The 63,548-nt window shown below is 37.4% G+C and overlaps 2 protein-coding genes across 7 annotated transcripts; one reads left to right on the top strand and one right to left on the bottom strand.

Moving 5' to 3' along the window:
* Positions 1-23,236: 23,236 nt before the first annotated feature.
* cnih3 (cornichon family AMPA receptor auxiliary protein 3) lies at positions 23,237-52,137 on the bottom strand. 4 transcript variants are annotated; one of them, XR_009267610.1, is made up of 7 exons: positions 51,633-52,137; positions 46,806-46,874; positions 41,944-41,991; positions 29,520-29,632; positions 28,065-28,208; positions 27,836-27,971; positions 23,237-24,976 (listed from the first exon to the last, which is right to left on the bottom strand). XR_009267610.1 is itself a non-coding variant. In XM_058756060.1 (6 exons), exons 1-6 carry the CDS (start codon positions 51,708-51,710, stop codon positions 24,949-24,951), a joined length of 480 nt encoding a protein of 159 aa, XP_058612043.1. In that variant the 5' UTR covers positions 51,711-52,137; the 3' UTR covers positions 23,238-24,948. The 4 variants fall into 4 exon arrangements, 2 of the variants coding, with proteins under 2 accessions (XP_058612043.1, XP_058612042.1); XR_009267609.1 differs by having other exon boundaries at positions 28,065-28,212; positions 29,521-29,632; XM_058756060.1 differs by lacking the exon at positions 27,836-27,971 and having other exon boundaries at positions 23,238-24,976.
* An 827-nt stretch (positions 52,138-52,964) lies between these two features.
* Positions 52,965-56,115, top strand: LOC131527509 (spermatogenesis-associated serine-rich protein 1). 3 transcript variants are annotated; one of them, XM_058756658.1, is made up of 8 exons: positions 52,965-53,062; positions 53,141-53,255; positions 54,023-54,142; positions 54,507-54,631; positions 54,858-55,025; positions 55,250-55,361; positions 55,724-55,777; positions 55,869-56,115. In XM_058756658.1, exons 2-8 carry the CDS (start codon positions 53,245-53,247, stop codon positions 55,990-55,992), a joined length of 714 nt encoding a protein of 237 aa, XP_058612641.1. In that variant the 5' UTR covers positions 52,965-53,062; positions 53,141-53,244; the 3' UTR covers positions 55,993-56,115. The 3 variants fall into 3 exon arrangements, with proteins under 3 accessions (XP_058612641.1, XP_058612643.1, XP_058612642.1); XM_058756660.1 differs by having other exon boundaries at positions 52,969-53,062; positions 53,200-53,255; XM_058756659.1 differs by having other exon boundaries at positions 52,983-53,066; positions 53,200-53,255.
* The last annotated feature ends 7,433 nt before the right edge of the window (positions 56,116-63,548 follow it).

Here is a 63,548-nt window from a genome sequence, read left to right as displayed (position 1 = left end):
AAGCTCTCCCAAGTGTTTGAATCAGCGTTACTTGACAGCATTCTCAAGCTTGCAGTCATCACTGTTGCTTGTGCACCTTTTCCTACCCAAATTCTTCCTTCCAGTCAACTTTGCATTTCATATGCTTTGATACAGCACTCTGTAAACAGCCACACTTTTCAGTAATGACCCTCTGTGACTTACCCTCTTTGTGGAGGGCGTCAATGTTCGTCTTCTGGACCATTGCCAAGTCAGCAGTCTTCTCCATTATTGTGGTTTCAAAGAACAAGAGACACCTGGAATTTATACTGTAGGGATGGTCATTTATTGAAACTCAAATGTAAATATTCTAATATTTTGAGATACTGATTTTTGACTTTCATGAGCTGTAAGCTCTAATCATCAAAATTAAAACAAACAACAAAAAAAAAAACTTTTGAAATGTTTTACTTTACATGTAATGAATCTAAAATATATGAAAGTTTCACTTTTTGAAATAACTTACATGAAAAATTGAACTTTTTCACAACATTCTAATTTATTGTGATGCACCTGTATATTCATTTCTAATGTGTGTGTGTGTATACATACATATACAGTATGTGTGTGTATATGTCGCGGCTTGATGACCATGGGAAAACGTGGGTCCCAAGCCATACCAGTTGAGAACCACTGGTATATTGTACAGTGTAGTACTAAAATAACTTGAGGGAAAAAATAACTAAAATAGTTAAATTAATTATTCAGTCAACTATAGGCAAGATGAAGTGGAAGTTATATGACTCTAAATGGGAAAAAAATGCACAGAAACTGTCAAAAACTGCCAAAATGTGTCATTCTAAGTGAGTCTGATGTCATGTATTGATTTTCATAATGGTATGGCCAGTTGTTTAGCCCACCAATCACAATAATAATACACAGGAACGTCTACTAGTGACCAGTCATATTCAAAGTACGTAAGCTAGTTTGTTTTTAATAATATGTACTGAGCAAATTCAATATATAAAAAAACTTGTTGTAATTGGCGTTGTAAAAATGGTTTACAAATGTCCATTAAATCCCAAACGAGATCCCAGTAATTGCATGGTTCACTTTGCTGTATGGGTGTCATTAATCAGCAGAGGACTTTGTGTCCTGTAGGGGTGATGAGATGTGACATGTCACGTCCCATGGATCAATCCCATGGATCAATACCATCACTACGGAGATATAGATCTCAATTTCACCGGCTGCAAATGGCAAATTAAGAGAGGCAATTTGACGCCTCCCACTGTGCCTTAGCATTCCTGAAACCCCCTGTGGAATACTGAAAAACTGCCATTGTAAGGAATGGCCGGCTCTGTGCGCCAGAGTTGAGCAGAGCTGTGTTTCAGTTTGGGTCTTCAACGGGTCATTAACAACCCGCTGCACGGCAGAGTAATTTATTAAAAGCATTTCAAAGGAGTTCTTTTTTCCCTTTTGGAAAGCTGAAAAATTGTGGGGCACAAAAGGGAGTTGAAAGGCTGGCTTGCTGAAAAGTCGTTCTAAAGAAACTCCCCCACATGATCCTGCACTCTTTCAAGCCTTTGAAGCTGCATGGCGGACATCACTGAGGCTGGTGTACTTGAATTATTTAGCTTTTGTGACTTCATTTCTTAATTTAAATCACTCCCTTATTGATAACTTTGTGTGTATCACTGAAATCAAAAAAAAAAAAACAAAAAATCTGTTTCTTTCCAACGGATTCCATTTTGAGCATAGTGTGAAGTGGGAGACATTTTAAATGAATCAGACGAACAGCGGGCTGTGACTGTGTGGGAGAGTGGATGGCGCAAGGACAAAAGCTTGCAACAATGGAGCTGCAGTATTGATCCAGGCCACTCTTTTGAATGACTTTGAGTCATTGTATCACCTTGTTTATGTGAAGGGGATGTGTGGGGATGTGTTTGTTTGTTTGTGGCAGGTGCATGACATAGCAGGCTTTGTGTGATGTGTCATTTTAAGACTTGGGGCCAAGATACAATTTCCCTCAGATTTTAGAAGTTCAGTCTCAAATGTTTAGTTTTAGTTGTGAAGTACCGTGGACCTAAAAGGAAAAAAAACAAACAAACAGTACAAGTCATTGTGTCATCCCAGATGAGTCAGTTTCCATCTCAGTGAAACTGCACCTGTCAGGGAAATGTGTAAACACTTTAAGGTCATGGAGATACACCACATGTGTCACGGGCAGGCACAAGTTATCCAAAATTCTACTTCACAATGGGGAGCAAACTAAAATCCTCAATAATGCCACAGAAGGACCACTTTTTCAGAAATGTCTTTTACACAATTAAAAATGGAAAAGTTAAAGTAATCTGTTTGCGTAACATTCAATAGCATTAAACTTGACTAGATAAAGAGATAATTTCACAACACACTTTTACAACATTGACCTGAAAAGTTCAAGTAAAATGGTTTACGTAGCATTCAATAAAATTACTCTGAATAAATAAAAAGCCCATAGACTAATTAGCACCACCATACACTTACTGACTTCTATATCAGCCTTGAATAAGCAATTTAGTAGGGGAACCAAGTACTAAGAAAAAACCACAAAGAAAATCTCACAATTTTACACACACTTCAAAGGCAAATAATCACTACAAGTGCACAGTGAACCCACACAATAATTTCCCACTCAATACATACCACACAAAATACTTAAGTTCCTATTCCCCGATTTAAATTAGCTCTAGTGGAGCTCTTTATGCCAGGCTAAAATATAGTCGTAACACAGCACAAGACTAATAATACACACAACACGACAGTAATGATGCTACTAAATTACACAATGGTTGATAAAACTCACTTCATCTAAGATTAGCAACGATACAGTTCAAACAGTTCAAGCAGCAATCTTCAGGGCCGCTCTACACGTTCAGTGTGCAAGTCTCAGTCCTTTATCGCGTAGTTCATGCGGAGAGTCCTCCAAGGGCGACCAGTTCATCCAAACTTGGGAATCCAATAGCAGCTCGTTCTCCCCGCTATAACGACAACATAATCAATTTCTCGCAAACACCTTGGGAATCAGAGAGAGAAAAAGAGAAAGAGCACTGGCCGGGGGAGCGAGTAACTCTCCCCTCCCTGTAGACAACGCTGGCGTCCTCAATTTCCTCGTGCTTGATCCAGCAGCAGCATCCGCCGACTCATTCACTCTCGGCTACAACGACAATGCAATCAATTCCTCGCTGACACCTCAGAAATCCGAGCAGAGATAAGGAAAAAGCACTTAACTGGCCGGGGGAGCGAATAACTCTCCCCTCCCTGTAGACAACAATGGCGTCCTCGGTTTCCTCCAGCAGAAGCGTTCGTCCGTAAGGCACGCGTCTCCATCCCTCGCTTCCCGTCCGATTCTTCCTCCAATACTAAGAACTCGTTCCACCTCTTCTCACTCACCGCTCACGCTGTGTCATTTCTCGTTCGTCCTACTCAGGGCTGGGTCTGCGTTTCGCCCACACTGCACACCTGTCTCTGTCCACACGGTTCCCCTGGATCCTGCGCACAGCAGAGAACACAACCTGACCCCACCCCCCAGTTTCCCAGGGCCAATAGACTTCTTTCTTATTCTACGTTCCCATATTCCATCTACAAATTGTTCCTGCAAAATTAATCACCCCGTGACACCCCCCCACACTAATGGATAGTAGTCCCAACGACCAGTTACACCCATTCCCCATACCTGCTTGGAGGTTGCCCTCTGGTCAGCCTTTGGGACCGCCTCACTTAAAGGTAGGGCCTAGCCACCTCCTGTAGCCCAGGATTTAAAGGTCCCTGAATGCAACCCCATCCCATTAACTCAGGGGAAGAAGTCTCTGATGGATCATCATGCTCTTATTCCACCTCTGAGTACTGCAGGCACGGACGAAGAAGGTTCCGGTGGACCACCCGCTCTGGCATAGTTCTTCCTTATCACGTACACAGGCTGGTCTTGGTATGGCAAGTTCACCACTACATATGGTCGGGGGTCCCACCGATCCCTCAACTTTTCCTTGCCTTGTCTCCGTTGATTTCTCACCAATACTCGTTCTCCTGGCAATAAGGGGCAGTCATGTGCAGTCCGATCATACAACAGTTTGTTCTTCTCAGCAACTCTTTGTAAATTTTGGCGGACCTTATTATAAGATTGGGTTAGGGATTTATGATGTTTGTTCACCCACTCTTGAACACTCCCCATCCCATTCCTATTAAAAGTCCCCAATGCTAAGTCTATCGGCAGACGGACATGTCAACCAAACATTAAATAAGTAGGGGCATATCCAGTTGAACTATGCACAGAATTATTATATGCGTGAGTCAAAAAGCAAAGTCAACTCGCCCATTGATCTTGTCTTTCAACATCTAATGTGCCCAAAAAATTCAGTAGGGTCTGGTTAAAATTTTCACAGGTCCCATTTCCTTGAGTGTGATACGGAGTAGTATGCGTTTTTCAGCACCCATAGATCTCGCACAGTTCTTGTACTAACTTAGACTCAAACCCTAGCCTTTGGTCTGAATGAAATCTCTCAGGCCAAACAAAAGGAACAGTTCCACAGTACTCGGGCAGTTGTTACAGCTGTCTGGTCTGGAGTGGGAACAGCCCATACAAATTTAGTAAAAAGATCAGTCATAAGAATGTTCTGACACTGGTATATGGGTCGACTCAATGACAAAAAGTCTAGTGCCACAATTTGCAAGGGTGCGTGGGGAACAAAGACAGTCAATGGAGCCTTAGCATCTGGTTTAGTCTTTCGAAGAATACAATGTGGGCAGTCTGCAAGGTATTCACAAACCGAGGTCTCCATCAGGGCCAAGAGAAATGTCTCTGCAGCAAGGAAAGCGTCTCAACTCCTTGATGGCCCATCTGACTGTGGTAGGCCTCTAACAAGCTCTGCTTCTGAGTCTGAGGGACGACGATCTGCTGTACCATCTCCTGTGTTTCTGAGTCTTGTCTAAGACGACAGAGTACACCCTCCTTCAAACACAGTCGATTCCAATGACCCAAAAGCTTCTGCACATCTTTAGGCTGAGCCAGTCGTTCCGCTCTCAAGGGCAAACTTCCTGCTTCCACATAGTTTAATACTTTCCTCAAAACTGCATCTTGTCCTTGTAAATCTCGCCAATGTTGTGGATCCCACTCCCACCCAGAGGGCGTATCACAGGGGTGTCCACCTGGGGCCTCCACCATTGCCACATTCAGCTGCCCTACAGCAACCTGGGGGACTGGCTTATGGGAAGTAGGGGTCGACCGATATGTGTTTTTCAGGGCCGATGCCGATACCGATTATTACAGACCAAGTGGACCAATAACCAATATTTTTAACCAATATATTATGTCTAATGTAAAAATGAAAATTAATGTCAAAATTAAGAATAACAAGGGCTCTGACAAAAACTGCCTTCCCTGGTGTTGATTGCACTTCTTACTCTTGTCATCCTCCATGCATCCATCTACAATAAGGGTAATATAAAGAGAGAGTTAAAAGTGGGGCCACTGCATGCTTCATGATTAAGCCTATGAATACTGTACTACAGCTAAACAGCTTAGGGAAATGTAAGTATTTGGCTTCAATAATTTACATGTTAGAAATGTATGTGGAATAGCATAACCTCTCATAATTATAATATAAAAGTGTAAATAATTTAATTGTCTTCATAGCTCCATTGTAGAAGTTGTGAAGAAGACTGCAACTATTTTAATTAAACTATAACACTAATAGCCTGTTATAGGCACACTTGGTTCAATAGCCTATTGAAATGTCACAATTTATGTCGTCATAATCTTGGCCTGTGTGACAGTAATTTCGATTAGTTTTAATTTACAGTGCAGTTCTGGGGATGTTGTTCATGTATTTATGTCCTCATTTAGTGAGACGGCAGATGCTGAAAACACAGCGAGCGTCGCGCACTTCAGTGTGTGTGTGTGTGTGTGTGTGTGTGTGTGTGTAATCAAAACCGTGCGTCTGTGCCATTCACATATACAGAGACACGCAGAACATGCAGAATTCATATTTAAATAAGTCTTTTTGCAGCTTAATATTTACAGATACTAGTCCATAGCGCGAGTCGATTTAAGTGTACTGACCTACTTTTGATTAATTCATCCAAACTTTGAGGAACTCTCTGACTCCGCGTTATACAGTAAATTCCCTTTATATGACTGGATTCCGCGATTCCGTCTGCGTTTTCCTCATCGCGAAACCATAAATACATAATATTGAGGTGTTTTGCAACTTCAGTGTAGTGGATTGTGATTCATTGCAACTTGAGCAACGTCTGCTGCTGCCTTTGAGAGACAACTGATGCGTGATGATCACTGAAACTGTAGCAAGCGCTTTCATTGTGAGAGTGCCTTAGTCTTCCTCATTGATTGGTCTGACTCGTGACTCCCAACAAATCAGATGCGCGGTGGGCGGAGACTGCTCGAGGCCACAGAGTGGTGAGTTCTGACAGGCTGCATCAGAGTCAAATAATTTTATCGGCACATCGGTTTTGAAAATGACCGATATCGATAATCATAAAATGCTTATGCTTAATATCGGCGCCGATAATCGGCCAGGCCGATAATCGGTCGACCCCTAATGGGAAGTCTGTGAGACCGGCAGTCTTGACAAGGCAATATGAGCCCTCCTAGACCAATATCTTATCTCATAGTCATAATTTGGCAATTGGTCCACCCACCTCTGCTCTACTGCCCCCAAATTAGCAGTATGAAGATGTACTAAGGGATTGCTGTCAGTTATCCCTATCACTTTAGCACCTCACAAATAGTCTTTAAATTTTTCAGTGAGGGCCCACTTCATAGCTAGAAGTTCTAGTTTAAAGGAACTATAGTTTGAGTCGTTTCGTTCAGCTGGATGAAGGCTTCTACTCGCGTAAGCCATCACATGCTCTACCCCCCATTGCTGTTGTGCTAATACTGCTCCCAATCCTTGATTACTAGCATCCGTGTACACCAAAAAAGGCAATGAAAAAAAATCAGCATAAGCTAGAATATGTGCTTGCACAAGCTCTTTCTTCAACTGCTGGAAAGCAGCCTCACACTCTAAGGTCCATTCAATATTCAATATAAATTTTGACGCTTACTTTGCCCTCCACCTACCAACAACCCATTCAAAGGCTTAGCAATCTGAGAAAAGCATCTGATAAACCGACGATAATACCCTGCAGACCCTAAAAAAAGATCGTACCTGCTTAACTGTCTCAGGGGTGGGGCATTCTCTTACCACTGTCAACTTATCTGGGTCAGGGGCCACTCCCTCTCCACTGAAACAATGCCCCAGAAACTTCACCTGTCTGCGGAATAACTGGCACTTCTCAGGTTGCAACTTCGAGCTCACACCACGAGTCTAGGGCATGCACAAATCCACCCAGAATTCACCTGTGCCTTCAACAATTAACAAAACTGTCAGCCTACACTTCAAAAATCATTCGTTGTGAAGGAGAGATGGAGTTCGTGAAACAATTCCAAAAGCAAACCGACAGGTCATACAGGTGCACAATTATAGGATATATCTCAGCTCCGCTCACATGCTCTGCCAGGCACTGGACGGATACACCGTCAACTTTTATCTCTACCAAAGGGCACGTTCCTGCGCTTGTTTCTCTAAGGGGTATACTAGGGCCTTTCAGGGAAGGTCCAGCTACTTGGCCCACAGTAGCTGGCATACTTAAAAATCCCGCCGAGAATTTTGACTAGCAGTACATTGTTGTCGAATATGCCCCACTTCCCCACATCCGTTACACGCTGGTCTACCTTGCGCATCCCACTTGAATCTATCATTCACAGGGTGACCAGGGGCCCTCCGACTTCCACTCGCTTGGGCCAAATAGAGCTCATCATGGGGATAATTGGTTACTGATGATCGGTTCTGATGCAACTCTTCGAAAAAAGTCTTTGACATTTCAGTGAACTGTTCTTTTACCTCTTGCATCAGCTCACGATGAAACGTCTGCTTCCAGTCGAAGGCAGGCTCCACTGCAACATTCTGAGTAAACACTGGTGTAGGGGGGGCCCACAGATCTTGCCTCTCACTTTCCAAAGCCAGTACCTGCTTCCTCACATCCTCAAAAGTCAGCTGCCGATCTCTTTGCACTTGGGCCCGCAGCTCTTGCTGAATGGGTTCTTCTTGTAACCCCATCACGTACTGATCTCTCAGCAGCACATCTCCTCCCTCCAAGCCGGTGTTATCGTGCTGCTCCAACCTGAAAAAGAACTCATGCAATCGGAGAGAAAAAGCCCTAATAGATTGCCTAGCTTCCTGTCTGGCTTCCTGTGTTTCTACCACAATGGGGAGCAAACCAGAATCCTCAATAATGCCACAGAAGGACCACTTTTTCAGAAATGTCTTTATTTTACACAATTAAAAATGGAAAAGTTAAAGTAATCTGTTTGCGTAACATTCAATAGCATTAAACTTGACTAGATAAAGAGATAATTTCACAACACACTTTTACAACATTGACCTGAAAAGTTCAAGTAAAATGGTTTACGTAGCATTCAATAAAATTACTCTGAATAAATAAAAAGCCCATAGACTAATTAGCACCACCATACACTTACTGACTTCTATATTAGCCTTGAATAAGCAGTTTAGTAGGGGAACCAAGTACTAAGAAAAAACCCCAAAGAAAATCTCACAATTTGCACATACTTCAAAGGCAAAAAATCACTACAAGTGCACAGTGAACCCACACAATAATTTCCCACTCAATACACACCACACAAAATACTTAAGTTCCTATTCCCCGATTTAAATTAGCTCTAGTGGAGCTCTTAATGCCAGGCTAAAATATAGTCGTAACACAGCACAAGACTAATAATACACACAACACGACAGTAATGATGCTACTAAATGACACAATGGTTGATAAAACTCACTTCATCCAAGATTAGCAACGATACAGTTCAAACAGTTCAAGCAGCAATCTTCAGGGCCGCTCTACTCGTACAGCATGCAAGTCTCAGTCCTTTAAAGCGTAGTTCATGCGACCAGTTCATCCAAACTCGGGAATCCAATAGCGGCTCGTTCTCCCCGCTATAACGACAACGTAATTTCTCGCAAACACCTCAGAAATCAGAGAGAGAAAAAGGGAAAGACAACAATGGTGTCCTCGATTTCCTCGTGCTCGATCCAGCAGCTGCGTTCGTCCGTAAGGTACGCGTCTCCATCCCTCGCTTCCTGTCTGATTCTTCCGCCAATACTAAGAACTCGTTCCACCTCTTCTCACTCACCACTCACACTCGTTCGTCCTACTCAGGGCTGGGTCTGCGTTTCTCCCACGCTGCACACCTGTCTCCATCCACACGGTTCCCATGGATCCTGTGCACATCGACCTAAAAAGCAGAGAACACAACCCGACCCCACCCCCCAATTTCCCAGGGCCAATAGACTTCTCTTTCTTATTCTACATTCCCATATTCCATCTACTAATTGTTCCTGCAAAATTAGTCACCCCGTGACACACGCTCCTGCCAATAAGTCTTATGTGCAGTTGATGTACTCATCATAATTAAAGAGCATTTCCTAACCAGCCCTTATCGTATCTCAATACATGGCTTAGATATCAGTATTTAGATGAATTGCAATGGTGCCAATAATACACATCAATGGGAAAAAAAGGAAACATTTTTTTCCCTGCCAAAAACTGGGTTGTCGAGCCAGCGAGAAACTCACATTCTCACACCCTCGCTTTTTTGTCCCTCAGTGTTTCTAAATTAATCTCTCTCCGCATTTTACTAATCCGGTGCCACCAAATGTATTCTGCATCACTCAAGACATTCATTCGACCTCAATGAAAGCTAAGATCCCCCCTCTGAAAGCTGCATTTCCTTCAAACCAATTGATGAATAATGAGTAAATGTGCAAATGTGTTGGTCTGCCGTTGCTTTTAATCCAGCTGTAAGAGAGGCGAGAGGCAGAATCCAGTCGGTGACTCATCATCATTATCTACATAAACATGTTCTCAACTTCATCTGTATGAAAAATGAGTCCTCAGAAATTAAGGATAGATAAGGAATGCTTACTTTATGGATTGAAGTATGAAGGCAAAACTGAGAACAGGATTATGTAAAGTTATAGACAGCCAAGAAAAGGTTGATTAATGTCTAAACTTCTCAGTTCATTTTCATATTAAGCTGTACAGAGCTGTTAAGTTTGTAGTCCTAATACATGCTCTTTAAGTCTTGCATTGCCAGTAGCCTATGATGGACCTCAATCTTGAAGCAGAAGGAGCTGGATGCAACATTTTTGAATAATCAATCCACAAATCTGACTTGTGATGAAGCCTGGAATCGTATATCACACCATGTTCATTTGTTTAGGCCAGAGGAGAATTGGTGTTATATTTGAAGTTTGCTTCTTTGATTTTGTTATTTTTCTGTTTATTACTGTGAAGCTACTTTAAAACAATTTGTATTATATAAAGCTCTATAATAGAGAACATTTTGACAACTCTGGTTAAAATTATAGCAAAGTTATGAACAAATGTTTTTCTAGTAACATTAACAGAATGTTCGATCAAAGTTATCTGGTTTTTAAAGTGCCCCTATTATGGATTTTTGAAAATTACCTTTCATGCAGTGTGTAACAAAGATCTAAGTGAATGAAAACATCCTGCAAAGTTTTAAATCTGAAAGTGCACCGTATAGTCTCTCAAAAGGAGTCGACTCTGAATCATTTAAACGAGTCGGTTTTAAAATTTGATGTCAACATGAAACATTAGGCTTGTTTGAGATGCGCCTCGCCTCGCCTCGCCTCACCTGAAATGTAGGCAAGAGTAGGCGGCTGCAGTGAGGGGAGGAGTGAAATAAGCACAGTCAAGACAGACAGTTCTGCCCTCTCGAAGTAGAACAGATACCTACGAGATCAAAGGCAGATACTGCGTTATTCTCACTCATATGCTGTGCTGCTGCAGTTGCTCTCCACCGACTACGCTAATCAAAAGCATGATGGTAAACGACTGACTGACGACACAGCTTAATGCTCATTGGTTCAGACAACCGTGATGCTGCGTTCTGTTTTGTTTTTTAATCCGATTTCATGCTTTTATGTATTTAAATTGTGCATGAATATTCCCAAATACTATGACAGTGCGATATCTGTGTGAGATATGTGATTGTTGTCATATTTCCTATAAGAATCTAAAATACATGTTTGAATTAAAATAAAAATGGATGATAAATACACCTTTCGTATGAAATTAAATAGCAAGCACTTAGAGTGTCTTGTTCATCATATTTATATTCATATAAAAGCAACAGAACTGAAATTATATCATGTTTATCAGCTGCACCGCATATGAGTGAGAATAATGCGATATCTGCTTTTGATCTCGTAGGTATCTGTTCCACTTCGAGAGTGCAGAACTGTCTGTTTTGACTGAGTTTATTTCACTCCTCCCCTCACTGCAGCCGACTACTCTCGCCTACATTTCAGGCGAGGCGAGGCGCATCTCAAACAAGCCTAACGATGCATGGGATGTATCCTTTGCGACCTTCAATCACTCACAATCCTTTGTACCCATTCCATTTCATGAAAATAAACTGACGAAAAATAAGTCATTAATGAGCTTGTCTGAATTTATTATGAAATGTTAGACAAAAAGAATGTTTTTGGACATGAAAGCATAGATGTTATTTTTTGTTTTGGTGTAAATTACTCAAACGCTAAACTGCCAATAACTTAAGCCACAGTGAGACTGTAGACAGCTGTGATTCATTGTATTGCATTAATAGAAAGCCAAATGATATAAAGATTTGTAATACAAAGTATTTTTCCAAAACTAAATTAGTATTTTCGTGCTGTGATGGTGAGGGCGGGAACATATGTAACGTAGCCACGTGCACTTACTAGACTGTCTTATTCTAGCGTTTATATGCTGAGGAGGACTAGCCTACAAGACTCTGAATGACTAAACTAGCTAGGAAGGACGCAGCCTTGGTAGGATGCAGCCTTCCGTTTGAGAAGCACCCACTAAGTCCTGTGTTCTCCCCTGGTCCTTTGTCCGCTATTGATTTGGATTTGTGTTGCTGTATGTTGGATTTACTCCTGGAGTCATTATTAAATACCCTGTTGACTCTGTTCCTTCATCGTGCACTTCATTCCAAGCCAGCTCACACGTAACAAAAACATCATTCATGGAACATTTTTCTGAAATGTTTTAGTGGGTAATGTTTTTTAAGCATTTTTTTTAAACGTTGCTACTTGTTTTAAAACATTTAGAGAATATTCAAAAGTAACATTGCCGTAATATTTGCAAAATGATTAAATGGAATGTTCCATTAACATTTGCATAAACAAAAGAAATATCTTTTAAAACATTTTAAAAACTGGACATTTGAACATTCAGTGAACATTTAGAAATTTCTCTCTGGGAATGTTAGCAAAGCATTCTTAGAATTGATTTTTGTTAGCTGGGTTTTTGAATAGAGGTGTCTTGACATGGGAGATAATTTGTGTGTTTAACAAAGAAATTTGCATGTTTCTTGTTAAACAGAAATTACACTCAGTCAGTCATTATCACAAAATACACCTCCTCCAGGATGATACAAGACCTGCAATGTGTATAGTGAAAATGCTAGGGAGAAAGAGAGCTCCATAAGATGATGGTTTGGACCAGGGGAATTAAAATCCCTCTCTTATCACTGCTTTGAAGGCTGAGTTGTTTGTTCAAGCTCAGATGAGTTTTCTGTGCTAGGTTTCGTGTGGACATGAGGGACAACTGCAGATCCTCAATAGCCACCAACATGCTTACAGCTATTTCAGGAACTCTTCTAGGCACTCTGCAGCAGACAATTTGTTATTAGATTTGTTTATGAGTACAACATCCCCGAATTGGTGTGGTTATGAGGACAGAGGTCTAACTCAAGAGCATTTGGGGTGTTTTCTTAGAAAAGGCAAGGGAGGCAGTGCTTCTTCAATAAAACTTGAATGAGAAGTAATTGACAGTACAAAAAACATGCTGTAATAAAACAAATATTGTGAAATTTGAGCTCTCCTTTGCCTCCCTTGAGCTCATTGTGTTCATATTACTTTTGAAGCAAAAAATGGTAATAGTAATGTACAAATATACTGTATTATTATAATACTGGTTGTGTGCATTTACATAGGACTGACCGAAACAGAGTGGCGTACATGTTCTATTCTTCTGCAAAATATTAAAACATTGGCTAAACGCAGAGGTAAATGTTCTTGAATATTAAATAGGTGCTATTAGAGAAGGGCATGGGGAATTTGAATGTGCATCAGTGCATGAGGAGGTGGTGCTTGCTTGCCAGCACCTTGTCTGTTCCCCTCTGCTGGCCAGACTTCAGCCCTTAGTTCTGGGCAAGCTGACAGAGATTTATTTGGATGGGGGTCCAGGATACCACCTCATATGAATATTAAAAACCAGAGAAATTCCCACTGCCATATTCCCAGTGACGTCCAAAAATTTAAGAAGTGAAAATGCTTTTATTTTGTATATTTTCAAGGCTGATTTCTAGCATTTTATTTTGTATTTGTACACAAGAACCCCGAGCCATGATTTTTTCTCCACACATGTGTATTAGTGTTCTCTTTGAGCATTTTAACATATATCATTGCAAACGTTACTCTGTGCTCTAAAGATAGACATATTTTTCATATATATGATCTTTTCATAATCTAGAGAAACGTGCGAGCATGTCAGTGGGTTATGGTTGAGACACAGTGCATCAACTGTACCCGGATTGGTGTCCTATTGCTTGACGTTCTGTTTAGTTGTACAGTGTTATGATAATAGGATAAAAGTCACATTTACACATATGCTACCAGAAATCTGTTAAAAAATGATATTTGTGATATTTCAACTGTGTATTATTAAATGGACATATTTTCTAACATGAATGTTAAAAGGATTACATAGCATTTTACGAAATATACAAGGTGGTAAAGTGGGTTGAGACACCCTTTATAGGTTGCTATGTACTGTATACAGTAACAGTTCAATCATAGAAAATAAAATACATACAGATGCTGTGTGTGTTTGTGTATGGTATTACCAACATTATGGGGACCAAATGCCCCCACAAGTATAGTAATACCAGTAAATTCTAACCTTATGGGAATATTTTTTAGGTCCCATGATTAAGCTTATAAATCATACAGAATGATTGAAAATGTAAAAATGCAGAAAGTTTCGAGTGATGCGTAGGTTTAGGGTTATAGAATGTACAGGCATGTATATTGTTATTTTTACTGTTATGTTTACATTTGTACTGTTTGCCATGTATTTTCTAGTGTTAAATAGTTGTTCCTATTTTGTTTAACAGAATCTGAATTAAATAAAGCAAATAAATAAATTTATTTTTAAACTGTAATTATTTAAAACTGTAATTTTGTAATTTATTACATTTGCAATAAATGGTTAGCCAGCGTTAGAGCATTAAGAATGGGTGTCTCAACTGTACCATGCTACTGTTTCAACTGTACTCCATATGGGTTCAGTTGAGACAAAATTGCACCTCATGTTTATGAGCTAATTGTGCTAACATACTCATGGCTATTATCTGTTTATGATATTTTAGTACCCAAGCAAAAGAAATCATGTGAAAAATCACTTCATTTCAGCATCTAGTTTTTGTGTAGTGATGAAAAAAGCAGAAAATGTCTCTACTGTACTCAGTCTACCATATATAGGCTATATGTCCCATTTTAGTGTCCACAACAAATTAAATTTAAAATATGGCTGAAATAATATAAAAATAATAATATATTTTTGTAAAAAAGTTTTTTTGAGGGTTACACTATGATCCTTAAATAGAATCTTTTAATGATATCTAATAAGGTTTTTTTGGGGTGCATAACCTATTGTTACACTGAATGACATATAAAAATAAGCGACAAGAGCCATTCAGATAATATGATACAAATGGGCTGGTAAGGTGAGAGCAGTGTGATGGCCAGCTTGCCCCGAGACACGGTTCTAATAACTCTCACCTGAGAAGATATTGCTGCTTCATTTCGGAAGATTAACTTTTCCCATCTTTATTCTTCATAACCCTTCATAACCAGGAGCTTTGCCGCGGTGCAATGAAGTATATTTCTGAAATAGTCTCGCGTAGCCAGACCTTCAGTCAGTCATTAGAAGAGACTGAAATGGGTCAGAAAAGGTAGAGTTGAGAGAAAATATGATGCGTGTCAGATCCGCGTCACGTTCAGCAGCGACAGTTCTGAAAGAAATAGCAGCCAAAAACAACCTAATAACCAGCTGCTGTGATGTCTGCTGAACAATAATAAAAGAAAAAATAGGAAATCAATAACTTTTATATAGCTGTAAGTATTTATCTGTATTTAGTTTAGAATTTGGTGTTTGATAACTTTATTCAGTATTTCTGCTGAGGGGCACAGATAGCCTAGCTAAATATAACATTTATTATAATAAGTTTGTGTGAAGATTGTATTAAGTTCACTTAAATTAGAAGTTCTTTTTAAAGTCTAATAAATGTTAAAATTGATAGCTCTTAATTATAATGTAATGTTTAATGGCTATAGTCAATGGTTAAATATTAGGGGAATTTTTTTTTATAAGGAAATCAGTATTACTTGGTATCAGTGATACTGGCCTCCAGTCATAAAAAAGATGCCATTAAACAAATATTAAAAATATGTTGTTTGTACATTAATTTGAAGATTGAATGTGAAATTATTGCAATATAAAATATATTTAAAAACTTTAATGTTAGGTGGGATTAATCGCGATTAATTTCAGACAAAATGTGCGAAAATTTTAGCAATCTACATCACAAATATATATATATATATATATATATATATATATACAGTGGGTACGGAAAGTATTCAGACCCCCTTAAATGTTTCACTCTTTGTTATATTGCAGCCATTTGCTAAAATCATTTAAGTTCATTTTTTTCCTCATTAATGTACACACAGCACCCCATATTGACAGAAAAACACAGAATTGTTGACATTTTTGCAGATTTATTAAAAAAGAAAAACTGAAATATCACATGGTCCTAAGTATTCAGACCCTTTGCTCAGTATTTAGTAGAAGCACTCTTTTGATCTAATACAGCCATGAGTCTTTTTGGGAAAGATGCAACAAGTTTTTCACACCTGGATTTGGGGATCCTCTGCCATTCCTCCTTGCAGATCCTCTCCAGTTCTGTCAGGTTAGATGGTAAACGTTGGTGGACAGCCATTTTTAGGTCTCTCCAGAGATGCTCAATTGGGTTTAAGTCAGGGCTCTGGCTGGGCCATTCAAGAACAGTCACGGAGTTGTTGTGAAGCCACTCCTTCGTTATTTTAGCTGTGTGCTTAGGGTCATTGTCTTGTTGGAAGGTAAACCTTCGGCCCAGTCTGAGGTCCCAAGCACTCTGGAGAAGGTTTTCGTCCAGGATATCCCTGTACTTGGCCGCATTCATCTTTCCCTCGATTGCAACCAGTCGTCCTGTCCCTGCAGCTGAAAAACACCCCCACAGCATGATGCTGCCACCACCATGCTTCACTGTTGGGACTACAGTATATTGGACAGGTGATGAGCAGTGCCTGGTTTTCTCCACACATTAAGAATTAGAATTAAGGCCAAAAAGTTCTATCTTGGTCTCATCAGACCAGAGAATCTTATTCAGGTGTTTTTTAGCAAACTCCATGCGGGCTTTCATGTGTCTTGCACTGAGGAGAGGCTTCCATCGGGCCACTCTGCCATAAAACCCCGACTGGTGGAGGGCTGCAGTGATGGTTGACTTTCTACAACTTTCTCCCATCTCCCGACTGCATCTCTGGAGCTCAGCCACAGTGATATTTGGGTTCTTCTTTACCTCTCACCAAGGCTCTTCTCCCTGATAGCTCAGTTTGGCGGACGGCCAGCTCTAGGAAGGGTTCTGGTCGTCCCAAACGTCTTCCATTTAAGGATTATGGAGGCCACTGTGCTCTTAGGAACCTTAAGTGCAGCAGAAATTTTTTTGTAACCTTGGCCAGATCTGTGCCTTGCCACAATTCTGTCTCTGACCTCTTCAGGCAGTTCCTTTGACCTCATGATTCTCATTTGCTCTGACATGCACTGTGAGCTGTAAGGTCTTATATAGACAGGTGTGTGGCTTTCCTAATCAAGTCCAATCAGTATAATCAAAGCTGGACTAAAATGAAGGTGTAGAACCATCTCAATGATGATCAGAAGAAATGGACAGCACCTGAGCTAAATATATGAGTGTCACAGCAAAGGGTCTGAATACTTAGGACCATGTGATATTTCAGTTTTTCTTTTTTAATAAATCTGCAAAAATGTCAACAATTCTGTGTTTTTCTGTCAATATGGGGTTCTGTGTGTACATTAATGAGGAAAAAAATGAACTTAAATGATTTTGGCAAATGGCTGCAATATAACAAAGAGTTAAAAATTTAAGGGGGTCTGAATACTTTCTGTACCCACTGTCTATATATATATATATATATATATATATATATATTACAGTATATTAATCATTTATTCTTGTCACGAATCCGGTTCATGGTCTTCCGTCCACTCGCCATCAGAGGTCGCCCTTCCTTCATATTGATTATTGCACCACACAGACTGTTATGTCACTCATCCATTGCACTGATTGCACATACACAGCTGAATGCACTGATCACACAGCTGTCAACAATCACACGCTCACCTGAGAGCCATTGCACACACTACATAACACCCACTCAGATCCTGTTCAGATTGTGGAGTATTGTCTAATGTTTAGCACTCTCCTAGTGTTAGCTGCTAACCAAGCCGTTCCGTGTTTGTTTTGGGTTTAGTCTCCTGTATTGTTCTGCATGTATCACTCTCCTAGTGATAGCTGCCTTACGGAGTCTTGTTCTAGTTTAATCTAGTCTTTTCGTATTTCCTTGTTTCCTGATTCCTGGCTGTGTACCTTGGATTGACCCTTGTCTCGCCGCTCTGACTCTGTCTGTACCTCGTCTGGACTATTGCTTGTGTTTCTGGATTACTCTTCTTGTCAAACCCTCTGGATTCTGTTCACTGATCGATGACCTACGCCAGCCCTAGGAATATTCTTGTGTTTTGCCCGTGCCATACCTGTTTGCTAGTGTTTCGACCCTGCCTGTTTTTTGACCATGTTTCATAATAAAAGCTTGCACATGGATCTGCACGTCTCACGTCTCGTCTGCTCTGTTACAGTTCTGGTGTTGGCAAAGCTATATTTTCAGCAGTCATTAGTCTTCATGATCCTTCAGAATTCATTCTAATATGCTAATTTGGTGCTCAAGAATCATTATTATCAATGTAGAAGATGGTTGTGTTTCTTAGAAATTTTTGTGGAAAGGTGCATTTTTGCAGGATTGTTTGATGAACAGAAAGAAGAGCATTAATTTAAAACAGGCTGGAGAATATATATATACTCTCTAGTCTGTTCTGGGCCATATTTTGCTTTCACATGCTTGTTTATAGCATGACAGAAGGCACAAAAATCATTTATAATCCATGCACAGGTGTGAGCAGGAGCATTCCAAGAGTATGGCAGCCAAGAGATCAGACTGGCAGACTCATGGAAGGGCACAAACCAAAACACACACACACACACACACACACATGCCTTATGCCATCCTTTAGTAAAAATTAAATCCATCAGAACAAAGATGTTACAGTAATTCCAATCAATACATATCTCCACTTCAGCATGAATGAAAGGAAGCATGCTTTTTCCTACAGTAAGGACATCGGTACAGTCTGCTTAAGTGCTTTCCTCTCCATCGCCCTCCTACATGCTGTGCAGGTGCAGGCGATATGACCGAGACAATAAAAGGATGAGGCTGAAGGTTAAGACCGAGTAAAGAGGCAGGACGAATTGACCATAATTAACAGACTCATGGAGACTCAGGCATCTGTGCTGTCCTCTACTAGACTCACTGAGGCGTATCCACTCAGGAGCCAGAGCCAAGAGCCCAAGATTAATGCAAACAGCCACCCTCGTTATAGAGGACCACGTCTGTTAACTCTGCTAATTGTTATTAATAGCTGAGAAAACTGAGAAATGTGTTGAGATCGAATCGAAGGTCTCATGAGAACATTTTATCATTTTACTTTTCATGGCAGCGGAATTTTCTCTGAACTGCTCATTTATTAAGAATTGTATTTAATTAGCAGGTCCAAAAAGATCTGTGGAGATTGATATGCATGTATACATACATAGGCTGCAGTACATACATCCATCCATACACACACACACACACACACACACACACATATATATACAGTGGTGTGAAAAAGTGTTGGCCCCCTTCCTGATTTTAAAATTTTTTGCATGTTTGTCACACTTTAATGTTTCAGATCATAAACTAAACTAATTTAAATATTAATCAAAGATAACACAAGTAAACACAACATGCAGTTTATGAAGTTTTTCATTATGAAGGGAAAACAAAATCCAAACCCACATTGCCCTGTGTGAAAAAGTGCTTGCCCCCTCATATTAAATCATGAAAGAACTGTGATTAACCACATTATTTTAGAAAGCTGAGTTGAATTTCACAAGCCAAACCCAGGCCTGATTAATGCCAGACCTGTTGAATCAAGAAATCACTTGAATAGAACCTGTCTGACAAAGTGAAGCATGCTTAAAGAGCAACACATCATTCTGCGATCTTAAGAAATTCATAAACAGATGAGAAACAAAATAGTTTACATGTATCAGTCTGGAAAGGGTTATAAAGCCATTTTTAAGGCTTTGGGACTCCAGCAAACCATGGACAGAGCCATTATCCACAAATGGAGAAAACTTGGAACAGTGGTGAACCTTCCCAGGAGTGGATGACTTTCCATAATGTATGGAACCATGAATTCTGCACTCTATCAGAAAATCCTGAAGGAGAATATCCGGCCATCAGTTTGTGACCTCAAACTCAAGTGCACTTGGGTTATGCAGCAGGACAATGATTCCAAACACAGCAGCAAGTCCACCTCTGAATGTCTCAAGAAAAACAAAATTAAGGTTTTGGAGTGGCCAAATCAAAGTATGGACTTAAATCCAATTGAAATGCTGTGGCATGACCTTAAACAGTCCATTCATGCTCGAAAACCCTCCAATGTGGCTGAATTAAAACATTCTGCAAAGAAGAGTGGGTCAAAATTCCTTCACAGTGATGTGAAAGACTCATTGCCAGTTATCGCAAACGCTTGATTGCAGTTGTTGCTGCAAAGGGTGGCACAACCAGTTATTAGGTTTAGGGGCAAGCACTTTTTCACACAGGGCCATGTGGGTTTGGATTTTGGGTAACACTTTATTTTGATGGTCCCTTTTGAACATTCTGTTGACACTAAGTAATGTTGCAACTACATGTCAACAAACTCTCATAAGAGTATTAGTAGACTGTCTGCTTCATATCTACTAACTCCTTGTTGTGTTGGTCTCCCAACAGATATTCTGCTGACTATAAGTAACTTTGCAAGAACATGTCAACTTCTATCTATATATATGAAGAGTTTATTTGCAAAAACAGATACTGATACAGAACTCATGTTTTTATTAACCTAGTCAAAATAACCCAAATGCAGTTTGGTTGAGATTAATTGGAATGCACAATGAAAAAACATGATTTCTGAGAATTGGTAAAAACTGATTTTGCAAATGAACTCTTCATATATATATATATATATATATATATACACACACATACATATATATGTATGTATGTATGTACAGTATGCATGCATGAATATTAATCTCCACAGATTCAAAAATATGTACCAAAAAATGTATTACATTAAAAAAATAAAAAATTTAATTAGTTTTTCACTGTAATTTATACAATGACTTGTTCTTTCACTTCTTTCACGTCTACAAACTGAATATTTAACATTATATTACTGTAAAAGTACATGAAATGTGAGGTTTATGACATTACAGCTTTTCATTGTATATTATAAAGGAACGTATGGTTAACCAGTTTTTTTTTCTGAAGCATTTTACAGTTAAAATTGCAATAATTTTTTACAGTGTACAGTATGTAACGTCTTGCAGAAAAACATGGTTTTGGTTGTGATTTGGCTATAAATCTTTATTATAGGTTTATCAAAGTGTATCCAAAGTAAAGACACAGTTTGGAAGCTTGATTTTTATTTTTACTCTCTCATTAATAACACAGTTGTTTTTTAATCAAATATGTTATAATAAACAAACACCAAAATCTGCGGAGCTTCATGTGGCACTGGTATATAGTTATTTGTTTTTCTGACTGAGTCTATGTGCTTTGACTATTCCGGTATTTTAATATGCACATTCTCATGATTCAGATGTCCCTGTTTTTTTGCTTTAGGTCACTGAATAACCCCATGCACCCACATGCATTTAATAAAGTCAGATGTTCGACTCTGCCCTTTCTCAACCCATTGGAACATGTGGGCAACTGAGAGGAGATTGACCATGACTGGATCACCCTCATTCACACTTGAATTATGAAATACAGTATATCATATAAGAAAATAAGAGCCATCACTGTTTGTAAACAATGTATATAATTTTACTGCAATAAAATGTCATGGATGTCATATGTATATATTTACAAAACTATTCAGCCAAAAGACAATACTGGGGGGGGCTATGAACACAAAGTGCAGATTGATTGGTAGAGAAAGTTGTTTCAGCTTCTGTCAGGTTAGCAGATATACAGGATGTGCCATTGTATTGTGTTAAATGGGTTAGATTGTTGAGATATCAGGTTTGGAGTTTTCTTTTTAGCTGGTGGGAGGAAATAAATGTTCTGTGCAAACAATAGAGAGGCCAACACTGTGCTTTCCACCTGATGGTGTTGTTATCGCCTTTATACATCCCTACTGGTGTGTTTCAAAATGGATTTTAGATTCAGACACTGAGAGCAGGGGAATCATCGCAGAGGACAACATCCTCTGATGTCTGCTCTCAGCATCATTTTTTAGTTTACCCAGTGGACCAATTTATGCATCGTATACAGGCATCTGTGTTGTTATCTAACTAGAAAGGATCAGAGTTTGCTGTCTTTTGCAAGCATCAGCTTTTATTTTCTTGCATTCCTCTGAAATGGTGCTCATCTGTCTTTAACAACCCGAAGCTATGATTCACAGACGGCCGTAGTTGAAAGTTGTTGACAGTCAGCACTGTTAGCTGATATGAAAATATACCCAATAATAAGGCAAGAGAACCCTATCGGTTTTTAGTACACTTTAAACCCCCCCCCACAAAAGTTTCAATTAAAAAGGCCATGCCAGTTGACAGCAAAGAAAGAAAAACAAAAAACAAATCTGCATATAATTTTGAAAAAATAAAAATAAAAAAATTACTCACAATACCATAGTTGAAAAAAAAAAAAAAAAAACAGATTATGAATGTGTACAGATGTTATTTTTGCTTTTGCTATTGTTATATAGAACATGGGGAAGCATAATAAGCTTTATTGGATTCTTTATCCTGTTTTTAAGGATTATCTGGTACTTAAGAGGATGTAGCCTATTAGTAAGTCAAGAACAAAATCTTTGTGAACAGCCGCCAGATTAAAAAAAGAAAAAGAAGAAGAAAAAAAAAACACACCAGCACCTTGGTGACTGCTCTTCTCTTGGGTAACTTAGGTTTTGTGATTTGTTGCCAGCACGCTGGCTAGATGTGCCAGCAATTGCAGACTGTACAAAGTTTTGCAGAAAGCTTACACAAGCCAATATTTATGTGTGTGTTTCTGTGGCCAGAAAGCAAGGTGAAAAAGTCATAGAAAGACAAGGCAGGTAAAATCCATGCTCAGCTGGCCTTCTGGGTAATCTGTGTTGACAGGCTGGGCATCTGAGAAACCCGGCAAGCTGACAGGTTGCCCATCCAGCACTGTGTGGGGGACAAGCACACTTGTCAAAGCATATAATGTGCAAAGCTCTTCGCTTGAGGGTAAGGATATTTTCTGAGAGAGGAACACATGGAACTCTTAAAAGCAAAGATACTTCATGAAAACGTTATGCATCTCAGATTTTCATGTCCCACTGAAGCTGGAGCCAAAATTCGTCACTTATCTGGTGTCGCAGCATACTGACCAGGGTCAGAGATGGGTGTCGAAAGGGTGGCAAAAAAGCTCTTTGAGCGCCAAGACCTGCAGACATCTGATGACGTTCATTTCACGGCTATAAGTGGCAAAGTGTTAGATCGTTGGCAAAGGGAGCCGCATCCTTTACAAACTGTAATTACGGAGCATGTGGCAGTGATTTGGACGGATAGCAGGTGGAGCAGGAGGACAGCCTGTCACCGATCTGTCAGCCAGTCACTGCCACACAGGGCTTGGCTCCGGAAAACGCAGATAATAGTTGACTTACGAGCGGGAGGCAACGTTCCCTGAAGAGGAGACATGTGAGAGATGGGGGCATGCGTCAATCTGAGGTGAATGTTTTTCAGAGAGTCACTCCGGGGTGAGGATTCAAATGAGGAGATGTGAGAAATGCTTTGTGGGTAATTGAGTGAAATAACCACATATGGATCATGAACCGCATGACTGATGAAATTAATATGATTATGAAGGGAAAAAAAACAATGCCTCCAGTGGTATTCAAGCATAGCTGTGAAGCAAAGCACTTGTAACAGTTTTAAAATAGTCTGTTTTATTTCATATACAAATTTCGTAACTGATATTTCGATGGGTGAACACATCCACAATAAGGATATAGAAAATGTTTGGTCATCATGTGTAACTACATAAGGCATACAAAAGACAGCAGGCTACATGACAGCAGCAGAGTATAGTACTGCTGGGGACTGGTATTATTATCCCCTACACGGCAATGAAAATGATGTAGTGTGTCTACTGCTATTTTCAGTACTCTGCATTATATATGGTGCTCATCCAAAGCATCACATAGATGTCTTGAGGGGTTTATGCTTATATGCATCATGTGGTTACTCCAGACAGTAGCCTAACTGATCCAACAACATAGTTCATTTAAAAGCTGTAGAAAGTAGTAGTCAGAAACACTTGTGAACTGTGTGGTTGGAGATTTTTTTTAAGAACAAAAAAAGAGAAATGGTAGAAAGATAGATAGATAGATAGATAGATAGATAGATAAACAAACTCAATGGTTCCTTAAATAACTTGTTTCAGTATTGCTGACCTTGTCGTATAGCAGTAATACAGTTAATATAATAACGATAATACAAAATGAGAAAGTGAAATTTGTAGATCATGAGCTGTGTTTTTCATTTCTTCCCTAGAATGAAAATCTATGATATTTTGATGCACTGTAATATATTGGAAGACTCGTACTGGGTATATAAATATTACTTTTTTCCACCACAACCAATAACTGTATCTATTGTGCAAACTCATAACAACTTTGTGCAAAATTGTGGAAAAGTGGCTCTTGTTTTCTATAATAAAGCCTCGATATCAGCATTTGTAAATATAAAGTCCAAAAACATCTCAACCCACTGACACCAACACATAAAAGCATTACACAAAGTTCTCTATGTACACAAGTAATGCAACAGATACGTATTTTTATATTAAAAACGCTTATTTTAGGAGTGCACAGATACACATAAAATATATCACAAAAGCTTCTCACGTAATCAAACTCAGTGGCCTAGTGTGTGACTGGTAGAAATGAAACATTCGCTGATCAAGTTAGCCATCGTTTTTCCTTTCCTTTGTTTTAACCCGACATGAATTTGAAGCTACATATAGTGAGTGTAAAGGTTGGCAGGTTTTGTGCCTCAAAGTGGTAAAGAACATGTTGTGCTATGCCTGAGACAATCTGTGCAAATGTTACTGTGAGCTTGTGAAAAGCGCATCACACCAGGTCCATGAGACATCTAGGGCGTTGAGTCAGATCTGTAAACAACACTGGGTTCTTCTTATACTCTGGGAAGATGGGGTCAAGTCTTCTCTGTAGGTTCAGACACTGCAGTGTGTTGAACTTGTGTCTAGCGGTGCTCTTGTTTCATCCAAATGTAGTTTAGAGCTTTCGGAAAACAGAGTCTTAAGAGCTGTGTTGAGAACTCTGTTATGAGGTCACCAAGGAGTAGATCATACTGGAAGACAGAACAAACAGGCGTTACTGACTTTGTGTGCAAAAAGTTATACTAAAATAAAAACCTATTGAGTAGAATCTGATGAATGTTGTTCCGAGTCACTAACAACTTACACAAGATCTTGGTTGTGGGCCATATTCAAAGTTATTTTGATCTGTTTACTTGAAGGTGGCGAATGAGCTATTTAAAATGCCCATAGAAGAAACACCAGAAGTAGTTTATAATGTCAATCATGCACTCACGATTTCAGTGAGCTGTGATTAATTAAATCAGTCAAACAAATTTCAGAGTTTATGATTTATGTTAAAGACCAAAGTTGTAGCGAAAGCATCTGATATTAGAAATTCATTGAGATTTGTAAATAACAATTCATTTTACATTATAAATTAAACAGAACAACCGAAAAAACATCTAGATTTCTATATTTTCTGAAGAAAATGAGTACTTTCTTGTGATAGCTAAATAGACAGACAGACAGATGGAATTCATTTTAATTAATTTCAGAATATTTTATTACATCGCTCCCATCCCTTGCATTAAAATGGGGACTTCTCCCTTTGTGCACGTTACTTTTCGATTCTGATGAAATGAGCTTGTGCCCGTGGGTTCAGTCATTCTGTCAGGGAACTGCTTTAATTAGTTCATTTCTCCCTAGCTAACAACAAACACAAAGATGCATTTTGTCCCCAAATTATCCAGCTGAAACCGCAGCATTCATCCTCAGCTGGTGGAGGCATGGAAATATAAGGCGAGAGGCTTCAAAGCAGCTGATGCTATGGAAAATGACAGCTTCACCAGCTTGAGGATCACTCCAGGCAGGTCGTGTATGATATTGTATTTATTTAGAATGCACTGCCATATGTTGATGTATGTTGAATTTCTGTGCTGACTTCACACTAGGGGCCATTGATGTCATGCCAGAATGCTGTCCACAGGCATTAATACATAATAAGGGGTTGCCCTGATAAAAACTGCATAAGCAGTTCTTGGCTCGCTGTGTCTTATTATTTTCAGTGTGTGGGGGTTGGAAAAGTGGCAGCGTGGATCCTTTTATATTCCTAATCTTTTTAAAAAGAAAGCAGATCTATTGATTCTCTTTGGAATTATATCACTGCTGCATATGAAGCATATTCGACTTCATCCGAAAATGTTTTTCGAATGTTGAGCGTCATGATTATATTCAGTGCACACAGCTAAAGTCTTATCCCAAATCTAAGGATGTATTATTAAGGACTGCAGCTTATCTTTGTCCTGAAAACACAATTTTAGTGTTCGTGTTGAAAGTGGTAGATCAATGAAAAATGTATTTCAGCTGTGATCATGTATATGATCCTGATGGAGCCTGAGGCAAACGATGTTCCTTATGCCTTTGCAATCTTTGTGAAGCTTCAACACATGAGAACTAGTGTGATGTTTGCCCAGATCTCCCTCTTTCACTTCTGACGGAGTGGCACACTGCTTTCTTGAGTCATTAGGTTTGAATGGTGTTTAGAAAAAAGGAACGGCAAACCTACTATTGTAATTGGATGGGTGATGGCCTGGTGCGCTGATATTGGATTTGCAGTTGATTTGTAAGATTGATTCGTGAGAGGGAGCACAACATTGTGGTTATTACGAAGGGTTAGAGTACAAATCAAGTGTGAAGATCAAGCCACCGGGGTTAAACTAAGGCAGGCAAATGGGCAGCATTCATCAAAACAGACGTTATGTTAGAATTTATAAGAAGGGTCAGTCCAAGTTTAGTTTTGCTGAAAGTTAAGATTAAGTTAAGCATTATGTTAAAGAAATTAATTAAACTCATCCCTTAGTTCAAAAAAAGTTAAAAATAAATCAAATAAAAGTATTCATTTTGGGGTGAACTATCCCTTTAAGTTTAAGATTAACAGGAACATGCCTTTAAGAAAGTAGCAATAAAAAGCAAGCAAATTACCCTTTGTGGGAGGTTTGATTGACAGGCAATCTGACCAATCATAACACAGAATCTGCCATTTTTGTCTGGCAAACAAACCAGACATTTCCAAACCAACATTTAACATCAGTGGACTTGAACTTGAAAAACAGTGTGCATTGACGTCTTTCCGCGGTTGAAACAAGATACCTTCTGATGTTCATTCATGTTCATTTTATGCTATAAATAGTAAATAGGAAAAGATGATCAGTTCACGTGCTGCTTGAACTGAGGCACTATTGATCTGTCGCGACACATTAAAGAGCCATAAAACGGTATTTATTGTTTGAATTTCTTAAAAAATTTGAAAGCTGGGACTTTGTTTTATACCTAAAGTAACCTGCTCTGTCTTGTCTGTCGGTGTGTTGTCAGTGTCGTCTTCGCTCCGTGATGAGAACATGATGTGTGACGTGTGAGCGCCATGGATTGTCAGACATAGCAACAGTAACGAAGGGGGGTGGGTCTTTGCAAAGGGTCAATTAGAGGAGGGGTCAAAGGTCAAAGTTACAGAGACCACTGGTGGAGACCCTTGCAATATGCTATGAAGGGAAGTAAGACCTGTGAATGTTTCACAATGCGTGGCACAATTAGGTGAAGTTTAAGTTGTGCATAACCACTGAGAATAAAAGCTCCAACTCACTATCGTCACTCCTCAAAGAGTGGGTGAGTACAAAAGACTCTGAACAAGAAGGCTGTGTTTGTCCTAGAATTTCAATTCCAGAAGCAAATAGCGTTAAATAATGCAGAACGTGGCTGGTGCACAACAATTGCCTCTGATCTGACAAAAGGTCACAAGGCCTGTGCACTGGAAGGGTGAACCTTTATAGAATATATGCGTTTTTATATGTGTATATTAACATTTAATGTGACGTGATATAGTGTGGAGGAAAAAAGGAATTCAGGAATTCTACCCAAAGGCATGTTGCTGGCGCCATCCAAGTGCGTCCTTGTCAGTTCAAATGCTTGTTTATGTATATATCTCTGCTATGCTATAGGCTTAAGTTAGCTTATACTATAGCAAAGGCACACACTAAAAAGCATATTTGGCTGTAATGATATAAAAATCAGTGAATACATTGCACAGAATCACATTTGTAGGCAATTAAGTTTGGTTGAGACAACTGCTGGATATCTACTCACCAGTAGAGATAGTAGAAGAACGAGAGGACAAAGAAGGACATCTTGCACCAGGCTTCTTTTTGGCAGAATTTGAGTGTGTCTCCGTTCATGACTGATGCTGGATCGTAGAGAAGCTCCTTAGTGTCTGTGGGGCTGTGAAAGTACCTGCCGAAAATGGGAAAAAACACGAGCCGGGTAGTGCGTCTTGAAACATTAAGTGCACCTTTGTTTTAGTTTTTCGTTTGTGTATCATTTAATTTAATTTAATTCATTATTTTATTAATTAAATTTGATTTAATGTTTAATTTAACTTCATTTATTTTAAATGTTTTAATCTAATGCAAAGTTTAGCTTGTCTAAGCCTCTTTAATTTAAATATTTCTGTCAATCTTGGCAGTCCTTGGAGATGGATGACTTAAATATAGTCTGTAATTGTAAGACAAGGAAAAATGTCACCCCTAGTGCAATAATTATATTAGGGAAATCAAAAATAAGGAGTGGAGGCTTTAAGCGCATTAGGAGGAAAAAACGTGAAAGAATTAGAGCAAAACAAGAACAGAGTGACAGTGCATTATAGCAGCATCATCGGATCTGTTAAAGAAAGGTAGATTTATTACAAGGAAAGCAATACATCTGATAAGGAACATTATTGATGGCAAGTTCAACCAGCTAATCAGACATAACTTCATAACAATATTTAAAATCCACTAATACTATTGTACTGATTAAGTTCAGTGTTTCATCATCCTGCAAAAAACGAACAAACAAACAACCAAAAACAACAGAACGATTGCTCATATTCTGAGGATGGTGACAGAAATTGACAACAGCTCTGAACATTCAGTAGCAAACCCTGAAGAAAGATTTAGAGCTCCACTGCAAAATGACTGAAACTCATTTTATCCCAGTTATGATTTCCCCAGTTGTTTCACTGTGTGATGAAACATTCAGTCTGCTATTATTCATCTAGAAGAATTTGGAAGACTAATGCGCAGTGACAAGATTATAAATGCACTGTGGCAAGAAGTTTTAATATAGGAAAATTAGGAATGGGATTGATCTGAGCATTGATAATGATGCATGTAAAACATCCATAAAAACACTGGTTTACAAGAAAACATTACATTTTTGATATTTATTATCTAATTATTTATTTAGCAAGAAAATGAATATTAACAGTTTCTACTTTTATTTATTTAATTGTTTATTTATTTTTAAGCAAAATATTTTTGGAGATAGCTCATCACTCATTCAGTCAAGCAGAGCTGATAATAATGGCTTTTTTATTTTTTTTTGTTTTGTACTTAAATAATCATAAACTGTAATTATATTAATATCAGAAGTATTGCTGTTTATAGAGTCGAGGGCTATCGCGAAGACAAGTGTGATTTCTCAGGACACCTGTTTTAGTGAAAGCTGGCAGGTAGAAGGCACATAGCTTGTTTTAGAGGAGTAAAGGCTGGTTCAGGTGCTCACCTCCATGTGTTGTAGAAGAGCAGAGGGATATTCAGGCCTACAGTAAGCCACTCCTGAGCACACAGGAACATGATACAGAAGAGTCCATGGATAGAGTACTCTGGAAGCACCAACTAAAGAGAACACAGATTAATAACATTTAAAAAAGTTTCTTTTGTCGGTGCCGATAGCCTCATGGTTAGTGCACTGACATATAGCGCAACTATGCTTGTGGCGACCCAAGTTTGATTCCCGTCTCGAAGTCCTTTGCCAGTACTGCTCCCCTCTTTCCACCCAAAGCTTTCCTGTCTACTCTAAACTGTCCGGTCCATTAAAGGCATAAAATCCCCCTCAAAAAGTTTATTTTCTTGGGTACAACTTGGTAGAAGACAGTGCTCTGATTTAGGTCTGATTCTTGCAGGTAGATGTATGGATTTTTCTTTGGTTTATTCTTAAAGGTATAGCTCACCCAAAAATGAAAGTTTGTTATTTTCTTAGCCTCATGTCATTCCAAACGAACTTTTTTGTTCTTCTACTAATTTTAAAGAGTTCAAAGAGGATTTTTGGCTATGATTAAATTATAGAGAATAGGCAGAATATTCTGAACAGCCCTAAATCAGGGTAGCAGCATATTTCATTTTTGAAGGAAATTAAAACAAGTAGGGATGGATTGATCTAGTACCTTTTTACAGTGCGTGCCATTGTAAAGACTGTAAATCTGTCACTCACAGTTTCATTTTCATCTTCAATAAATTCAGTATGCCATCTCACCTGACTAAGTTCTGTTGTCATTTTGGGTAAACTATCCCTTTAAGAAAGGAACTGACTATATTAAATTCACCTCTGTTGCTCTGGAGAAATTTCAGAGATCAGTGAAGATTGCATTGGATTTCTCTTATATAAGAAAGAGGGATACAACTGTTAATTTTTCACAGAAATTCTAAGACAGTACCTGATGAAATAGAAGAAATGAATAAATCTTATGTGATCACTGGAGTTAACATTGTGAGTTTTAGGACATGGTTTCTAGGTTATATTAGATCACCTTCAGCTGAGGAAGAACAGGACAATTTTGGCAGCACTGCTGTGCCAGTTTGCTGTAAATGGACAAGAAAGGGGACTCTTAGGGCAGTTACTTTGAGCAGTACTTGTTTTTTTTTTTTGTTTTTTTTACTAAGTATGTCTTATACCCAAATGTGTTGCCCATTCACAGTGGGATTTCCTTTGTAACAAAATCCACTGACAAGCAAAACAAGCACTGACAAATTAATAAAAATACAATAGCCACAGTTAATTTCAAATAAACCTGAGTTAGACTGTATAGCAAATCAATCGCCAAGTATAGTATATACAGTATATTTGCAGTATCTAGGACTTGAGGCTTGTAATATTGTAGCCATTAACTCCAGTTTATACCTGACACAGACTAAGGGCTGGCTTCAGTGAATCATTTATCATTTAAGACATAACATCCTAAGGCACAAACCTTTCCTGTGGCGTCCTTTCACAGCAGGCTAAAGGAAATGTGGTTCAGGCCAACCTTTACGTAAGAGGGCTCATTAAAGTTTGACCTGTCCTAGCTATTTAACCTTATTGGCACAAAAAAGCCCAAAATATTCCATCACCAATACAAAAATACCCTGGATATAAAAAGAAAATGATAAATGCTTTAGAAAAAAATTTCTTATCCGTGTAATTCCTATCTGTGTGCCACATTCTTATCTTCATAACAAGAGAAATATAATGCATAAATTTAAAAATGTACAGAAATGAAATACTTTAACATATTTAGCATAGATTCTAGCTACTCAAACCATTCCCTTAGTGTATTTATTCGCTTCAAGCTGAGGCTCATGGATAGTTTCTCATCTGCATTCTAGCTAAATTGTGAACTGCTGTTGGCAAAGTTTCTCGTCTAAAACTAGCTGAAACTAAAACTTTCCTCACTAGAATAAATAATCTTCCTCCAATTGCTCTGTATGGGAGAGTTTGTTGTTCGAACATTGCTACGCTAATGCAGTACTCTAATCAGTAATTTTAATTCGTTTAATAAGTTTCAGTCTTGAACAAAAAAATACATTCAAATTATTTATAATGAGCATTCTCTCATCATCTTAGATTTATTTTTTCCCACTTAGCTTGTTGCAATGCATTTTGGGATCGCATTCTGCATGAGTTATGTGTGTAAAGCTGACTTCAAATTTGGCTGTATACTTGTCTTATAAAGCAGCATAATTAAGTTGCCTACCTTTTGAAACAGATTTTTTGCACCTGTGATGCTTTAAAATTCTGCCACAGTATAGATTTTGGAACAGAACAACTGAGGGCAGTGATGAATGCTGCATAATCAAGTAAATATGGACTGGCAGCTGGGTTAGGACGGGCCCATCTGGAAGATCAGTCTTTATCTATTAGACTTCAGGGCTTCTGAACATCTGACTAACTTGAGGCACAATATTTTGTCCTTCATTTCAGAGGCACACATAAACAAAAACAGCAATTTTGGGGTGATTTTATGTGTGATATTTATGTGACATTAACTTTTAATCAGCAGGCCAGCTGCGACACTTAAGCCAGCATTAAATATAAAACTGCATATATAAAGCCATATTCTGTGATCAATTTGAATAAAAAGTAAAGAACGTTGCAGATGTCCTGTTTAAAAATAAAGTGTCTCCGATTTGATGTATTTTAATGGGTATAAAATCTTTTTTCCCCTTGATTTTGGACTCTATATAAACCGTTTTCCTGCATTTTGCTGACTCTGCACACTTGAAGCCTCTGATGCACATATTCAACCATTCAGGAGGAGATAGTTTCTCCTACATTTTGTTTATGGCTGTATGATAATTACAAAGCTGTGGTTGAGGACCACTCAAACCGAAGTCTGGGAGCTTTGAGTGCTTTAAGTGTAACTTTTAAAGTTGCCTTCCCATGGGAATCACAAGAGCCTCTTCGGAGCAATGTCACCTAATGAGAGGTCTGCTGTGGCTGAGTGCTTTTGACTGTGGAGTATCTTTAACATTCCTTCTCCCTCACTCGCTCTCTAACCTTCTGTTCCTATCAAACTCTCACCAGCCTGCCACTGCAGGTCTCTCCAATTAACACTACTTTCTACTAATGACACAATGGAGCGGACGCCAAACCTGTAGATACTGCTTTAATTAGACAATGTGTCTTGACAATGTATATATCAAGAATGGAGATAAAGAAGGAATGGAAAAGCATTATAATATACAAATAACATTACATTTTTGTGGTAGAGAACTGACCACAAGAACATAGGGGGTCGACATACAGTACTTGTACAGTAACTATAAATAAATTCATATACAGGTGCTGGTCATATAATTAGAATATCATCAAAAAGTTGATTTATTTCACTAATTCCATTCAAAAAGTGAAACTTGTATATTATATTCATTCATTACACACAGACTGATATATTTCAAATGTTTATTTCTTTTAATTTTGATGATTAGAGCTTACAGCTCATGAAAGTCAAAAATCAGTATCTCAAAATATTAGAATATTTACATTTGAGTTTGAATAAATGACCATCCCTACAGTATAAATTCTGGGTATCTCTTGTTCTTTGAAACCACAATAATGGGAAGACTGCTGACTTGGCAATGATCCAGAAGACGAACATTGACACCCTCCACAAAGAGGGTAAGTCACAGAAGGTCATTACTGAAAGGTGTGGCTGTTTACAGAGTGCTGTATCAAAGCATATGAAATGCAAAGTTGACTGGAAGGAAGAATTTGGGTAAGAAAAGGTGCACAAGCAACAGGGATGACCGCAAGCTTGAGAATACAGTCAAGCAAAGCCGATTCAAACACTTGGGAGAGCTTCACAAGGAGAGAACTGAAGCTGGAGTCAGTGCATCAAGAGTCACCACGCTCAGACGTCTTCAGGAAAAGGGCTACCAAGCCACTTCTGAACCAGAGACAACGTCAGAAGCATCTTAACTGGGCTGTGGAGAAAAAGAACTGGACTGTTGCTCAGTGGTCCAAAGTCCTCTTTTCAGATGAAAGTAAATTTTACATTTCATTTGGAAATCAAGGTCCCAGAGTCTGGAGGAAGAGTGGAGAGGCACAGAATCCATGTTGCTTGAAGTCCAGTGTGAAGTTTCCACAGTCAGTGATGATTTGGGCTGCCATGTCATCTGCTGGTGTTGGTCCACTGTGTTTTCTGATGTCCACAGTCATATCTCAGCAGGCTCTCATAACACCTCAGCAGTGCCACAGACTGATCGACTCCATGCCACGCCGCATTGCTGCAGTAATTCAGGCAAAAGGAGCCCCAACTAAGTATTGAGTGCTGTATATGCTCATATGCTCTTTTCATTTTCATACTTTTCAGTTGGCCAAGATTTCTAAAAATCCTTTCTTTGTATTGGTCTTAAGTAATATTCTAATATTTTGAGATACTGATTTTTGACTTTCATGAGCTGTAAGCTCTAATCATCAAAATTAAAAGAAATAAACATTTGAAATATATCAGTCTGTGTGTAATGAATGAATATAATATACAAGTTTCACTTTTTGAATGGAATTAGTGAAATAAATCAACTTTTTGATGATATTCTAATTATATGACCAGCACCTGTATGTTCAGGAACCATTCCCTTTTCACATTCACTTATTACAATGACAAATCTGGCTGTGCCCTGAGATTAGCAGCAGCTAAATGTTCTCGGCCTTAACAGATCAGAAGAGCCGCTAGTCTCCAATTACTGTCTTTCTCTTTCAGCAGCAGCCAATAATTAACTGCAGCAAAGAATTATACATATTTTCTCTTTAAAGAACACCTATCCCCATGACACTAGATAGCATATGAACTGGCTCTCCATTTAACTATTCAGACTGTGATTATTACCATTTTGAATACTTTATAGCACAGCAGATCCACTCTTCCAGGTAAAAAAATAAAATAAAATAAAATAAAAATGAAGCAGGGTTAAAGTCTAGCAACGAAAATACTGTTATATATGATGCACTAAGAGAGATTATATTAATTTATTTCTTTATTCCCCAAATAGGCTACGGCTCAAATTTCTACAACCCAGCCTTATCCTTTCTTTTAGAACATCAGTATAATATTAAATAACTGAATAATTAATAATAAACATAAGTAAAAAATAATAAATTTTTCATTGTAATAAATTCTATTTTTAAACAATTCTAGATCTATATCTATATATGAATAACAATTATTTTTTGTAGTACACTGAAAATCGATTTAGAAACCATTTTCACTCAAATTGCTAGTAAATTTAACAAATAAAACAACAACTAACACATTTAAAAAAATAAATAAATGTTACATTTTGAAGTAGAAAGACTTAATTTTTTTTTTACATAAATTGTGCTCTGTTTTATTTACAAAAAACATTATGCTGTTTCTACAATACTTCAATATCCTTTCTGTCAGAATAAAACCATATATAGTGATATAAATTAATTGAATAATAAATGAAGACTTCAGATGCAAAACCCCCCAAACAAGTCCATCTAACATGTTTCTTTTAAATTAGCATTTTAGCAGGTTTCTATGAATAACATGTAATAACTATGAATAACATGTAATAACTATGAATAACATGTAGCCTTTTCATTGCCATAAAGTGAAACTACTGAACCTATAGGAGCCTGATAAAAATACTTATTTAAAGGAAAATATCTCTGAAAAAGGTTTTGACTTAGAGGTTTTGCATGAAGTCCTCAAATATTAAACTTATGAAAAGTATTCAAACTGTCATAATAATGAATGTGAAAGAGAATGGTTACCTAACATGTAATGTTAGCCAAAAGTTTACATTAATAATATTGGTAACACTTTATTTTAAGGACCTATTCTCAGTATTAACTAGTTGCCTATTAGCATGCATGTTACTAGCATATTGGCTATTTATTAGTATTTATAAACCACATATTAATGCCTTATTCTGCATGACCATATTTTAGATCCCTTAATCCTACCCCATACCTAAACTTAACAACTACCTTACTAATTATGGTAACACTTTATTTTAGGGTCTCTTAACTAGTTGCTTATTAGCATACATATTACTAGAATATTAGCCATTTATTAGTACAAATTAAGCACATATTAATGCCTTATTCTACATCCCTAATCCTACCCAATACCTAAAGTTAACAACTACCTTACTAACTATTAACAAGCAGCAAATAAGGAATTCATTGAGGGAAAAGTCATAGTTAATAGTGAATATGTGTTCCCTATTCTAAAGTGTTACCCTAATTATTAATATATTAATATAAGTGTGTTACCATAATATCTATTATCAACCAATAATACATTTTGCAGTAGTATTTTGCTTTTTCTACAACCCTGCTATATATGCAATATATAATAATGTGAATTTATTGAATAATCTAATTGGTAAAATATTCAGTGCAGAAAGGAACATAACACTTTTAAACAAAAACAAAAAACAAAAACAAAACATAATAAATATGCAAATGTAAGTCAACCTTGGGTAGGAGCGAATGACGTCAAGCTGGAAGGGCTACACTAATTGAAAGTTATAGTGGAAGATTGTAATTTTTAGGGCCAGAGTTAATTATACCACAGATGAGCAGCAGCAGCAGCAGCAGCACTGCCACACCTCTGCTGAGAGCACATTGTCTCAGAGGCTGGTGACAGGCTAATAGGCCCCTGCTGCCCCCTACACACCCATGTCTCAGACCTAACTAGATGCATACAGAGACAAGATACTGTCTGATTACCAGCCAGATGTAGCTATTTTTAAAAGCCACAAAGGAGAATGCACTTTTCTCCTGCAGCATGGGGCCAGCTACAAGATGCTCGATAATAAAGGTATATTTTTAACCGTGGTTTTCTTTCTGAAAAGAGTTTAGCATATACATCACAAGCTAATAAATTCTCAAGCAAGTTTCCATTTTTCATTGTACACGACCAATCTAGGCAGCTCATGCAAATTCATTTGCGGGCTACACCTCGGCAGCAGTAGTTTTGAACTGTCTGATGATGACTGGGCTGCTTTTGGCTAGGTAGGAGACTCAGAACAGTGCAACAAAGCTCTCACCTCGTTCTCTGCCCTGAGCCCTTTGATGGCAAATGGAGCTTCTCCTCCAGGCAGAGGCAGGATTTCTTACTGCGCCTCAGTGTTGCAGTGTAGGGTGTGAAAAAGAAAAATCACATTCCCTGCTCTAATGAGATAAGGATTGCTTGGAAAAGTCATAGAAGTGAGGGACTATGATTGGGGTGAAACACAGCAGTCTACAAATCTGAGGTTTGTTCTGACTTATTCTTGAAAAAGTACATCTCAATCTCTTAACAAGGCCTGTGTTATCACCATAATAGAAATAATTGGGTATACTTTGTGTACGCATGTGTTTAAAAACACACTACCAGTCAAAGGTTTTTGAACAGTAAGATTTTTAATGTTTTTTAAAGAATTCTCTTCTGTTCACCAAGCCTGCATTTATTTGATCCAAAGTACAGCAAAACAGTAAAATTTTGAAATATTTTTTTTATTATTTAAAGTAACTGTTTTCTATTTGAATATATTTTAAAATGTAATTTATTCCTGTGATTTCAAAACTGAATTTTAGCATCATTACTCCAGTCACGTGATCCTCCAGAAATCATTTGAATCTTCTGATTTGCTGCTCAAAAAACATTTATTATTATTATTATGTTGAAAACAGCTGAGTAGAATTTTTTCAGGTTCCTTTGATGAATAGAAACTTCAGAAGAACAGCATTTATCTGAAATAGAAATCTTTTGTAACATTATAAATGTCTTTATCATCACTTTTAATCAATTTAAAGCATCTTTGCTAAATAAAAGTATTAATTTCTAGAATCTCCAACCCCCCCTCTCTCCTTTTTGACCGGTAGTGTATATAGATTTATAATTTATTTATTTTATCTTTGGTTGATGTTCAGGCAGCCTGTTTAAATACAATCAGCATTTTGCAATTCCATTTGGTGCAAAAAGTACACTATTCAGCAATTACAAAGTTCTTATTGTAGTCCTCTGAGAAGATGCAACATCACAGATCTCAGACCCTGGGTTCAAAAAAAGTTTCATCAGCTGTTTTATGCTTTATGTTTTATGTCGTATCTCGAATTATGTGTATCAGCGTGTACCCGAACATCATTAGGATAGTTTCCAAAGAGATATGCATATCATACAGGTCTTTTATGAATGATCCTCTGCCTTTCAGTTCCACCTTGTCATTTCCATTTATCGCAAATTCTGTGCAAATGCCTTTGGTGATGAATGCAAGTGTGAAGTGGAATGATGAGAGGACAGAAACGTTTGTACTGCAACATCAAAAAGTAGCTTCTCGTTTGAAGAACAAACACAGCGTTGGCAACCATAGGGGATTACGCCACACTCCCCCAGCGGACGCCTCTGATTGGCTGCTGGAATATTGACCTTGACCTTCAGAGTTAGACAGAAAAGCTTAGCTTAAGAGAAAGACAGGGTCAAAACAATAATGGTAAACTGCAGGGACAGAGCTTCACAGCAAAATGAAACTATTATTATTCATAGATACAAAGCCACAGAGCAGAACTGTTGAATTATGGTGATAATATAGTTTATAATATATTCCCAGAGCCATATTTTTGGGGGGCACAAATAAAAAGTTAACAACCTATGTTGAACACCTGAACAGATAATGTTTTAAATAAATAAAATGAATAAAACAAAAATACAACCTAATTTATATGCACTATCATTCAAAAACAATATTTTTTATTTATCAAAAGTGACAGTAAAGATATGTATAATGTTACAAAAGATTGACATTTAAAGTAAATGCTATATTTAAAACGTTCTATTCATTAGGAAACCTGAATGACAGATAATTACAATGAATGAATCACAGTTACCACCAAAATATTAGGCAGCACAACTGTTTTCAACCCTGATAATTAGTAATTTGTTCAAGTTTCTTGTACACCAAATAAGTATATTTAAATAGTTTTTGAAGGACTGAAGACTGGAGTAATGCTGCTGAAAATTCAGCTTTTCCATCAAAGGAATGAATGAATGAATAGAAAGCAGTTAATTAAATTTTATTATTAATATTGGATAAAATTACTGTTACTGTATTTACAGTATAGGCCTACTGTAATAAATAATCGATATATGCATCCAAAAACCCCCCCAAAAATCTTACTGACTGCAAACTTGTGTGTGTGTGTGTGTGTGTGTTTGTTACAAACAAATACACTCTGTATTAATGTGTATACATTTATTAAAGTGTAAGGTATCTGAATTATGGATCCTGAAAAGATGTGTTAGCGGTTGTCTAAAAATATGCTGGTGCTTTGCAAGGAAGCTCTGTGTGACTCAGCATACGTTTGTCTGACTGACTCTAAGTCAGTCAAACAAACCACCATTCCTTTCTCTATTTTCCAGACGTTTTGGTGAATACACACGAAATAGCACAGATGTCAAAAACTGACATTTATACCGGGCTAACAAAAATGAGAAAACATGCATGTTTGTTTGTCGGCTGTGAAAAATATTCTGCACCTCTAGTGGGGAAAAATAAATGATCTCACGCTAGATTTTGTCACCCTAGCGTTGAATACCTGTGAGCATAACTGAATGTCTCATTCTGGAAAGATGCACAATCCACAAATTCACTCAGCAATAAAATTGTCTCACTGACAAAAACTCTGCTAGGTATATGCGTATTCTCCCATCCACAAATATATTAAACTCTCTTATTTGCTGAGTAAAGAGACGCCATCTGTTATAGGACTACCTGTTCAGAATGGAAATGCACTTTTGTTTATCTACTCTCTCACTTGATTCTCACAAATTATCACTGTGCTCAAGTCAGTCAAAGCAAAGACACTGTGGCCCATTGGGAAGCGATAAGAGCCTTAAGCTAATGTTTACAACTAAGATAATTAATAATGATAATAAATGGCAAACCACATGCCCTGTGTACATAAAGAACCCAACCGAGAAACAAAGAGGGAGGGGGGAAACAGAGCTAGCTTTAAACACTAGCTTTAAAACCATTCATTGCCTTTAAACGTGGCTTGTCCAATCACAAGCTGCAAACCATTTTATAAATGGTGTGTCTGTAAAATTAAAGGCAATTCAGCTCAAGCACATATGAAGCCCTTGTGGATTCTTCTTGGATAAGTGTTTTTGTCAGGCAGTGTTTTCTTTTACATTTGCAGTCAGGTGAAACTGACTGACAGCAGAAACCTTTTCTGCAAGGTGCACATGCACACGGAGCAGCTGGGACTCTAGACGAGCCTCATACCATCAGACATATTACTCATAAAGGCGTTCTGCTGATGTTGGCACAATATATATACGTATATATATATATATATATATATATATATATATATATATATATACATACAGGTGCTGGTCATATAATTAGAATATCATCAAAAACTTGATTTATTTCACTAATTCCATTCAAAAAGTGAAACTTGTATATTATATTCATTCATTACACACAGATTGATATATTTCAAATGTTTATTTCTTTTAATTTTGATGATTAGAGCTTACAGCTCATGAAAGTAAAAAATCAGTATCTCAAAATATTAGAATATTACTTAAGACCAATACAAAGAAAGGATTTTTTGAAATCTTGGCCAACTGAAAAGTATGAAAATGAAAAGTATGAGCATGTACAGCACTCAATACTTAGTTGGGGCTCCTTTTGCTTGAATTACTGCAGCAATGCGGCGTGGCATGGAGTCGATCAGTCTGTGGCACTGCTCAGGTGTTATGAGCCCAGGTTGCTCTGATAGTGGCCTTCAGCTCATCTGCATTGTTGGGTCTGGTGTCTCTCATCTTCCTCTTGACAATACCCCACAGATTCTCTATGGGGCTCAGGTCAGGCGAGTTTGCTGGCCAATCAAGCACAGTAACACTATGGTCATTGAACCAGCTTTTGGTACCTTTGGCAGTGTGGGCAGGTGCCAAGTCCTGCTGGAAAATGAAATCAGCATCTCCATAAAGCTTGTCAACAGAAGGAAGCATTTCCTAAAACTTCCTGGTAGATGGCTGCGTTGACTGTGGACATCAGAAAACACAGTGGACCAACACCAGCAGATGACATGGCAGCCCAAATCATCACTGACTGTGGAAACTTCACACTGGACTTCAAGCAACATGGATTCTGTGCCTCTCCACTCTTCCTTCAGACTCTGGGACCTTGATTTCCAAATGAAATGTAAAATTTACTTTCATCTGAAAAGAGGACTTTGGACCATTGAGCAACAGTCCAGTTCTTTTCTCCACAGCCCAGGTAAGATGCTTCTGACATTGTCTCTGGTTCAGAAGTGGCTTGGTAGCCCTTTTCCTGAAGGCGTCTGGCGTGGTGACTCTTGATGCACTGACTCCAGCTTCAGTTCTCTCCTTGTGAAGCTCTCCCAAGTGTTTGAATCGGCTTTGCTTGACTGTATTCTCAAGCTTGCGGTCATCCCTGTTGCTTGTGCACCTTTTCCTACCCAAATTCTTCCTTCCAGTCAACTTTGCATTTAATATGCTTTGATACAGCACTCTGTAAACAGCCACACCTTTCAGTAATGACCTTCTGTGACTTACCCTCTTTGTGGAGGGCGTCAATGTTCGTGTTCTGGATCATTGCCAAGTCAGCAGTCTTCCCCATTATTGTGGTTTCAAAGAACAAGAGATACCCAGAATTTATACTGTAGGGATGGTCATTTATTCAAACTCAAATGTAAATATTCTAATATTTTGAGATACTGATTTTTGACTTTCATGAGCTGTAAGCTCTAATCATCAAAATTAAAAGAAATAAACATTTGAAATATATCAGTCTGTGTGTATTGAATGAATATAATATACAAGTTTCACTTTTTGAATGGAATTAGTGAAATAAATCAACTTTTTGAGGATATTCTAATTATATGACCAGCACCTCTATATGGAACATAACAGGTTCTGGCCCCTTGTAACTTGGATAGTGCTTGGATTCAAATGTTCAACCACCCAGAATGCGTTCAGTTTCACACTATGTAGGTGTGGGAAACACTTTATAATACCTTTGATTAATAAATCATCATTTTCAATGTAATATTATATTTATCAATATATAGCCATACATAACCATGCATATATTGCAGCATACTGAACATTTTAAGCACTAGTTTCCCATATAATATTTTTAATTAAATGAATCATAAAATGTTGCCAAATTATTGTCATACTACAAATACATACAATAGAAAGGGTCATCACTAAAATTGGACTCTACTCATCACAGGCTCCATGACAATATCCTTTGGTTAAAGTTTACTATATATTATGATTATTTTAAATAAAAGGAAATTCGAAGTGTAAAATACAGTGCATGTCCCCTTGAATGCTCAGTAAAGTGGTCAATCAGGATTAAACTTTTAAATTTTCCCCACAGATAAAGACGTTACATACCTTTCTCAGCAGGCAGCAGATCCTCTCAATATTTCGAAGTCTTTCACGCTGTTAAGAGAAATAAATATCTGTTAAATCTCCCATAACACCTAAAATGCCAATCTCAAGGACAAAACTAGTATGAAGGCCACATCCTTCAGCTGCTAAAAAGCTGATTTGATGCATCAAAAAAGCAGGAGTAGGGGAGTAGATTTTAACTAGGTTTAAAAGTTATAGTATATATGCATTCATATAATAGGTGTTATGACACAGTGGTTATGGCTTTGACATGCACTGCTGCCTAAGGCTCTTGTCTTCCCTCGGCTCCTGGCCCGTGTTCCCTTGCAGAATCACAGAGCACTATACACTGGCAAGGACATCAAGGGACTTGCATTTAGAAAAACAACTGCCAAGAGGTGGAAAAAACGGAAGGGAGATTGTTGAATGTCATGTGAAAATGGCATATGGCGATTACATCCAAACATGTATGTTTTGGGGGGCAGGAAAATGGCAGTACTCTCCAGGGACAATGTTTCAAAATCTATTTTTATATATACACACCCAGACATAGTAGTTCACGGATTATCATTTAATCACATGTGTGCAGTGGAATTCAACAGAGATCTCAATGCAAAGTATGAAGATTTAAACCAGGCTAGAGGTTTTTTTTTTTTCATCCAGAATTTACTTTCTCTGCATGCCTTTTTTTTCATATATGCACTATGGAATAATTTTTTCATATTTGAGGCACAAAAAGCAGCAGAATGCAATAGGAGGCATGTATGGACATATGTTAAGGCACAAATAAATCATACATGAGTAACACAGAAGAAAAATGGCAGCACTTTGCCTAAAAGAGCATTGTTCGTCGTTTGGCAGGAGTGCAAAGATGCTGTTGTCTAAGTTTAAACATACATATTTGATTGCTATTTTTTAAATTCACATTAACTTTATTCAACTCAATACATTATTTACACTACTAGCCTGCACATGTAAATAATTAAATAATTTGCTCTGTTATTCACTGATCCACAGAGCCACCCATAGTGACCAATACAACACTCCTACTCAGAAATGGCCTTGCTAGTCAGTTTAATCACACACACACACACACACACACACACACAAACTAATGATGTTGCTGTATTCTATATTGTATATGTTTTTACATGTACAAATTATTTTCAGACAGGGGAAATATAATAATTATTTACTTACTTTATTTTTCTTAATTTTTATAAAATTATATTATTATTTTATTTTATTTTTTATTTTATTTGTTACAGAGTATTCAAAATAACACATGGGATAAAAACTTTGCAATAACCTAATTATGTGTCCAGGCTCAAATAATATGCAGTATAATATATTGAAGAAAAAAAGGTTGTTTGTTTAATATATTAACATATAATATAATATAATCATTTACATTAATATATTCATTAAAATGTACATGATATATTACTTATTAAAACTGTTTTACTACAATTATCTTGCAATATATTTATCAAAGATACAAATTATTTCACTAGTAAAAAAATGTGGCATTACGCTTGTTTGCTGAATTTGTAAAAAGTAATTGATATGCAGCTATTTTCCCAAAGTTTCCTCAGTGCATTTTTAAGCAGTTTTTTCAAGGGTTTGATTGGCAACCTCCCACTCTCTTGTTCCAGCACACAGCTGTGTTTCAGAGATTACACCAAACATCCATGAAAGTTACACTCAACTCTTGGCCTATTTTTGGGTCGCACCTCATTTTAGTTCATCCAAATTTGCTTAAGACATTTTTTCACACCATTTCTCCTCAACAACAGCATGCAAATATATTCCACTGGCAGCCATAGCGTCTAGAGATAACTGCAGCCATATCAGCACTTTTAATTAGCAGGCAATTAGACTCAGCTCCCTTTGAAATATTCGTCAGCACAAATTCTGCCTGACAAGTGCTGGCATACAGTGTAAACAATATATTAAATATAGGACAAAGAGTCAATACAGCAGCAAGAATATTATGTTCTTGAGCCATGGAATCTGCAACGTACAAATGGGTAATCCTTGACGGACACACAAATGCAAACACAGCAGAAGTGAGTCTGTCATCTCTGTAACACAAGTAATATTCAGCATCTATAATTATGGCATGAAAAGAGCATGAACAGATGTGATCAAAAGCTGAGCCTCGGAAAAAAATAATTTCGGTCACTTTAGACACTAGCCAAATTAGGCAGATGCCAACATAGATATGTTGCTTGGCATCCCCTCATACTCAAACCATGAACAAAAACATGTAATGTAAAAACAGTTATAATAAAATATGGCTTAGAATACATTAAATAGGGGTTCATTTGCAGACAGTTTTAGCTGACCACAATCTGTTTTAAAAACCGCAATTGTCAATTGTCAGTCTGCATTATGTTAATAATTTAAACTTTTTAACTTTTTATGAAAATAGCTTATTGTGTGAATAATTCTGGCTTGTCTAATGTAAAATCTAAAGTGGACGTGGTAAGTAATATTGTTACTATAAGTTCTGACAATTACTAGACAATTAGCTAATATTTTATCAATCCTTCTGTAGCTCAACTGGTAAAGCTTGGCACTGAGTATTGAATTTTGCATACGTCTCTACAAAAGTAAAAGTAAAAAAAACTGAGCTAATATGTTGGATTGCTCATATTGTGCATGCTGATATACATCTGGATCATAAAACTCTTGCCGTCATGCAAGCAACATAATGATACCTCTAATTTAGTGTTGTTTTACATTGAAATCAGTCACATGCATGGCAATGTCTATCTAGAACATTAGCATGATAAAATATTAAAAGCTTGTGCGCATCAGGCAGCGCAGCAGATACAAATTCCGTCTAATGAGTTCATAACGTTAAAATGAAAGATGCCTCGTTTCAACACATAAAGAAAACTCATCAAGGATTATTAGAGAATCTTATAAAAGAATAGCGTCAGAAGTGTTTAATTGCTGGAGAATTATGTCTTGAATGCCTCCACAGAATTAGCCGGGCAGCGGCAGTCAAGGGCAGTTAAATGTGACGGTTCTGCTAGCTCTTGCTCCCTGATTTATCAGCAATATTAAAGTTTAAAATATTTAAACCTCACTAAATTTAGTTTGGTTTTATGCTTAAAACAAGACAAATGCTATTTTGCAAACGGGGTAAGAAAAACTGTGTTATCTTATGATAACATCTTTAGCAATTTTGGTTTGTGAATGTATCTTGTTTAAAGGATGTTTAGATATTATCTACTAGAAAACAAGTTGCAAATTGAGTAAACATTTTTAAATTAATAATCACAGTTTTCTGTTCATAATTCATCTCAATTAATTGCATCTAACATTAAAATATGTAATAATAATTGCACATTGAATCCCCAAATGAATATAGAATCAGCATAAAGATAATACATTTTACATAAAATATAACACAATATAAAATTTCACATACAATTACATCAAATTACTATCAAAGCCAGTCTCACCAATATTGTTAATATGAATAGTGATACTGATACTGCTATTATTTGTATATATTTACTATTAATTTCTGCTTAAACAAGGGGAAAAACTGCTTGCCAGTGGGGTAAGAAAAATAAACTTAATTCAAGATTCTCTATTCTGTCTCATCTTATGCTAATATCTTCTTACTATCAAGTACTATCAAGGCCAGTCTCACAGTTATCTTTACCAATACTGCTGTCCCCCCTCAGTTTCTGAGGAAGAAATTAATATTTATAGCCATTCAAGTATGGCTGATCACAGGGTACATGCAGACTGTGTTGTTTCGACCCAAACTGCATAAGCATAATAAAACATTAGCTACCCTCAGAAATTAAAAAACAAACAAAAAAACAAAAACAATGCTGCATTAATTGTGTGAATTACTACATCTATATTAACAGCATAAAATTAATTCTCAACCCTAAAAACTACTCATAAAGAAATAATTTTGCTGTCTGGTTATGAAAAGCATGTTAATGCCAGGTGTGAAAGGAGCCTGAGGGACTGAACACGGTGAGTGCAGCAGTACTGTGCAGACTAGAGTCATAAGGGGAGCTCCAACGAGAATAACAGGATGAAGTCCTGACTTCCTCCCAGCTGAAGACTGACAGAAGCCACCAATTAGCCAGGCAGGGTGTGAGATTGACTTGACTGGGTGGTGAGATCAGCTAGGAGGCCATCAATCTTTTAGCACCCCCATCTTCCAGATCCTCCATAGTTCCCTCCAGTCTGACAGAGGGGTGCGTGACTTATAGAGCGTGTATCTTTTACTTTGACACTTTGTTGGGAAGACAGCAATAAATTACGACTACAGAAGTTTTGTGCAGAGCGGATACATGACTCAGAAACTTCATCACAGTGCCACTTTCTGAGTGAGACTTTCCGACACGAAGTCCAAAAGACCAAAAATATCTGCATTCGCCTGTGCCTCTTGCTTTGTTTTCTGTCACTACGTAGCCTGGCGAGGTATCAAGCACACACATGTAAATTATTCTACAATGCTGGCATCTAGATTGACAATGCTGTTCTAAACTTTTGGATAACAGTTGGTGTATTCAAAAAGCTGGAAAAGTTGCCTCAGTTTGAATTCATTAGCGAGATTAAAGCTGCCAGGGCCTCCAGCAGAGGAAAGACAACACATAGACAGCTGCTCTATGGATTATTCATGCTATGCTGCGGATGACAGGAAATGTTTCAGAGTTTGGGGTAGGGAACACACCTGGTGCCTGCAAAAGATCGGAGGGCTTGCTAAAATATATTCCCACCATAAACAAACAAACACACGCACGCATACAAACTCATTCATTTCCATGGAAGTGCAGGAAAGGGCAATAAATCAAATGATCAAGTCCATTATTTGCATGACTTACCGCGTGAAGTGGATTGCCCTGATCGATCGGCACCTTGAAGTCTGCCTGAAGCTCATCAAAGGCTGTTATCTGAAAACCCAAAGAAAAAAAGGGAACACGATCATTATCATTAGGCTAGACACATGGATTTGCAGCGTTTGTGTGATTTTCAAGGATATGCGCTCCTTTTATTACTTTGATTTATCCTACGTTATTTTAGCATCTCATAGGCATAGCAGAAGTAGAGCTTGGTGATAAAACGGAAATATGTTGTGTACTATTATCAATCATATTATATATATATATATATATATATATATATATATTATGCTGTAGAATGAGATACATAAAAGACCACATGTGATAAGCTTGAATATTTAGGTTCTTGAGTTCACAACATCTTGAAATCCTTAGTACATCATGAATATCTAGTATATCATGATGGTGGAAGTAGTTTTTGATGTGACAAAAATTATACAGATTGCAAAGGCATATGAAATTATCCCCTTTAGTAAGTGCATTAGAGCAAATAGGGTCTTATGGTGCCTCATGGCTATAGCTCATGCACAAGGCAAGAGAAGCTTAAATTAAAGTTAGATCAAATTAGACAAGCTTATTTCCCCTGTTACAGACCAAACTGCCCTCTCCTCCTACACTAGCTCTCCCATAGTATATCAATATTCTCTCAATTCTGTAGGCGACATGAGCAGTAAAAATGGGGTAAGATTTTAACTGCTTTTCTGCTTGGCTGTCAAATAAGTGTGTGCGGTGTAACTGCTACATAACCAGAAAAAAAATGCATTACATACACGTTTAAAATCTGGCCATCCTTTAATAATCACATTTAAACTTGCACCATGAAAGTGGGATCATTGAACCATATAAGCTACAAGTGACATAAATAACTGAACACTTTTCTAAATGTTGATGAACCATAAAAATAACTTAAAATGGGTTAATTTAAAATAAGGCCGGGTTTAAACCTGACAGCAGCATATGAATCTTAATCATAGTTGTAAGAAATTCAAAATGTTCCTGCATATGTTACATGCCTTCCAGAAAGAAAATCAACAATGAATGTAACATGTGCACATTGCATCCATGTGGAAACATTGCTGTTTTGTTCCCTATGTGACATCAGTTTACCCATCTGGGGATTACGTTGTATTGAAAAAAGCTGAGCTGACTGGAGAACTGTACTTGTATATAAATATACTCGTAATGCACAGAATAGAATTGTTTCTCAGTAAACTCTGTCTCTAATATTTAAAATGATTAGATGTGATTTCCTCAAACATTCTCATATTTGTGACCCTGAACCACAAAACTAGCCATTAGGGTCAATTTTTTTAAATTGAGATTTATACATCATATGAAACCTAAATAAAAAAAGCTTTCCATTGATGTATGGTTTGTTAGGATGGGACACTATTTGGCTGAGAAACAACTATTTGAAAATGAGGGTGAAAAAAATTTAAATAATGAGAAAATCGCCTTTAAAGTTGTCCAAATGAAGTTCTTAGCAATGCATATTACTAATCAAAAAATAAGTTTTGATATATTTACGGTAGGAAATTTATAAAATATCTTCATGATCTTTCCTTAATATCCTAATGACTTTTGGCATAAAAGAAAATTTTATGATTTTCACCCATACAATATTGTTGGCTATTGCTACAAATGTACCCGTGCAACTTAAGACTGGTTTTGTGGTCCAGGGTCACATTTATCATGATTATAACACATTGTGTTGCCAGTAAGAGGGAATTGGGCTGTGAGAAATTATAGATTTCTTTTTGAATTGCCTGCTGTAATGTCTACAAATGTTATCACGCTTGCCCTAATCCATCACCTCATTCTCTAACACTGACCCAATGCCTATTATTTCCAAAATTGTGTTAATACCACTTCTTAGTGGTACTACCCAAGATTTTGGGTTAGAGACCTTCCTAATACTACTAGCTTGCGTAAGCCCTTCATAATACTATTAGCTTGCGTAAGCCAAATGACAAAACCAGCATAGGCTCCTTGGAAATTTTGTTGCTCCAAAACTCCATAAACAAACCTATACATACAATTCACATACAAATGACCAATTGTAGCAGTAAAACACCAACAGCTTGTTATGGCAAAACACTTTTTTCCATAGTGTATAATTTGTAAACTAATACATTTTTACATTTGCATCACAACAGGTTTCATATGTATGGCTTTTCTGGTGTAGTAAACTTGCTCGGTAGCACCCCCGGTAAGCACTGTAATTGCAATGCAGAGCATTTCAGGTATCCTGTGAATTGTGAGTCACGATAAAATAGCTGAAATATAGCTGAAAACTATTATTCTTGTAAAAGCAAGCTTTTGCTTACACTACTGGTTAGATTTAGGGTAGGGTTTAGTGTAGGTGGTGTGTTATTTTCAAATGCATAACATTAACCTGTTTTTGTGAATAGATGTAACTGAAAATCTAGTCTGTATAGCAAAGATGTTTTGTTCTAAAAGGACTGTGCTTCATATATTGGCATTATTCAAGTCATGTTAGCATGTGTAAGCCTGTTTAACACAGTTCCCCTTGTAGAATAATCAAGTTGCCCTCCGATGTTTAACAAGAGCTCTTCGAAGTACAGTAGCTTGCGGGATTTTTGAATTAAATGTGCCACAATTAGGACGACCACTATACATCTCAATAATACATCTAAACCTTCACAGATGAACGCACCACTGCATTCACTGACAATCTGTTAAATACTGTTCTAAACTGTGCATCTTTGCCAAACGTTTTGTGGGCACTAATGTGTTGGTTTCCACTGGCTGTGAAAGTGGACTCGAAACATCTGCTTAGGGAGCTTTTGACTCTCAGTGTTAGTTAAGCTAATGTGGGGATCATTTCCCTTCAGATGTAGAATAACACACAAGAGGAAATATGCAGATTAAGCATCTCTTTAGATCCCTTTGAAAAGGACGGCAGATAGATTCTTCCATGCTCGTAATCTAAGTTAAGATAAAGAAAGATAGGCTTAGCAGTGTTTGAAAACTTCACTTTTAAAAGGTTGTGTAAGAGATTCCAAGGATTTTGCTATCTTTGCTGGTAGATATCATTTATACCCGAAAGCTAAATTTTCACCAGCCATTATTCCAGTCTTCAGTGTCACGTGATCCTTCAGAAATCATTTTAATATGCTGAATCAGTGCTCAAGAAATATTTCAAATATATCAAGTTCCTAATTCCTAATATTCCTAATATTTAGTGATTTGTTTCAGGATTCTTTGATGAATAGAAAGTTCCAAAGAGTGGCTTTTATTTGAAGATTTTGTAATGTTTAAATGTCTTTACTGTCACTTTTGATCAATTTACTGTGTCCTTGCTAAATTAATTCTTAAAAAAAATCTCACTGACCCCAAACTTTTGCTAACAATAAATAAACCACAAATATTATGTAATAGTAGATGCTTTTCCAGTTTCTTTGTGGAGGGTTCTTAAAAGCGTGAAATGTACTTTGTAGATATTGTCCCTGTCTACTGCTTTTCACACTACAGCTCAAGATAGTCCCTTGGGATTGTGTGCATTTGTATGGTGCCATCAGCCAATAAGTACTGTCAGCATGATAATTGTATATATAAATAAGAATTTATGTGTGTTATTAAAAACAGACTCACAACACGTAGGATGTTGGCTGAAGGACACTTATCAACTAAAGTTCCACTGATATTCAGAATTTCCCAATGTCTTGGCATTTAATAATCATGATTTTATAATAATAGGTCCTTTTAAAGCAGATGCTGCTCTCTTTGATATGTCTGGGTGACATACTGTGTTTAAACATGGCTTAAAAGGACAGTGAGGAAGCTGTCTCATAATGCATACTATATATTCAGTGCATTCAATAAAAACTCTGCTTCACAGCATACTGTACACTATGTAACATGCTGAACCTACACTCGAAACCTAAAATGTATTCAATTTGCAGACGTGAAAGAAGGTCGACGTGTCAGGATTTTCCCATTGTGAGCCGATTGAATTAAGTCTATTAAAGATTCAAAAGCTGAAACCGCTGAGGACAGCATTTCTGCCTTCCTCACAAAATAACTGACAAATAAAAGGAACTTCTTTTAGAATAACTGAAGGACAGTTTATTGGAAATAGATTGAGTTGAATGATGTCTTAGGTCTGGGTCAAATGTGATGTCCTCATAATTACCCCTTATTTAACCCTTGAGGCTATAATGTCTGTTGCCATGCAAAAGCAAGCCTAGGGCAAACGACTGTGCTGACCCAAATCTAGAGCAGTCTTGCAGTGCTGTGAATGTGAGCCAGTGCTTTAATGCAGCTTTCCTCAAGGAAGAAAAAAACAGTGTTACACCTTGCATAAAGTGCACAGACATAAAGGACAGCGTAACATCAATACACGTCAGGCACAAACTGCAGCCGGAAAATAACACTGACCGTGGCTTGTACAGTTGAACCGTAAAGGGGTTAAACGCAAGTATGTGTTTCCTGAAATGGATAAACAGGATCTGAAACAACCCACAAAGGTGTTTTGTCCATTAGAGAGATGGGAAACCCCCCCAAAAAGGTGTGCAAAAGACTTCCCTGACACAAGCTGGTGCCACCAAGTCAGGATGTGTACCAATGCTGTGACCCAAGTCTAATTTCACTATCAATTTACACTCAAATGATCATCAGTGACTTCTGAATTTGGTGATGTAAGACATGCCAGAGACATTCATAATATCAAGGAGGCTTTGATCTGGTGATGGACAGTTTTGTCTGATGCAGCAACCTCTGCTCTAACACATGCATGCCATTCTGCAGCATATTTTCACAAAGCACATCAAAGATGCAAACACTTACATGCCAGATCGCGAAGAAGATGAGAGAAGCACAGAGGACAAGGGAAAGCATATAGCAAAAGGCAGCGAAAGTGAACATAATTGAGAGGAAACTGGAAGGAAAATCTCCAGGAGAGAAGACGGAGCTCGAGCCAAGCTGGACTGAATGAATGCAAGCAGTTACGGGGCATGCGAGAGGGAGAGCATCGTGTTCTTCTTCAAAATATTTGCAACATTGTGTTGCAAACCACAGCTCCAGTTCAGTGCAGTCGCTTTGCCATATTCACGAATGAATAAAAAAATTCCTGTGGTGTGTCGATTTTGCGCGAGTTGCAGCACTGTTGCGAAGTCCCTGCGAGATCAGGGCATTTGTGGACGGTTAAGCAAATGATGCATTAACATTGTCCCGTATGGTGTCGTCGGCAGTGATAGTCCATTAAAGATGCAGATTGTACGCGGTGAAGACTTTGGAAAAATGCAGAACTTTGAGTTAAATCACTGACACACGGTCCTGGCGATCAGTTCACCTTCCCAAACCGAAGGCGCAAGAATATATGCCGGCTAACAGGTGGATTTAAAGAGCTCTCTCTCTCTGTCTGTCTCTCTCTCTTTCTCTCTTTCTCTTTGGCTCTCTCTTTCTCTGTCTCTCTCAAATCAGACACTGGGCCAGAGCAGGTCCCACAACATTACTTTTTAAAACAGCGACATGTACAGTTAATGAGATGAAAATAAAAACAATTATATATACCAGATCACAGTTCTGACATTACCACTCACTACCCCTAAAACCAATTGTCCTCATGCCACAACGCATGTATTTCATATAGACTGCATAATAAACAGAATATGGCCAGTAGTCTTTGTATGTTTTTAGGAATCACAACTAGCTATGTCCTGACAGAAAGAAGAGGGTCATTTTAAAAATATTCCTCTTTTATATGTTTTCACAGCTATAAATAACTCCTTCAGATATTTATAAAATTAGTTAATATCAAAGTCAGCCCTCATCATGACAGGCCACTTTCTATATTTCATCTGCATTAAGTTAAGAAACATCACTCTTGCTAAGGCGATTTAATCGTTTTTTGTTTCTTTTTTAAATAGTTATGCTTGTTACATAAACTTTCCACAGACTTCCTCTAGACTTATGTTCTAGTAGCCTGCAATAATCACTGCAGAGTATCAGTTATAATGGTCCTATACTTAATATTATATACGCTATAGCTATATAGCTCTATATATAGGCAGTATTCACACACATAATAGACATATAAAAGTATTAAGACATACTTTAACAGCATCCTTGTAAGGACAAATTACCTTCTTGCGCCATCTTGCGTTTTGACAGGCTAAAGTCGGGCAAATTCAAATTATTTACTTACATTTTGTACCGTATCCTAACAAACAAATAGACCGACAGAGTTACCATATGTGAATAAATGATGCATATCAGTAAGTAAGTGAATAATTAAACAAGTATATAGGCTACACAATCGATTTACAGTGCATTTGTATCATTTGTATCTAAAGGCTATTGTCAGTTTTGCTGTTCTCCTGGCAACGGATTATTACAATAGTTTTGTCTACAGCCTTCAACTCGATGTACAAAGATCACTGGATCATTTAGCTACGTAATGAACACGAGGTAAGGTTTCCAGGATATATTTGGTCCATATATACAGTCTAACATTGATCTTTTATTTACTACAAAATATTTATAGTAGTCGAGTTGCGATGGGCGAAAGTAGACTAAAATAAAGTCTCAATTCCAACACTTGCTCACAATCACATGAAATAACACTATAAATTCACTCTGAATTCAGTCATTTGTTTCTTAAAAAGTTGTAGCTTACGCCTCACGAAGTGTATAGTGTTTTTGAGATCTTTGTGTGTGTGTGTGTGCTTAAATAATTAAATTAATTAGCTTTTAACCCTGCTGAAAAAAACAATAGAACCCTGCCCAAAACACAATAGAAAATTTAATGGATTTAATGGTTATAATGGGAATTGTATTGGTTGTAATGGAAAGTATAATGGTGTCTACTGGTATGTGATGGATTCTATTGGTGGGATGTTAAATCCTATTGGAAAAATGCCCAAAACACACTACAAAAAGGAAATTTGTAATGGTTTTACTGGAAAAAGCTAATGGTTTATAATGGTATTTTAATGGAAACCATTAGAATTTCTGTGATGGTTTCTATTGGGCTTCTATTGTTTTTTTGTTTTGTTTTTTTAGCAGGGAATTAGCACTATTTCTAAAAATCTTAGGCTATTTTTTCATAGAGATACTTTACTTACAACACAAGCGATAGCCTATAGGCCTACATTTACTTTAAGTTCAAAAAGTACTGCATAGCAGATCATTCCCTTTTTTCCATCATTTTTTTTTTTTTCTCTTGTTACTTATAGTGAAATGTCACGGTGTTGCGATATGAAGAAACACACCGACTTTGGTGACTCCTTCTGGAATTTTGGAAAAGAGCAGGACTTCAAGCCTCACGTTAGACACGCTGAGCCTATTCTCACTGAGTAACTATTTCATGAATCAGTTTCTCTCCCATAAAGTATTAAAAATTGATTTAACTGCAGTTGAAGTTGCTTGTGAATGACAGCTTTTCAATTTTTCCTTTAGTGTTTGAAGCAGTAGAAGCAAAGTGTCAAAGTTTTATTGTGTAGTCAGAATCGTAAATTGAACAGAATTTCAGAGAGACTCTTGAGTCTTAATTTTAAAGCTCTGAGGTTACAGCATTGCAGTTAACTGTGAAACTTGTGCTCTGTCTCTAGCCAATGTCAATATTTCAAATGAAGTCAAACTTAATGTCTATGTGTATCCTATGCTTTTATGCATAGGAGTTTTTTCTTCACTACATTAAAATGATACCAATGCTTTCAGATGTGACCTTGACTGGAAATCCCAGTTGCGCTGGATACCTGAACCTCGATACAGTGACGCCCCATTTCCACACATCAAAGACATAAAGTTTCCCAATGAAAGGAAACTGATGAGATCCTTCTCACGTGAGTCAGGCTTTGATCAGCAACATCTATCTGTTCAAGCATTAGTAAAAGTATCTCTAGTGGCAGCTGTACATGAAAACTTTCCTATGACTTCATTACAGTAATCACTAAGGCTGTAACATCTAAGATGCTTTTAGCTCTACTTTTAACTCTTTCTTTGGAATTTGTCATAAGATTCTGGGATCATTTTTTAAAATCATTTATATTTATTTACATGTCCATTTAGAGGCTAATAGGATGTCTGCATCTGAATGGAGCTTTTATCCAAACTTTGGACAGCCCAAGACCTATCACACTGGAAAGAGATGTTTTATGGATGGCATTAATCATGCGAGAAGCATGAGTTGCAATTCAGAAAATTCGCTGGAATCATCCATGGGGAGGAAAAAGCAGGGTAAGAGATAAATTATCAATGCTAATAATGTTACTCCCTGCTACTGCTCTTAACTATTCATATAAAGCGGAATTGTATTTAGTGAAGTGTAGTCAGTGCACCCTATGTTGTTTTAGGTCATGGGTAATTTATCATTTTTTATAACATACAGTACATAGTTTGAAACATTTATAGTCTGAGAGACAGTCAGAACTTTAATAAACCACATCTTGTTGTTTTTTCAGCCACAGACAAATGCAGCATCTACCCTTCAACAAAGGTCAGACCATTTCTAGTTCCTGAGTACAGCCCTGACTTTCATAAATATGAATCATCACTGCGCACAGCCACTTTTGGGTAAGGACCAACATGGTTACTGTAGATGCAGTAAGATAGACCAAAAGATGGGACTGTAATGAACATAAAAACACCCTTTTTTCCACTTCCTGTGAAGGGATGTATCAAAGTACAACATTTCAAAACTCCCCATTGAAAGTGAATATACAGACATCCAACGGTTTGAACTTTCACAGCACACAGCAGGGCAATTGAAAGATGCCCAAAGTAAAGGAAAACACAGAGGCTATATATACACAAGAACCTAATGTTTTAACAAGAATAATTAACAAGAAACATCTGGAAGACAAGAGTGAGGAGACAAAACTTGAGCACAGATACAGTTAATTGATTTTTACATATTTACTTGTATATTACTTCAGGTCCAGGCCTTTTGTCTCATTTTTTCACCTAAAACCACCAACAAAAGATATCAGGTAGGTAGAAAATTATGGTGACCTGCACCGTTCATGGCTGATAAGATATATCTATGGAATTTCTTGAGGTGTATGTACTGTATATTCACAGTGCACTGTATGCGGAGAAACATAAAAGTCGTGCTCGAGATGAGGACATTCTTGAAGTCAAGAGGCTGAGCAGCTGGAGACCAGCAAAAGACATCTATGACAGGACAGTTTTGCTGGACACCTAATTTGTAAGGTTTCAAACCATGCTTACATACATGTTGTTATGTGATGTATTGTTAGTGTTTCGTTCTAGCAAAGTGTTGAAGCAAATAAAATGATTTTCTTTCCTTCGACACTACCTTATGGCTTTCCATTGAGTATATTTTACAATATTTTGATATTTATTGTTCAGCAGCAGAACTTCACATTGGAAAGGGTTGAATCAGGACAAAATGCCTTGGGCTTCAGACAGTGAAAATGAGTTGGCCTTTTCTTTGCCTTATTAGTTGGAGGTCTGTCAAACAGATTTTCCTTAATTCCCTGACAAAGACAAATGAAGGTCTTTTCACTGTGCCAAAATTTAATTGCAAGATAGAATAGGGGGCAGTTAAGTATGATTGTGCAGGTAAGAAGTTTGTAATAGTTAATAAAAGAGGAACAGAATCTCTTTCTCTCTTCTTGTTTCATCACAATCTGAATTCACCATATACTGTATCATTCATACCCAGTATGATGTAATAAGCAAAAGTTCTACTGTAGTCAGTTCGTTCTTACACTGAACCGTATAATCTAATAGCAAAATAACTGTTCATAAACTGTTGTTTCATAAAATGAGGATCAAACCCAACTTGCTCTTTAAAGCATTTTAAAGAAACCTATTTGCTTTTGTAAGAATTTCTGTGGTGGGCCATCTGTTGTGTTTTTATCTAGGGTAGTTTTGCTGCATATTCATTGTCCATATGGTTCATCCAAAAGGCAGATGAATAATACCCATGAGCTTATCAACACTGTACAGCCTGTATATTTCCATTGGTATGCATCCATACTTTCTCTGACCTCACACAGCACACTTTGATAATATGTACAGTGTACTTCATCCTTAACTTGTATCACATTTATGCAGTAGAGATAGATGATATTGTTTCACTCTGATAACGCTACAAAATTTCCATAAAATCTACCCACAGGGTTATACCAGCCCACAGAGTCATTCATATTTATATAGATCACAAATTTAGGGACCATTAAGGAAGCTGTTTAGTCATTTTCGCCCCCAACTAAATGTGCTAGAAACCTTTTAGTGTATGCCGCTTTTTGCAGTTTTCCTCCTATCATTAAGGGTCATTAAGGACAATGAAATTAATAAATGAGAAAGTGAGACGGGTTGAATACCTTGTGACTATTTACTCCAGCCTTGTGCAGATACCTTTTGGGGGTCTGGGACCACCTGAAGCAATTTGGCATCCTGAACCTTGCACAACACCTTACAGGTATTACCTTATCTGGTGCAAACAGGCCTGGCTGTTTTCGAGCACTTGCCAGCGAGACATTTCAGACCTTCTGCGTCACTACAGTGAGAATGAATGTAAGGACCTTTTGTTTTGTCAGGTGTTTCTGTCTTCTCAAGAAAAAAGTATAGGCTAATGTTGAGTCCAAGTGCACAGATGGAGGTCTTACAGATTCACTTTAGTTGATTTTCTATGCCATTTTTATATTAAAACATTGTGGAATTTGGCACATAGGCTACTACACTTTATAGCTACTGGCAATAAAACATGGACATATACCAATAATCATGATCCTAATCTTTCTCCATACTTAAATCTCAGATGGCCAGACAGTGATTAATCTTTTATGAATTGTTAAATTATTGTCGTCCAGGATGCTGTGAGCATGGAGACTGTATTCTACACCACAAGTATTTAAAAGCTTAGCTTAAATGTGTGATATAAATAGTGTTCATAAATGGCTGTTGAGATAGTATTCTCGAGTAGCCTAGCGGTTTGGACCTGGAAACAGTTCCTTAAGTGATAAATTAAAAAGTGGACTGTTCAATCCAACTGTCCAGTGACAGTGATACAAAAATGCAGAAGTATGATCTGTATTTTTAACAAAAGTCCTTGAGCTGTCAAAAGCTTTTTGCATCATCTGATGAACTTGACCTGTCAAGTTCTGACTGCAACATACGGAGAAAGAGATCACGTTGTTGATTTAGCTACATACATGCTGTAATATAACTTAGTAAAAGTGGCAGACTTGTCATTTAACATGATTTGTTTCTATGTTTTAACATTTAACATTTTTGGATGATTTGTTTCATCCAAATAATTAAATTTGTGCAATCGAATCAGTCAAATTTACATGAATCTTTCAATCTTTCAAAGCGATTTGTTAACAGGTTAATTGAAAAGAATGAATCGCTATCTGGTCTTTTTCACTAATTCAATTTAGCCGACTCTCGGCTCCTGATTCATAACTTCCTCCCTGAAATATTGTTAAATAAAAAGTAAATGCTTTGGAATATAGTGGCATAAAATTAAAAGTTTCCCAAAATGAAAATAGGCTATATCCTTTTTTTTTTTTTTGTCATATCTTAGCCTATGTAGCCTAACTGCAACAGATGGCTTATGAAACTAAATGCTCATGACATTTCCAATAAACTGTAGTCTATTTCTATTAAAATCATAGGCTATTGATACACTTTTTAAATATCCCAGTTGATAAATAAAGAATCAGCAATTCATGAATCATTTACTTAATAATTTATTTCTCAACCTGACCAAAAACCAAATAAATGTTTGTGAAAGATCTGTGAAAGTTGTGAAACTGCACAGGTTCTACATTTTACAGATTTAATCCATATAGTCGGTCCTGCATTAAAGGAGCCAGTTAAAGTAATGGAGCGGGTCGAGAGACATGTAGGCTATTACCCCGTCCCGTTTTAATGCCCCCCCCCCCTTCTGTAGTCACACCCCAATCACCAGAGGGCGCCGTTTCCAGAGTTCTAGCTCCTGTAGTCAGAAAGTGTGGATGATGAGACTGTGCTGTAATCCTCTGTCCAGTTTTGTTGTTTTGTAGAAATTTGAGCATTTTGGAGTATGATCGGATCTGGGCCTTAAGGGTTAACCAATTTAGTATGCACAAACAAGCCAGTATGCAATGTCTTTGATTACAATATGGCAGAACGCAGTGGTTAAAGAGAACAAGAGGGATTGTTTGAGTCCATTTGTAGGCCATTTTGAGCCATTTTAAGTAATTAACATGCTAATTTCTCTAGATATTTTGTTTACCGTTTTGTCTCAACTCAACAAAGGTGAATTGAGGGTAAATCATGAATGCCATTGGTGAAGCCCATTATGCTCATATTTTGCCCATTCATGTTCAAACTGAATTTTGGATATTATGTGAAAAATGATTTTTTTTTTTTTTTTCTGACAGGCTAGAGTCTCATGACATTTCAAGAAAGGCTTTCCTCCTAGTAACACTTTTAACATTGTGACAATCTATAAAGCTGGTGACAAGCTCCCTTGAGAATTTCTAAGCTCTACAGTTCACCTTTTGAGCGTATTTATGTCAAAAGGGGAAGACAAATCCCTGGCACAAACGTGCACAGAGCGCATCAGAGATCTTGCATCACTTATAGCATACTAATTTGACGTCCTCTAGCGGAATAAAAGCATTCAGAATACGAGGGGAGCAATTAAATGTATCTCAAACTGAAGTTTCTTTTTTTAAATGCGACGAGAGGCATTCAGTGGAGATGCTAATTTGCAGTTGGTGTATTTGCCACCAATACATGTATTTCTTTATATGTTCATCTTTTTATGCATCTTTAAAGACTAATTTAGAGATTTTCTGATTGGCTGGTTGTTGAAATGAGGTGTTTCTGTTCCAAACCACAGACGTAGAGTTCACTTTTTCGTTAGACCGTTGCAGGGCCCCAGAGCATATTGATTTACCCATGATCGTTCATTGATCCTTCACCATCAGAGAAACACCCTACACAGCATTCTGTAAGGATTTGTTTCTGACAGTGGCATTGCTGTACACTGACAGTATTAAGTGGAGTGCCTCCTGATTAACTAACAGTGCAGTCTAAACAAGGCTACTGTACTGATAGGCTGGTTAAATGCAGCCAAGGAAAAGTCCTACTAAGGGGTAATGGTACTTTCCTCCTGTGTTCATGAAATATAATGAAAGCTTTTCCAAATTTTAAATCTACTTTAGTTGGGAAATTGTCATTAGCATGGGTCACCAGAAGTCATAAACTTAATTTATTCAGACGTGAGTGAGGTCATTGCAGTCTCTAATGCATTTTAGTAATTGTTCAGGCATATGTCAACCTGACAGCTGTTTTTATTCTCTGATTGTACGGTACATTGATTTGATCAGTGGAGATTCAGTGGAGACGGTGGAGATCATGGGACACTTCTGAGACATCACAAGTGAAAGTTGTTTTTATTGAAGCAACCACTAGATGACACTGTTCATTTTCTCTTTGCATTTGAGAATCAGAATCTTATCTTACTGGCAAAATGTAGCTTTCGGAATGCAGGATGCAGTGCAAAATAATTTTTTAATCATAATATTTTATTATTTTCCTGTAAAAATATTAAAACATCCCTAAAACTAGATGCATTTAAGCAAATCGAATAAGATATTATATTAAGAAAATTCTTTCAGCATTTACATGCATATCATTCTCTAAACCCCTATGGCATTCTTTCTTGTGGAACACAAAATGTTAGTCAACCTGCAAAATGCCAGAAATATGGAATCTTGTTTCCACCACAATATAAAAAACAAAAATATATAATTCATTTTTTCTCACAATTTGGACTTTGCGTCTTGCAATTCTGACTTTTCGAAGAAAAATGTCAAAATTGTAAGGTATAAACTCAGAATTCTGACTTTTCTTGCCTATTTTTTTTCTGCCATGGAATTAAAAAGGTGTCAGTAATGAGGTGAATTAATGTCAGTAAAGACGTGATTTTTTTCTTCTTCTAACAACTTCTAACAAGGTTTGTGTGAATTTATACTTTATCTCGCAATTGTGACTTTTTCTTTCTCAGTGTCAGACATTCTGCTAAATCTCCTTTTATGTTCCACACCAACCCATATATGTAAGAAGAGGCCTTTCAGAAGATCACTATCTTTATTCCAATTTCATTGAGTGAGTGTTTAAATCAAATGCGCCACAGGCCTCGCAAAGTCAAACCCAGCTGGAGCCGCACCATGTGTCTGGGCACTGCTCTAATTTGTCCATCGCATGAGCCAATCTGTGTAGGACACTGTCTGCTGGATCAGCACTTTATCTTCAGCCCACAATGCTCGCAGAGCTCATGCCTCCTCGCCTCCGTTACTCCACTGTTCGTGTCCTTTGTTATTTTGCTCTGATCCAATGCATTCACTTATGGCCTGTGCTTTTTAATTTAGCTTTAGTGGTCAGTGGAGCCAGCAGTCAACCTTCTGAATATACAGCTGCTGTGGATTATTAACTTGTGTCCTTTTACAAGCTGCAAGTTCACCTTGATGGAAATGCACTGATAATCAATACTATACAGAAGCGATAGAATGCAGTAATTACTTGAGAAGTAGCTGAATTGAGTATATTAGTGTATATTAGAGTGTTTTCAGTGAGTGAATCACGGTTGCCCTCGGTCACATTAAAATCCATGTGTGCATTGACCCAGTGTGCTTTGTGATAATGCTTGGATGACTGAAAATACATTTGAAGGTGGCCTAGGATGGACTCTGACCAAATTTGATGAAGGTTAATCCAAATGCATAGATAAGCAATGAGGTTACACTGCCAGTAATGCACTGTATCACTTGAGTCTTTCTTGACTTTTTCTGTTGTTGTTATTCTGGTCTTGTAACGTGGACAAATCCTGTGCTCTTGCATTTTGCTCAGTATGCTATTATTTACCAAATTATTTTACTTTATTATTTCACCTGGAATTGTTCACCTGGTTTTTCTCACCAAAAATAGCATTTTAAATTTATTTCACCTTTTTTAATGCCTTTTGAAATTAAATTTCAACCGTTCTATTTTCTAAATCCATGTTATTGATCTTATTGTGAACAATTCATGTACTGTACGCATGTTTTATTTTAAAACTTGACCTTGTATTTTTTAATCAAAATATTATAATTTAATGGAACAACACTGTTTATCTACTGTTTTATGAATGTTGTGAATTCAGACACACTACACTTTTCACATACTTTTTTATTTTTATTTGTTTATTTATATAGTTTGCCTACTATTTGAGTGCAATGCCCACATCTTGAAATCCAGTCTATAACAAATGATAAATAGAACAAGTCCCAGCCCTTCAAGATCTGTTGCTACTTCCATTTCATCATGACTTTGGCATCCTTGAGAGGTTCATAAAGAAAGGAATTGAATAAAAATAAAAGGAAATAATAAAAATAATAATGATAACAATGAAAGCAATTTGAATTATCTGATAATGAGTTTGGTAAATTATGAAAATGTTTTAGTTAACTCAACCTCTCATAGGAAGTGCTTTTTATATTAAACATGCAGTTGAGCGTATTTTGAGCACTATTTGGCAGAAGCTTTTATCCAAAGTTTTAACATTGGATTCAATGTTGCATTTGCATGCATAAAGAACAAACGACATTCGCAGATTGCAATCCTTCTTACCCGTGTTTATAAAATGGACGTTTACAAATCTTCTTATTAGGTGCATGTGTAACCTCCCTCATTAAGTTGCTGCTCCTCCAGTGTTATGGGTGATAATGAGCACAGTGTGATTGTGGGTGTAACAAGTTTCGACTTCTCTCTAGGCTTCCGTCAAGCTATTAGCACATTTTGAATCACCACTCTGCATCGCTGGTGCTACCTCGGGAGCCACACTGTCGTCAGCATATAGTGGCTGGTTGCATCAGGCCATTTCTGCTTCCACCTTCATCTTTTACTCGCTGCACTTCCAGAACTCCCCGAAGGCGGCACATTAACTGTGTCCATAAGCCCAACTGGATGTGTGAGGACACGGAAGAGGTACCTACCCGTGTCTGGGCTGGCTTGAGCTGAGAAGAGGCCTAATGAAAATGCCCAGAGGACCTACTTTCCTTCCCAAACACCAGTTTATCTCTTCTAGACTGTGAAACCCTTTTCCGCAGCACTTTTAAACTTAATACTCTATGCTTTAAGCCTAGGAGCAGCTGCAACGGCTAAGATCAGATTAGATCCGGGCGCTTTCCATACCAATGATGTATGTCCCAGAGTGTTCCTGAAGTGGAAACAGTACAGCTTGGTGGCAGCAATGCCAAGGTCATGGGTTTGATTCCTGGGGAATGCATTAACTGATAAAATGTATGTTTTCACTTTATGTTGCTTTAGATAAAATTATACACACAAATGTAAAAACTAGCCAATTTTCAGTCTTTGGTGTGGGTGGGCATGTCACTTAGAAGGTAATGGGGATATTGTGTTCGATTCAATACAGAAATTGATTGTCACTTGTCTCTCTTTAAAAAAAAATACAGAATCTGGATTACAATGAGGCACTTTACAATGTATGTAAATAGGGCAAATCCTTAAACATTGAAATATTCAGTTTAAAAACTGATTTATCATTTGTTAGCCAAAATATGTGTTAACATGATTTTTAATGTGAAAACAATAATTCACTAGGTAAAATTTGTTTGTTTGTTTGTTAAAGAAATTGATATTTTTATTCAGCAAGGATTCTGTCAAATGAAATAAAGACAATTATACAATGTTACAAGAGATTTATATTTCAAATTTTCATGCTGTTCTTTTGAACTT

This window comes from Onychostoma macrolepis, chromosome 20 (genome assembly GCF_012432095.1).
Source record: "Onychostoma macrolepis isolate SWU-2019 chromosome 20, ASM1243209v1, whole genome shotgun sequence".
Classification (NCBI taxonomy): domain Eukaryota; kingdom Metazoa; phylum Chordata; class Actinopteri; order Cypriniformes; family Cyprinidae; genus Onychostoma; species Onychostoma macrolepis.
Note: the sequence above shows the minus strand (reverse complement) of the source record. Positions and strands in the feature narration are given on the sequence as shown.

Bases quoted from the DNA above. Each gene is read 5' to 3' on its own strand.
- cnih3 (XM_058756059.1), bottom strand. From the start codon at position 51,710: ATGTTCACTTTCGCTGCCTTTTGCTATATGCTTTCCCTTGTCCTCTGT. The intron at 29,633-41,943 runs GTATGTAACGTC...TGTTCTCTTTAG, and splicing joins TCTGCTGCCTGCTGAGAAAG to TTGGTGCTTCCAGAGTACTC. The intron at 24,977-28,064 runs GTGAGTAGATAT...TCTGTCTTCCAG, and splicing joins TTCTTCTACTATCTCTACTG to TATGATCTACTCCTTGGTGA.
- LOC131527509 (XM_058756658.1), top strand. The intron at 54,143-54,506 runs GTAACTATTTCA...CAATGCTTTCAG, and splicing joins GCTGAGCCTATTCTCACTGA to ATGTGACCTTGACTGGAAAT. The intron at 55,026-55,249 runs GTAAGAGATAAA...TTGTTTTTTCAG, and splicing joins CATGGGGAGGAAAAAGCAGG to CCACAGACAAATGCAGCATC.